Source organism: Lactuca saligna, chromosome 4 (assembly GCF_052625555.1).
Source record: "Lactuca saligna cultivar CGN05327 chromosome 4, ASM5262555v1, whole genome shotgun sequence".
Lineage (NCBI taxonomy): Eukaryota > Viridiplantae > Streptophyta > Magnoliopsida > Asterales > Asteraceae > Lactuca > Lactuca saligna.
In genome coordinates, this window is record NC_136420.1 from 174741119 (window position 1) to 174813207 (window position 72089).

General features: G+C 38.2%; 4 protein-coding genes and 1 long non-coding RNA gene across 5 annotated transcripts; 3 read left to right on the top strand and 2 right to left on the bottom strand.

Moving 5' to 3' along the window:
* The first annotated feature begins 16565 nt into the window (after positions 1-16565).
* On the top strand, positions 16566-20398 carry LOC145043107 (histone deacetylase 5-like). The gene is made up of 14 exons (XM_078991665.1): positions 16566-16883; positions 17193-17394; positions 17480-17626; positions 17726-17835; positions 17912-18123; positions 18210-18274; positions 18342-18512; positions 18606-18692; positions 19043-19145; positions 19234-19343; positions 19456-19649; positions 19730-19856; positions 19939-20003; positions 20085-20398. The coding sequence occupies exons 1-14, from the start codon at positions 16702-16704 to the stop codon at positions 20248-20250; spliced, it is 1941 nt and encodes a 646-aa protein (XP_078847791.1). The 5' UTR covers positions 16566-16701; the 3' UTR covers positions 20251-20398.
* A 99-nt stretch (positions 20399-20497) lies between these two features.
* Positions 20498-22710, bottom strand: LOC145043108 (DNAJ protein JJJ1 homolog). Its single transcript, XM_078991666.1, has 3 exons — positions 20992-22710; positions 20823-20881; positions 20498-20734 (listed from the first exon to the last, which is right to left on the bottom strand). The coding sequence occupies exons 1-3, from the start codon at positions 22633-22635 to the stop codon at positions 20677-20679; spliced, it is 1761 nt and encodes a 586-aa protein (XP_078847792.1). The 5' UTR covers positions 22636-22710; the 3' UTR covers positions 20498-20676.
* A 3011-nt stretch (positions 22711-25721) lies between these two features.
* LOC145043110 (uncharacterized) lies at positions 25722-27127 on the top strand. The gene is made up of 2 exons (XR_013680900.1): positions 25722-26069; positions 26811-27127. It is a non-coding gene; the product is annotated as an uncharacterized LOC145043110 (long non-coding RNA).
* Positions 27128-29734: 2607 nt separating this feature from the next.
* On the top strand, positions 29735-32433 carry LOC145043109 (uncharacterized). The gene is made up of 2 exons (XM_078991667.1): positions 29735-31593; positions 31741-32433. The coding sequence occupies exons 1-2, from the start codon at positions 30613-30615 to the stop codon at positions 32299-32301; spliced, it is 1542 nt and encodes a 513-aa protein (XP_078847793.1). The 5' UTR covers positions 29735-30612; the 3' UTR covers positions 32302-32433.
* Positions 32434-33575: 1142 nt separating this feature from the next.
* GR-RBP3 (glycine-rich RNA-binding protein 3) lies at positions 33576-35522 on the bottom strand. Its single transcript, XM_078991668.1, has 5 exons — positions 35375-35522; positions 34674-34829; positions 34511-34579; positions 34299-34405; positions 33576-34203 (listed from the first exon to the last, which is right to left on the bottom strand). The coding sequence occupies exons 2-5, from the start codon at positions 34810-34812 to the stop codon at positions 33844-33846; spliced, it is 675 nt and encodes a 224-aa protein (XP_078847794.1). The 5' UTR covers positions 34813-34829; positions 35375-35522; the 3' UTR covers positions 33576-33843.
* Positions 35523-72089: the final 36567 nt, after the last annotated feature.

The following is a 72089-nucleotide window of genomic DNA, read 5'->3' on the forward strand; positions in this document are numbered from 1 at the left end:
AGGAGAATGTAGGGAGTTCCATTGCACCAGTTGCAACCGAAGGGGACACACTGCAAAGTTCTGCAGGACTTATCCTTCTCAGAACTAGAATCAGGGAAACAACCAGAACAACAACAACCCCCGCAATAACAACAACACCAATGCCGGTAGCAACAATGCAGGGCTTAGTCACACCTGTTTCGGGTGCGGAAGAACGGGACACTTCCGTCGAGATTGCCCTAACAACAACAACTCAGGAAACAGAGGAGCAGGAAGAATGCTGACTATGGGTCAGAGTGATGCAGTTCAGGACCCCGCAGTTGTGACCGGTACGTTCCTCCTAAACCACACTTATGCATGCATCTTATTTGATACCGGAGCGGAGCGAAGTTTCGTAAGCGAGAAGTTTAAACACTTATTAAAACAACAACCCCAAAAGCTAAATGAAACCTATACGGTGGAAATGGCCAATGGGAAGACCGAATCCACTAGGGAAATCTACACTGGATGTACCCTAACCCTTAACCAACACGTCTTACGAATAGATCTGATGCCAGTGTCAATTAGGAGTTTCGATGTGATTATCGGCATGGATTGGTTAAGCCCCCACCATGCTGAGGTTTTGTGCCACGAGAAGGCCGTTCGCCTTCATCTCCCGAATCACGAAACCCTAGTAATTTACGGAGACAAACCTAGCACGAATCTTCGTCTTATCTCGTGCATCAAAGCACAAAAACATCTGCGAAAGAACAACTTAGCGTTCTTGGCCCACATAGTGGACAAGACCAAAGAAGAAATTAACATCCAAGACATTCCGGTAGCGTGTGAATTCCCGGACGTGTTTCCCGAAGATCTTCCAGGAGTACCCCCAGAGAGACAGGTTGAGTTCCGAATCGACCTCGTCCCAGGAGCAACTCCTCTCGCTAAATCACCATATCGGTTGGCACCTGCTGAAATGCAGGAATTGTCCAGCCAACTCAGTGAGCTTCTGGACAAGGGATTTATCCGACCTAGCTACTCGCCATGGGGAGCTCCGGTGCTCTTTGTCAAGAAGAAGGACGGATCTTTCAGAATGTGCATCGATTACAGAGAGTTGAATAAACTCACTGTTAAAAACCGCTACCCACTCCCACGAATCGATGATCTATTCGACCAGCTCCAAGGAGCTAGCTATTTTTCTAAAATTGATCTACGGTCCGGATACCATCAACTCAAGGTCCGAGAAGAAGATATCCCTAAAACCGCTTTCCGAACCCGCTATGGACATTATGAATTCGTCGTAATGCCCTTCGGTCTAACAAATGCACCCGCCGCATTTATGGACCTAATGAACCGAATCTGTCGACCGTTCTTGGACAACTTCGTCATTGTGTTTATCGATGACATCCTCGTCTATTCTCGAAGCAAAGAGGAGCATGGCCAACATCTCCGACAAGTCCTAGAGACGCTGCGATCGGAAGGCTTTACGCCAAACTCTCTAAGTGTGAGTTTTGGCTACGGAGCGTGAATTTTATCGGTCACGTAGTTAGCCAAGATGGAATTCATGTAGATCCCTCTAAGGTCAAAGCTGTGGAAGGATGGGCAACTCCGACTACGCCCACAGAAATTCGTCAGTTCTTAGGCCTAGCAGGCTACTATAGGAGATTCATCCAAAACTTCTCTAAAATCGCCAAGCCACTTACCTTGCTTACGCAAAAGAGTGTGCCATTCAAGTGGACAGACCGACAAGAGATTGCGTTTCGAGCCTTGAAGCAAGCTCTTTGTAGCGCTCCTGTACTATCTCTACCTGAAGGAACGGAAGATTTTGTAGTTTACTGTGACGCGTCAAATCAGGGCTTAGGTTGCGTTCTCATGCAACGTGGAAAAGTGATAGCATATGCGTCCCGCCAACTAAAGACGCACGAAGTAAATTACACAACCCATGACCTAGAACTGGGAGCCGTGGTCTTCGCCCTAAAAATTTGGAGGCACTACCTGTACGGTACAAAGTGCACCATCTTCACAGACCACAAGAGCCTCCAGCACATCTTGAATCAGAAGGAGCTGAACATGAGACAACGAAGATGGGTGGAGTTGTTAAACGACTACGAATGCGAGATCAAATACCATCCAGGCAAGGCCAACGTGGTAGCTGACGCATTAAGTCGGAAGGAGTACACAAATCGCCGTACGAAAACGCACTCGATAACCATTCAGTCTCATCTGACCGCTCAAATTGCATCAGTCCAGGCAGAGGCTATGAAAACGGAAAATAGAACTAGCGAGGCATTACGCGGAATGGAGAAGAACCTGGAAGTCAAAAAGAATGGGGTATACTACTTCATGAACCGTATTTGGGTTCCAAAGATCGGAGGATTCAGGGAGATCGTTATGAAGGAAGCCCACAAGACACGATACTCCATTCATCCTGGTTCGGACAAGATGTATTTGGACATTAAGCAGCACTATTGGTGGCCTAACATGAAGGCGGAAATCGCAACTTATGTTAGTAAGTGCCTTACGTGTGCCAAGGTAAAAGTGGAATACCAGAAACCTTCCGGATTGTTACAGCAACCGGCAATCCCTGAGTGGAAATGGGAGGGGATTTCTATGGACTTCGTGACCAAGCTGCCCAAGACGCCGGACGGTTTGGACACCATATGGGTAATCATCGATCGACTGACGAAATCTGCCCATTTCCTACCCATCAAAGAGTCCTACAAGATGGAGAGGCTGACGCGTTTATACCTACGAGAGATTGTAAGACTTCATGGAGTGCCAAAATCTATCATCTCGGATAGGGACAGTAGGTTCACGTCACGCTTTTGGCAGTCGCTCCACAAGGCAATGGGAACTCATCTTGATATGAGCAACGCGTATCACCCACAAGCGGACGGTCAAAGCGAACGAACCATTCAGACGCTTGAAGACATGCTTCGTGCATGTGTGATAGACTTCGGAAAGTCTTGGGATACCCACCTACCGTTGATCGAGTTTTCATATAACAATAGTTATCATTCGAGCATTAAGGTGGCCCCTTTCGAAGCACTGTACGGGCGTAAATGTAGATCACCGTTATGTTGGGCTGAAGTAGGTGACACCCAGCTAGCAAGAACACACACGTCAAACAGGGCATTAACGGGACCGGAAATTATTCACGAGACCACAGAAAAGATTGTCCAGATCAAAGCTCGATTACAGGCATCGCGTGACCGGCAAAAGAGCTACGCTGATAAACGGCGAAAGCCCTTAGAGTTCCAGGTCGGTGATCGAGTAATGTTGAAGGTCTCACCCTGGAAGGGGGTTATACGTTTCGGAAAACGGGAAAAGCTGAACCCGTGATACGTTGGACCTTTCGCAATCGTCGCCCGAATAGGTCCAGTAGCATACAGACTACAACTACCCTCAGAGCTAAATGGTGTACACCCCGTGTTTCATGTTTCTAATCTGAAAAAGTGCCTATCAGATGAAACCCTTGTCATTCCTCTTGACGAAATCGAAATCAATGAGAATCTCCTGTTCGTCGAAGAGCCAATCGAAATCATGGACAGGGAGGTGAAGCGTACTAAGCAGAGTCGCATCCCGATCGTGAAGGTACGGTGGAACGCAAAGCGTGGGCCAGAATTCACGTGGGAACGCGAAGATCAAATGAAGCAAAAGTACCCTCACCTATTCTAGTTTCCTCAAATCTAGCTTTCAAACAGAATTTCGGGACGAAATTCCCTCTAACGGGGGGATGATGTCACAACTGTAAATTTTGAGCCATGTAATCTATGCATTCAACCTAATGTGAATCAAAAACTTCAATCAAATACAAGATACAAGTACTATAAGCAGTCATCAAACAATTGGAGACCCTAGAAGTTTTGGTTAAGTCCATTTTGGACTAAGACTTCCTTATTGGATCCAAATGGACCAATAAACTTCCAATTGGACTATCATGGGCTTAGGACCCTAATTGGGTTCTAATTGGACCCACATTCGTTTATTTCAAGATTTTAGGCTAGGTAGAACCTAGAATGAAATAAAACACAAGTTTTGATCCATAATTTAACCTAACCTAGCTTAATAAAGCATAAAAACCACAATTTTATTTTATAAGGCCAATAAATACCCTAAACTACCTCTAATGTTTGGCTTAGGGGCAAAAAGCCCAATTTTTCCTACTTCCCTTCAAATTCTCGGCCCAAGCCCAAGGAAAAGAGAGAGTTGACCTTGGGTTGCCACCTCACCTTTACATGTTGGACTTCCATGCATATAACTCATGTTTCCAAGCAAACATCATATCAAAGATCACTTCTTTTCTCTCTTCTCTTCTTGTTCGGCCGAGAGCAACACCACACACACCAAAAATATCTTCATTTCTCTCTAGATTCACTCAAGAACTCTCCTTCCTCCCCTCTCCAAAAATCTCGAAAATTAGGGACTTTCCAAGAGGATTTTGCAAGTAAATCATCATCTAAGGTAAGATTATGCATAGATCTATGGTTTAAATTCTTTTTTTTATCAAAATCCTTTCCTAATCTATGCAAAAATCGTGATCTTGCACCCTAGAACCATCTCAAAACTCGAGATCTTCATCAAAGGGAGCCAAGGCCAAAAACACTTCATTTTTCCTTCCATTTTCCTTGCAAAACCGAACCAACACCCCAAGGTGAGCTTCATACCCCCTATTTTCTGTTTTTATGAGTTTTGTGGGGGGGAATACAAGTGAAAGTGTAGATCTATATGTGTTTGTATGCCTTGTATGATTTCCATGCTTATATGTATGCTTTTATGTGTTTTTATGTTGGATCTAGCCTCAAAACTCATCAAAACCGAGATATAACTTGTGCTACATGATTTTTACTTCAAATATATTTCTAAACACAAAGTGCTTCAAGAAAAATGGCTAAGTAGTTTAGTAATAATTTCTTTGGGTTAAAAACACAAATTTTGGGCCTAAAATGTGAAAAATGCAAAAATAAGGGCCCAAATCGTCATTTCACAGATTCTGATGGATGAAGTGTGCCAAAACAGTTTTCATAAGTAAATTTCTGGAAATACACTCATTTAGGGGACTAAAATCATAAATTTTAAGCTTAATGGGCTAAAAATGTAACTTTCGGCCCAATAAGGCCCATTATGCGAATTTTTCTGTTTTGGAGGGCCAAAACTGTAACTTTCTGTAAAACAGTGGACTATAAGTGTTCCAACTCCTTTTCAAAGGTTTAAAATGCTTTTTAAATTTAAAAAGGACCAAAGTTGCAAAAATTTTCCAAATTGGGCCAAAATTGTAAAAATTGCGAAAAGAAGGGGTTAAAACCGTGAAAACTGCATTTTCAAGGACTTAAACTGTTTTTATGAAAAATATGTTGAAAAATATTAATTTCAATAATTTTTGGTGTTAAAATGTCAAGAAAAATAGTTTAAGGACTAAACCGGGAAGTATTTAATATAAAGGGTTAAAAATGTAATTTTTACAAATGATGAGGGGCTGAAACAGGAATATTTCAAGGCTAGTTCAATATACACAATTTAATCGAATGATGGCACCACGACTATCAACGAAATACAATACATTACAATACCAAAAGTCGTTGTTAAACGAATTGGCTCGGTCTCGAGCCAATAAAAATCTACAACTACTAACACTACGATTCATACAAGTAACGTTTGGTTATACATACACATGCGAGTGTGCACAGACGTCTATGCACCATCTTTGGGCCCCACAAGTGTAAAATCTTGTTCGTTGAGCCTAGCTAGCCCAATGACCTGATCTTAAGGCCCGAAGACATTTTTTTTACGGAGTGTTGGGTTTTACCGATCCGACACAACGTAAATGGACTTTCAATGGCTTGTATACCACCGGTCCCCAAGGGTCCTTTGGTCTTGCTAGTAAGGTCTACATTTCATGCGAGGCGGGTCTGGGACCCCTCGTACATTTTATCCCCAACCGGCTAATGGAGTTACCGGGGTCTTCGTGACCTCTTTCTCTTCGGATGTGGGACTACACCTAGTCAGGGCGATTGGATAACGCGATTAGTACTGACGACGCCTTCGGAGTCGTTAGTATAACTAGAAACTGGGGCGTTTGTGTAACGCGGGTTTTTAGTAAATAATCCTGCTCGAAAACCTTCCAACGTCGCCCGGGACTGACACTATACGCTATGCAATGGTTTCAATGTAACTTCTTGTAACTCAAGGAACTAGGAGAACATCGGGTTTTCCTAGGGTTTTCAATACGTACAAATTTGAAAGGCATACAACTTCAATGAACATTTTTTTACAAGTATAGAAACAAACAAGCATACCTATGGATCTTCACAAACCTTTTCAAAAGCTTTTCTTTTCAGAAAATATCGGATTTTCTGGTGATTTTCAAACAATACAAACATTCGATTTTAAACACTACTTATGAACTCACCAACATTTCATATGTTGACGTTTTTCAAAATACTTGTATTCTCAGGGAACCAGTGAATCAAGGGAAATCATATTCAGTGACGGTTGCAGTTTATTTATGTATGAATCAAACAATTTAATTTTTGGGAATGTAATGTTTAAACAATGTTTGGTATGTAAACACTACTGGTTGTACTATGTTGATGAATGGTAACGAATGTTGTTATGTTTCATATATATTCAATGTTATGGTATTCAATTGAGTCACGGCAAGCCCCCGAACGTTTCCGCCGTCTGGTTCGGGGGTGTGACATGAGATACTTATCTTCCCTTGGATGAGTTCTCGTATAACAATAGCTACCACGCGAGTATCAACCGCCCTCCATTCGAGATGTTGTACGAACAGAGGTGCAGGACCCCGATTTGCTAGGGAGAGGTTGGTCAGAGAGTTATGGGGAGCACCGAAGTGGTGCTCAAGACTACCGAGAGGATTCAGCAGGTTCGGAGCAGGCTGCAGACTGCGCAGAGTCGGCAGAAAAGTTACGCCGACAAGCGTCGATCAGACCTAGAGTTCCAGGTCGGGGATATGGTTCTCCTGAAGGTGTCGCCTTGGAAAGGTGTCATTCGATTCAGGAAGCGGGGCAAGTTGGGCCCGAGATTCATTGGTCCGTTCAGGGTTGTAGCCCGGGTGGGCAAGGTAGCATATAGGTTGGATCTGCCAGCCGAGCTCAGCCAGATCCACAGCACCTTCCATGTCTCCCAGCTGCGGAAGTGTCTCATGGATGATTCAGCGGTGGTACCATTAGAGGATATATAGGTTGATGACAGCCTAAATTACATTGAGCGCCCAGTCGCAATCCTTAACCGGAAGTAGAAGGATCTGAGGAACAAGAGGGTGGAGTTAGTGAAGGTGCAGTAACAACACCGAAAGGGGTCCGAGTGGACTTGGGAGCCGGTGGAAGAAATGATGGAGCGTTACCCCGAGCTATTTCAGGATCGAGCAGCAGACTTCGAGGACGAAGTCTAAAATAAGTGGGGGAGATTTGTAGCACCTGGTTCCTGGTATGTATTCTTGATTATTAACTCTCCTTATGTATTGCATTTTAATCTTGAACTCGGCGAGTTGAAGGACTAACTCGCCGAGTAGAAGCAGGAATAGACACGGGATCAACTCTGTCTACTCGGCGAGTAGGCCCGTGGGACTCGGCGAGTAGACCCTGTCTGGACTAAAACCCTAACCCGGGTGTTTGCACCCTATTTAAATGATCTAACCCAGCCTCCATTTCCCCTAGCACTCCCAGAGGTCTGTAGAACGAAACCCTAGCCCTTTGTGTCCTTGTGGGTGATCTTTTTAGCATTGTGAAGGTGGTTTGGAGCTTGGGAGAAGAAGGAGAAGGTTAAGGAGTGCAAGAAGAGAAGAAGATCCGGAATCTACTCTGTGAGGGGCTTCTATTCAGGTAGAAAAGTTCCTACCTTGATCTTTAGTTCATTGAACCCCCTTTTTGTCCCTAAAAAGAGGTTTTAAGCCATAAGAACCTAAATCTCTATGTGTTTATGGTTAATGTTCTGCAAGGACTTCGGATTTGGACCTTTAGGACATCCTAGTAGCATAAAGTCTCTGTGGTTGAGGTGATTGAGGTCCCTATTGAGTGTAGGACCTCTTAAAGAGCTTGGAATTGCATGTTTGAGCTCATTGGGCCGTGCATGCACGTAAAGTTTGCAACTTTACGTGGTAAACATGCCCTAGGACCATATATCTATCGTTTCGAAGCATTGCATGTCTCAGATCTGGCGTACTTGGGAAATGGGTCGAGGAACTCAGCGAGTCCCAAAGTGGAACTCGGCGAGTTCTATGAAGATGGTCTTAGACTCGGCGAGTCCTATGAAGATTGCCTGGAGCTCGCCGAGTTGTTCTTCAAACTTGGTGAGTTGCTCGCGGACTCGGCGAGTCGATACTCGAGTCGGCCCCATAGTCCTGAGTGGTGAGTCAAGGGTGACTCAGTGAGTGGGGATAGGGACTTGGCGAGTAGGACCGGATTAGTAAGGGAAGGACTCGGCGAGTCCAGTCAACTGGAAGTTGACTTTGGCTTGGATTTCGACTTGGTCAAGGGTAAAAGGGTCATTTTACCCTAAGTACATCTAGCAGTGTTTGACTGATCATTTTGTAGGAATTATAGTCGGAGGACCTCCGCAGCAGCAGCAGTAGACAGTCAGTTTCTGATCAGATCAGCAGCTACTTTGAGGTGAGTTACCTTCCAGTAGCGGTGGGTCTACGACCACAATGTCGGCCCACCAGTAGGAGTTGTATCTAGATGATTGTCTTTGTGATATTCATCTAAGGGATTACTACTACCTGTGTTGTATTTATGTGCTAGTAACAGTAGGGGGAGATAGTTCCCAAGATATCTGGTCGGTAGGGCCGAAGGGGTAGTTATACCCAGCCATGTTAGATAGATTCTGATATTGTGATACATGTTATGTGGTAGTAGTAGAGGGGAGAAATAGTTTCCCTAGTATCCGGTCGAGAGGACCGAAGGGGAGGCCAACACCCAGATATGCTAGGCAGTATCCGGTTGAGAGGACCGAAGGGGTAGGTCGGCCACCCAGATATGCCTGACAATTTATGTATGTTATGTGATTATATGGTATGTGGTACAGTGGGGGAATCACTAAGCTTCGTGCTTACAGTTTTCAGTTTTGGTTTCAGGTACCTCTTCAGCTAAGGGAAAGGAGTCGGCGCGGTAGTAGCATATCACACACACTCTTGTTTCCGCAATTATGAGTTTATTATGGGATTGATACTCTGATATTTTGGTTGATTACATGTTGTGGATTTCAAATCTGGGTTTTCAATGTGAAATAGTTTAATTAAACAATGTTTTAATTGTTAGTGTTTTCTAAGTAAAGTTTTAAAAACGAAATTTCTGGACGTGAAAATTGGGTCGTTACAACAAAACTACACATATGGTCCTTTTTAGTCACCTGAAAATTGTCATTTTAGTCCAAAAAAATTTGGTCTAACACCAGAGTTCCAAATTTTTCATTTTGTTGCGAGTTTGATCCAATTTATTTTGAACTTTTTTATAATGACGATATTGCCCTTACCTTTTTTGTTTTCCAGTTTTTTTATTTATTTAAATACTTTTTTTGACTAAAAAAAATAAAAAAGAAAATTTCAATCCTCTTCCTCCTTCCCATACGAACAACAACCATCATGTAACGAGTCAATTTTTTTTTTCAAATAAAATTTTCATTTTAAGTTAAGCAAACACATTTTCATAGTTTAAGAAATCCAATCGTAATTGTTTTCAGAACGTATATGAAATATGATATTGCCATATTTATATATATGTTTAGGTAATATTTATTTACATTTCTATTAATATTTTGGTTATTTGCATAGAATTATGGTGCTTATAGGGTTAAATTGTCATTTGCAGCCAAAGTGAAGCATTTTCAAAGAAAGAGACCAAAATGGACAAAGCATGGGACTATGAAGGCTTGAAAGAAGAAAGATAAAAAAATCAGCAATAATACGTACTCACAATGTGAGCAATTATAGATTCACGTCATGAGTGGAGTAATCTAGAAGATATGCATACGGATGAAAGAATCATTGTCGAACACGTTTATCTCATATTCACGTCGTGAGACTTACTGATTCACGACGTGAACTCGGCAAAATCAGAAACTATAAATGTACTTGGCCATTACGATTTGAAGAACTTTTGGCTGGTTGGAAGGTTTTCAGAAAACGATTTTTAGCAGGAGAGAAGTTCTGGAAAAATGGTTTCAAAGCCAAAGGAGTAAAAGTTCTTAATAAGTTTATTTGTTTGGTACTTATGAACATGTTTATTAATTTGATTTGTGCTTGTTTGATTGTTGTTATGTCTAGCTGAATCTAGCTACTCTTGTTTAGCTAGATGTAGCTTTTGATATATGGTTGAGCTTAATTATTAATGGATTTGATTAGTTGGTAAATTTCTTGTGTTTGGTTTGTTATTACCTAGCATGTTAATATTTGTTTCTTTGGTTGCTTGAATTCATGTTCTGTGTAGCTTAGTGATTATTAGATTACATGAACTTGAAACCTAGTGATTTAGTGAGCATTAAATTGTTAGAGTTATAGTTGACCAAAATCTTAGATAGTAATTGAAGTAGATAAATTTAGTTATGCTAGAGAACATAAACTATGACTATAATTGTGTTTGCCTAATCTTACATAGCAAATTCATAATCTACAACTTATTCTATGTTTGACTGTGTGTGACCGTATATAGTTTTACATGAATTAGTTAATATTGGTAAATTTAGACTTAAATTACTAATACGATAATAACCAGCTTGATAATCCATAATTGTTAGCTAACCATAAAGAATAAGTGGAATTGAACTAAACAATAGTGTTTTTAGTAATTGATTGAAATTAAGTTAAGTTCGTATGATCTTGCAAAATTAGATAAAATCCTTCCTTTGTTAGTAATTAGGTCAATTTAGTGGTAAATAGATTAATTAGTTAGTACCATTCCCTGTGATCGACACCCGACTTACTCGACTATTCTATAAATTTAACTAGGTACACTGCCTAAGAGCAATTTAGTTAGTAAGGAAGTTAGGTTATAAATATTAAAATTAGGTGTAGCTTATTACACGCATCAAGTTTTTTGCACCGTTGCAGGGGAACGGCTTAGTTAATTACTAGTTTATTTACTTTAAATTAATCGATCCTTTTTGTAGGGTAAAACCTGCAAATAGTTATTTTTATATTTCATTTTTTTTCCTACATTATAGAACTCACTACATGAGCTTTATTGCTCACGACGTGAGAATTGGGATTCTTAGTTTTATTTGTTTCTGACTTGTCTTTCTTAGTTCAGTTTTACGTTTTTATTTTTTTATTTTTGTTTTGTTTTCAGGAGTTCATGACCAGAGGCTCTAACACACCTTTGGTGCCACCACTTGAAGATCTAGAGTCGGCCGTTCACAAAAAGAAGGATAAGAACGTGAAAGAAGATCAAACACCAAAGAAGACACCTTTACAAGAATTCAAGTCAGTGTTCTCAAAGAAGTCTGGGAAAAAAACGGAAGAGTCAAGTTCATCTTCAAAGAACAAGAGCAAGGTTGAAAACTTAGATCAAATACTTGTCCAAACCGAATCCGAATACGATACCGAGCCTGAATTTGAATTACATACAAGTGAACCCGAGAATGAGCCAAAGAACGAGATAGTGAACATTGAAGAAATGTCCATGGGAACATGTAGATGCCAAATCAAGTTTAAGAAAAATATATTAGTTATTTACAAATAGAGTTTCACATGTTCCATACTAGAAAGTTCAGGAAAAAAACACATGTATGTCAAAGGTAGTCCAAAAAACCCAGTGGTGACGTGTCTGATGATTCAAACGGATAAAATATTTAGTCTAGATGGCTAGGAAAGTTGAAAGGTTTGGAATACCAAACTACTTTTCAAGGTTGAAATAGTAACCTTTAAAAATACTTGGAATAACAACCTATTTTTCAAAGTTGAAATAACAATCATGTAATTGACTAATTGGTCTACTATATAGGCAAAATGGTGCACAATGATGTAGTGAGAAGAAGCTTGCATAGATGATTATTTTTTAAAAGAAAGTATGATATAGTAGACAAAGGGTTTTAAGTTTATAAATGTGCAGCCATTGAAAGAAGGAAAATATATACACACCTCTTATTACAATGCTATATACATAAAAATGTATTGGGACTTTATGATATTAAATAGGCAAAATGGGACCGAAGATGATGTAAGTATTACTTATGGTGTAAGTACCCCGAAGCTATATACATAAAAAAAGTTACAAGAGGTCACATCTTATTTACACCAAAATGATATATATATATATATATATATATATATATATATATATATATTCATTGTATAAAAGAGTTCTTATAACAAATCCAAAAATTATAAAAAATGACTAATGGCGACGTCTCAAGTATGTCTAAAACAGAAGAAAAACTCATAACCAGCAAGGTACCCAAATGTTCCAACAATACACATTTTGTCCGCAAACTAAACTATCAATTCCTCTTTCAATTAAAAGATCACCATAACAAATAAAAAAAAAAGAGAAAACCAGAGAATAACATTGTAAGGAAAGATCATCAAATAAAAAAAAAAGAGAAAACCAGAGAATAACATTGTAAGGAAAGATCATCTGCATGAATAGGAGATTGATTCCAACAAAACTTCACCAAAGCAGTTGGGATGCAAAACTCTGTAACTCTAGTGGTCTTGTAAGATAATTAAAAAACAATATTATGTTGTAGGATCATTATTGGATTTACCTAAGGATTTTTATTGGTTAAACTATAAATCCACGCCTTTTTATCTCATCTGCTGAATTAACCAAGAAACCCACGCATAGGCAAGTACCTTAAAAAAGAAGCACTTCAAGTAAGGTTACAATATGGTTTTAAAGTTACCAATGTAACAATTTATCCCTTGATACTCTCAATAACAATGTTTTAAAAACCGGTTTTTTAGTTGAACCGGTACGGTGACCGGTTCCCGGTTCAACCGGTTCGACCGCCGGGTGAACCGGTTTCTATATTTTTCATGTTTTTTTTTTCTATTTTTCTACACATACATACAGATAGAAATTAGGAATTTGATGTTTACAAGTTCAAACATTAAAAATACACATAGAAATAAGTTATAGATGAATCCAAATACATTAAAATAATACATAACCATAAGTTTTAGTATTTTACATCAATCCATATACGTCAAAAAGAAAATAAAGTATAATACCGAAACGAAATATAGTTTTTGATGAATACAAAAACATCAAAAGAATTTATAACTTTTACCATATGTTTTTATTAGAGAAAACTAAATAGATTTGAAAAAAATCACCAATGTTTATTATATAAATGGTTATTTTTCATGTGTTTTTATTTGGTTTAACCAGTTCAACCGATTTATTTTGACCGGTTCCACCAGTTTTTTCTAAAAACCGTCCGGTTCAATCCGCTTCAGAAATCAATGTAAAACCGGTGATAGTTAAACCGCTCCCTCTCCTTGTTCCCGGTCCAACCGGTTCGACCAGCCGGTTCAAACCGGTTTTTAAAACATTGCTCAATAACGAACTAACTTAATGAACCAAAAGAGACCCATTCTGAAATCGTTAGTATCGGGTAAACGTGTCTTTTATATAGTGGAACCTCATGCATCATCCTCTTACACTTCCCCTACAAAACAGAGCAAAATAATTCTTTAACTTAATTAATACATTTAATCAAACACATAGAATGAATAACTTTCTTTACAGGTTCGTGCTTAGTAAGTAGGAGATGAAAATAAAATCAATTACCTTCACCCATTAAATCGGAAAGAGTTGACAGAATCGACCCATTCTTCTTTGATCTACAACATTGGTTTTGAGAAAAGAAGGGGATGAAAATAAAATCAATTACCTTAACACATTAATTAACTGATATATTGATGGGAGAAAAAAAAACTTCATTCATGGCCTACATTCAAAAATTCATGGCCTTCATCCAAATCAAAACTTTATTCGTGGCCTTTATCCAATTTGGAGAACAAAACCTATGAATACATCTCAAAATCATTTAGCAAAGAAATATTGCCTTAAAATCTACATGCAAAATCAAAACCCGTCTTGATGACCCAATATCATTATGAAATTCCATTTTTTATGTCATCGGGTCTGATTCTTAAAAAATAAACACAAAATAACGAAAAATATAGAGATTGAGAGAAAGAAGGGGAAGTAAAAAAGGAGAAACAGAAGATCATATCAAGATATGTATTTCATAAATCAATATTCATACAAAAAAATCTAAATATGCCTACCTAGAAACGTCAATAGGGGGAGATGGTGCCATGACTTCATGAGACATTTCCTTGGATCTAGAGAAGAAGAACAAGGATTATCATCAACCATTGATTGGATCGAGGGTTCCAATGAGACATGTATTGAATCGGATGTTTATGATAAAAGCCCTAGTCCACCGAATTCAATTTTACATAGGATTACATTCCTAATTTGCAAAGAAAAAATCATCGTGATTTCAAAAGAGATTAAATGGAATTCAGGAAATGTTGAATCCAAGATATTGGGTGTCGGAATACGAAATAGGGTAAAAAATTAGGAAGATAATCAAGACCTAGGATATGCAGAGCACTGATTTAATGGTCAAGGGTAATTTCGAAATTTCAATTGCAAGATCATTTATTGAGACTCATCATATTACCCGTAAATGCGTGTCATACAAGTGCGTCATAAATGCGTGTCGTAAATAAACGACGCGAAAAGTGTGTCGTCTTTTGTTATAACAGGGTCTTTCTTAACACACATTTGCATGTCGTCTGAGCGTTTTACAACATGCATTGCATGTCGTGAAAAGCTGTTTTTGTAGTAGTGATCCATAAAAATAATATTAATTAATTGTTATCAAGTCTAAAGATATCTCTCCTAACATTCAGGGTTTTAATTAATTATCTAATATAGGCAAAAATCGGATTATGTCATATATTGAAACAGATACTTACAAATTAACAACCCCATAAATCATATTAGACAAGAAAATCTGAAAACCTGGATCTAGCAGATCTCACGTCATGAGAACCAAATGTTCACGTCGTAAGAAATAGTTTTCTAAATCCAACAACTGGATTATACTAGGGATTTGAATTAATTATTAAAATCAATTAATATCTAAATTAATCATTTACACACTTAATAAATTAATTATGTTAATCAATTAAACAATTAATCAAGTCAAAAGTTGATCTTCTATAACTTTTTATTTAATTATCAAATATGCAACAAATTTAGAATTGACAGATGTATGAGGCATACATTACCAAATAAAAGGCATGCAAATCAGATTAGACATATAAATTTGAAAAAACAAATTGATTAGATCTAACGTGGTGAGAATCCATTCTCACGTCGTGAGATACAGAAAACCGGAAAACGCACATCATTGTTCTTTCCACCCACCGCTCATTTGTGTGGTAGATGTTTGTTTGCTGAACTGTTTTGATAGGACATAATGAACATTAAAAGTATAATGTTATAAAGTACTAGAACCTTATTTTAAAATCACACTCTAGTTACTTTAGGAAAAATGCGAAATGTATGTTATTCTATGAAAACGCACATCATTTCTTTAATAAGTTGTTACTGGAGCGTGCATGGTTAACATGCACACTAATCTAAAAATGAAAGTTTTGGTTGTGATTTTTGGGATGTTACAAAAATTATAGCATTAAGCCACACCTTGAAAAAATCATGATTCGTAAACCTTGAGACTTGACATTGTCAACACGTTACGCTTTACACAATTTAGAATCTTAATTTAAATTGATTAAATTACGATTGATCTTTATATCACTAAATAGTATTTATGACATTCTTCAAACACTATAAGTTCTTTTCTTGTAGACTAAAGTCAAGACACATAGATTTGAAAGGCATGAACCATCCTATCATATACTTAATGACATCTATGACTTTTTTTGGAACGTCAAAACTTTATTTTATTTACTAAAAAAAAGCATAGCAAGGTACTTAGCAAAAAAAAAACCGACTAGTTTAAGATATTAAGGTGTATTGGAAGCCAACCAACCCAATTAAGAGTAATCTTATTACTCATATTTGACAATTATGAAAAAAAAAGATCGAGTTTCAATAAAAACAAAAATATAATCCTTTTTGCATGAATGGTTTTAAAAATCGGGTAGGGAAACCTCAAAATCGCGAGAAAAAAGCTTAGGGATGGCTAATAGAATGTCATTTGGTAAAATTGTTTTTATTTATTAGATTAGGGGATTATAAAGTACCAAAAATCATAAAAAATAATAATAATGCAACTACTTTTCCTTTTTTTTAAATACCAACTTTGTTCCTTCTTTTAAAAAAAAAAAAAGAACATTGTAATATTTAATATAATAAATTAGAAAGGAGAGGTCAGGGGTTGAAAGTCTCGGTGGAGACATGTATAATTATTTAGAAGTAGATTATAGTTAGTTTGCCCGTTTAAAAAAAAATACCCTTACTAAAAAAAAAAGTTAGCTATTTTTGTTATTGATTCTTTGCGATCAAATTATACTATGTTTGTTAAATTTATTGAATTTTTATTATTATTTATGGCAATTAATACATTTTGGACGTCAAAGATACCAAAAGAGCCAAGCATGATTGGGGATTGTAGCTTTTTAATAGTGGTAGGGGGGAGACGCCATCACGGTTACGGCTTCCGTGAAATATCTTTCAAATTTCAAACCCAACTCGCACAATTTCTTCTCAGTTTGATCAGTCTCTTTCAATTTCTTAGTCAATGGAGAACGGAATTGGAGCTCAAGTTTCATCATCGGCGTCTGGAGAACTACGTCGTGTGGGGCTGGTCTATGATGAACGGATGTGTAAGCATTCGACACCTACAGGCGAACCTCATCCCGAAAACCCCGATCGCATTCGTGCTATTTGGAACAAACTCATGTCCGCTAAAATTCCTCAGAGGTGTGTTCTCTTACACAAGCACACACGCTGGATATTTCAAGTACATGTAAATGTAACCTTGTTTTGGTGTAATTTTAAGGGATTTTAGATGAAATCATAGTGTCAGATAGTGTTGAAGTGACATAAATTTGTTCTCGGGTCATAACGTTCTGTATGTTGTATGAAATCTGCAATTCGTATATCTGAAGATTAAAGCAACCCTTATAAGCGATCATATCCACATGTAGAGATGACTTGCCATTTTGAGACATAATTATGCTTCTAGTACTAGATTTTGTTATTTACATTGCATGCATTTGTACACTCCAGATGTGTGGTCTTTGACGCCAAAGAAGTAGAAGACAAATACATAGCAGCAGTTCACACCAGTAATCACATCAATTTGATCAAGACTATAAGCTCTAAGAAATTGGCCTCACAAAGAGACAGGATTGCTGCAAAACTCAATTCAATATACTTCAATGAAGGTTCATCAGAATCTGCTTATCTTGCTGCTGGCTCTGTGCTTGATGTAAGAAGCTCATATCTGATTTAAGCTCTGATACATTTACATATCTGCAATCAACTATAATATTACTATACAATTTGTTCAACAGGTAGCTGCAAAAGTTGCAAAAGGTGAACTAAACTCAGCATTTGCCATTGTTAGACCTCCTGGACACCATGCAGAAGAAAATGAACCAATGGGATTCTGTTTATTCAACAACATTGCAATTGCAACAAGCTTTCTCCTTAACCAAAAAGTAAGACTGATCACTGATCAATGCATACAGTTTGTCAAATCAACAATTGACTACAATCTTATGAATTATCTATATTAATTCTTCTTATGTATGTTGTAGGAATTAGGTATTAACAAGATACTAATCGTTGATTGGGATGTTCATCATGGAAATGGTACTCAAAAGACCTTCTACAAGGACTCCCAAGTGCTGTTCTTCTCTGTACACAGGTAAATGATTAGTTACCAATAATACAAGTAAAAATGATAAATTTCAAATATTAATACAAGTATATAAATAATGCAGGGATGAGTATGGGACTTTTTATCCCTGTGGTGATGATGGATCATATGCCATGAAGGGTGAGGGAAAAGGTGAAGGATACAATATAAATGTTCCATGGGAGAATGGAAAATGTGGTGATGCAGATTATATTGCAGCATGGAACCATATACTGATCCCTGTTGCAAGAGAATTTAAACCTGATATAATTCTAGTTTCAGCAGGATTTGATGCAGGTTTAGTTCTACTTTTACTAACTCTTATTGATCATAAAGTTATGTTTTTGGGACTATAATTTTTCATTTTTTGTATTTTGAAACAGCTATTGGTGATCCTCTTGGAGGATGTCGTATCACACCACATGGTTTTGCTATATTGTTGAAGAAGGTTAGCACAAAATAAGTCATAAAATTGTGTTAAGGTTTATTTAATGGTGGTTGATGGTTTTGTTTAGTTGATGGAGTTTAGCAATGGAAAGATAGTTATGGCATTGGAGGGAGGATACAATCTCAACTCTATAGCAAATTCAGTACTTTCTTGTGTACAAGTTTTGTTAGAAGACAAACAAATTGTTGAACCTGATGAGATTTATCCATTTGAATCCACTTGGAGAGTAATCAAAGAGGTAAGTATAAGTAAACATCTTAATCTTAAATTTTGTTTAATCTCTTCTGAATTTTGAAAATTTTCATTTTCATTTTTTTTATTATGTGTTCAGGTTCGTGAGGAATTGAGTGCATATTGGCCGATACTTGCAGAGAAGTTACCTGAGAAGTTAACCAGTAGAGTAACACCTCTAGTTAAGGTAACTCAACCCTCTTTTTTGTCTTTTTTGTAGTGTGTTTATTTGTTTAAGTTGAGGTCATGTATTGTATGATGTATGTTGTAATAAAAACGGTTACCAGTTATCTGTTCCAATAAGTTGAACATACTTACAGTGGCCAATCCAGTATACTGGAAGTCAGGTGTGTGGACCCCACTCAGAAGTGGGTCCCACCAATGATATTATAGAAAAGCCAACTTGGATTCTCAGGTACACAAATTTTTTGCAACCTCATCAACGCTCCCAATCCATCATGATGATGATGATGATGATGACATCAGCAAAAAAAAAAAAAACTTGTGAAACTTATTATGTCCATCATGTGGTTGTAGATATACAGCTCAGAGTCAGAAGATGAAAATGATGATGATGAAGTATCAGAAGATGTTACAATACCACTTTCTAAACTCAAAGTTAGTGATGATGATGCTCATGGTACTCCAGCTAATTAATTATTTTCCTTAATCTGTTTTTACAAAAAAAAAATTGTTTCTAAATCTGGTAAGTTGGAAACTAAATGTAGATAAAGTTGAAGATTGGAGATCTAAGCTGTCGAAAGTTGATGTTTGGTATGCATCTTTTGGATCAAACATGAGTGAGTCAAGATTCCGATGTTATATACAAGGTGGCCAGGTAAATACCAAGCTTTTCAGCCCCTTTACCAGCTAGCTTTTCAGCTAACAGCTATACTGACAAACATAGCCAAGTATAAGTTTTTAGTTTTTTTAATATTTGAATTTTGTAGGTGGAAGGTATGAGAAGGGCATGTAAAGGAGCTGCTGACAAAAGTCAACCAAAGGAGGTGTTATGGAAGACTGTTCCTCATCGTTTATTCTTCGGTAGGGAGTCTACTGTTACGTGGGGTCCTGGAGGTGTTGCTTTCCTTAATCCTCAAACCAACAATCACGACAAAACATTTATGTGCCTTTATAGGATCACGTGTGTAACTTCTTACTAAATTCGTTTTTATTTTTACTAAATTCATTTTTATTTAATTTGAAATTCCAATTTCCATGCAGTCTTGAGCAGTTCAACGATGTTTTGCTTCAGGAGAATGTCTCTAGTGACACCACTTCTCCTTTCTTCGATCTGAATGCTTTAAACTCCATTGAAAATGAAAACAACATTTCTTTGAAAGCTCTCAAGGTATTATTTATATGCCATTGAAAATGAAAACAATTCAATCTTATTTTGTAGTTAACGACATTTGTTTGTTTGTTGTGTGTAGGATGGTTGGTATCATAACGTTGTCTACTTGGGAAAAGAAAAGGGTGTTCCAATTCTGACAATGACGTAAGCTTAATTTTTTTTACATTATGTTTTCTGTTTTTTTTTTTTTTTTTTTTTGAAATGTTTATTTTGGTTAAAATCCAGGTGTAGAGTTGATCAAGTTGAGGGGTTTAAATCTGGGAAGATACCATTGCGTCCACCAGCTAAAGAATATGCGGATACTTTGATTAGAGGACTTGTAATTGGAAAGCAGTTGTCAGAAGATGAAGCCATTGCTTACATAAATGAAGCATCTACTAAACCTTTATGACTTCATCATATCAAGTAAATTTCTAGGAAGGAGTGTTGTTTTTCACCTACGAAACTGATGATAATTGATATTGTGAATTCGTGATGAAAACCGATGAGATTGTGATGATTGAACTTCTGGTTTTTTCATTTAAAATTGGCTGTTTTTTTTGGGTTGAACTAACTACTTATATAGACTAATAGAAGAAAAGGCAACGCTACATGTTGGTTGGTTGGTTTGTTTTTTTTCTAACAGATGCAAATAAAGATTATAAAAAATTGAACATTTTAGGTTTTATTGATCACATAATTGGAATAAAAATTGCCAATACAATTACAACTACAATAAACTTAGCATATCCTTTAGCTTCCAATATAGTTTATCACCAATCTGGCAAGATAGAACCCTACTCTACAAAAGGGTAAAATTGTAAAACAAAATTGGTACTCATCTTGATTTAATAGCAGCATGGCCCTCATCACTCAAATGTTTATGTAATTTGGTCCTGACATTGGAAACAACCATAATATTAAGGCCAAACAGCAACACAACATATTAGGCATAAAATGTAGCAATCTATATTTTTTATATACCTTGAATCAAAATTAACTCCACAAGTATCACATTCATGCCCAGAATTTCTTGTTGTTGCCTGTGTGATAAGATATTATGTAACTTAATATTAAACACCAAATAAATTATATTTGGTAATAGAAAATTAATAATAATAACCTTAACTGATAATAATAATAATAATAATACCTTTTGTTTTTTGCCTCTAGTAGAGTTTTTTCCTTTTGAATTCCCCTCTTTTTTATTGATAACCTTTGAGGCAGGAGCTTGTTTAGCAACCTTTATCTTTACATTGGACTCATTAGCTTCTTCACCATTGTTCTCAATTTCTACACAAGGTTGAGATGATAATGATGATGATGATGGTTTCTCGCTATGTGAGCCATCATCATCATCATCAGATTTGTTGTCCACATCAGCATTGCCACTTATTTCAGGTTTATCTATTTTTTGTTGTTCTTCATCTTCTGGTTTTGTAGCTGTATCTTTCTTGCCTCCTCTCTTTCTTCTACCTTTCTTGTTATTATATTCCATCAAATCTACCTCTTCCTCTTCAACTTCAACATAAACTTTCTTTTTTGGCTTCTTCTTGTTCTTATTCCAAGATAACATTGCTTCTAAACTATTTTCATCATCATCATCATCATCATTATCATCTTTTTCTTCATCATGAGCTGTTTCTTCCTTCTCAATTATGACCTCTTCAAACTTTTCTTTCAGTTCTTCAACCTCATCAACAAGAACCTCACCATCATCAATGTCTTCACTTCTCAGATCATCATCTTTGTTTTCTGTAACTTCTTCTTCTTCTTCTTCTTCTTCATCTTCTTCTTCTTCTTCAAAAGCTTCCCTCAACTCTGCAACTTTCTCCTTATGCTTCTTGGATTGCTCATGATTCTTCCATTGTTTATCACTTTTAAACTTCTTCCCACACACCACACAGTAAAACTCATTCTTCCGCTCATCTTCTTCTTCCTCCTCCACCACCACCTCATCTGAATCCTCCATTTTTGCCCAATCAGGCTCCTCATACAACCTTGCTCTCTCTGCTTTCACTCTCTCCATTTCTTTCTTCCTTGCCCTTTCCTCCTCTTTCTTTTTCTCAATCTCCTCATTCCTCTTCATCTGCATATCAATCACTCTCTTATCCCTCTTCTTCACGAACTCTGCTAAACCCCTAACAGTTTCGTTATACTCTCTCTTAGCCTTCTTCCTGATCTTCTTATTCTCATCCTCCATCATCCTCCGAGACTTCCGATTCGGTCCTGCATTTGCATCATACTCATCCTCCCAAACAAAATCCATCACTGTTACGAACCCTAACCAGTATCCGTAAAACGCATTCACTTGAGCATATGGACTATCCAAATTACCCATCAGTGGCGCCTCTTTAACAACATCTCCTAACCCTAACGTCTTCGCGAATTTCAGTTCGTTTCGATAGATTTTATCGAACACATCGGCGTAAACCTTATAGAAACCCTTACCTTTATCTGAAAATCCAGAGTAAACGGAATTTGAGAAGAAGGATAAGAGATCGGGGACGACAGCAGAGCCGGAGGATGAATTGTTAGGGTTTGAACCGGAGAAGAGGATTTGAGAGCGGTGGGAATCGTACCATGTGCGCTCTCGCACATCGGAGAGGACCTCGTAAGCATTGACGAGCTCCTGGAAGGAAGCGGTGGCTTCAGCTTCGCTGACGCCGGACTTGATTAGCTTGTCCGGGTGACGTTGGAGAGCGAGCTTTCTGTACGCCGAGCGGATTTCATCGGCGGTGCAATCGCGTTGGAGACCAAGGACTTCGTAGAGGCATCGCTTCTCCGGCGAAGTCATTGTGTCTGTTGGAGCGGTTGTAGTCTCGTCAACTAGGGTTTTTGATCCTTTAATGTTCGTTGGTATTATGATTCATGTACAATGTTGAGGCAGGGGTTTCTAAATAAAATATCTAAAATTTCATATATCAAAACTATTATAAATTAAATAATTTTTAAGACAAATTATTCAAACCTTTATATATGAAAATTTTTCTATAAAAATTCAAATAACAAAATTGAGTATCCGCTTTTTCTCTTTTAATATAGGGAAAATGATTTTAAAAAGTAACAAAGTTTCCAAAATATTGAAAAAAATATCCTTGTTTTTTTAGTATAAAAAATCCTGTTAAATTATATTTTTTTTGTATGCAGAATATCATTGAAGTGTACATGTGTTTAAATAAACATTTAAGAATTCTCATGACATGATGTCACAATTGTTTTTCTTTTTAACCAATGTTCACGTTGAAGAATATAACATCTCGAATTTAGGGCTAAAAGTTAAAGAATAAATAAACAAGCAAACTATTTAAAAATGACAAATAATTATATTAAGAAATAAAGTAGAATATTTTGAAAGTTTAGAATGATGATTTCTCAATATTTAGGTATTTGGGGACTAAAAATGTCAAGTTACTAAGAGTATGACTTAACTAGATTTTTACTTATTTAACTGTTTAAGACCAGTTTAATAATGTTTTGGATGAAAAGGGACTTGTGATTTACAGTAGCAAAGTTACATCTCACATATTAGTACCTTAGGTCATTTTTGTAATAATAATAATAATAATAATAATAATAATAATAATAATAATAATAGTAATAATAAAACACAAATATAAGGGATAGGAAGTGAAAATTTATAAAATAATAGCCTTACGCTCTTCATTTCAGGAGATGGGATTGACCGGGAGAAGCTAAGGCTGTGAAAATAATGATTTCATCATAAGAAACCCTTAGAATTCGATCTCAAGCTTTCTTAGTTCATTTGGTGAAAGTTGTGTAGTAATCTAGTGGTTTAAGGTATACTTTCTTCCTCCATTTGTGTATAAATCCGAGTTTCACCTTTTTTTTGAGAGTTGAATTCGATTTTCATCTCATTTGATGACTAGGGTTTTGTGTTCTAATCAAGTTAAGATGATCATGTTGGTTTCTAACTCAAAGCCATCATTTCATGGTAGATTTGATATTGATTTTGCTAAATCTCCATAAACCCTAGTGTAACGTCCAAATTTCAAACCAAAATTTTCCATTCCAATTTCAACTTTAAAGATCTAAATAAAAGCAGCTGATTTAAAACATCTATCAGAGTATAAACATGGGAGTTATTAAATGCGGAAATCTTTAATGGATGCGATGCAATCAAGCCGCGCCCTTCCTCAAAATATTAGAAAACCCGAAACAATTAAATTATAAAATCGTAAGCACAAAGCTTAGTGAGTTCCAAAAAATACCACATATCATACATATTAGTAGACTTAACCCTAGGGGTATATTTCAACTCATATGAATGTTATGATCCAACCGTAGTCTTACAATCATTTCCGTTGCTACAACTTAGCTACAGTCTTTCTTGCCATGATCCAACTATGGTCTTCCATGCAAGTCACAAAGACAAACATGTGTTGTGATCCAATCACAATCTTTCATGCAAAGTCACAAATATAATATAGTAATCTACATAATATCTTTTACTACTCACTAGATGCATTGATCAGTGAAAGGGTAAAATTATCTAGATTGGACATATTAATAATTATCATGGTTCTAAAAAGTGCGTCATGGTGTGTTCAAGGCGAGGTTTTTTTTTTTTTTTTTTTTTTTTTTTATATATTTTCCGATCGGCCCTAAAATAATTGAGTTTTTGTTAATTTTTTGATACTAAATATTAATATAATACTTCTAAAAACTTAATATATTTGATAAAATTCAATAATTATATGATTTATCTTTTTTAATTTACGCATTGAAAAATGTTATGGTTCGCTAAAATTTATTATGTCTTAACCTACATAATATCTTTTACTACTCACTAGATGCATTGATCAGTGAAAGAGTAAAATTATCTAGATTGGACATATTAATAATTATCATGGTTTTAAAAAGTGCGCCATGGCGTGTCCAATGCGAGGTTTGTTTGTTTGTTTGTTCTTTTTTTTTTTTTTTTTTCCGATCGGCCCTAAAATAATTGAGTTTTTGTTAAATTTTTTGATACTAAATATTAATATAATACTTCTAAAAACTTGATATATTTGATAAAATTCAATAATTATATGATTTATCTTTTTTAATTTATGCTTTGAAAAACGTTATGGTTCGCTAAAGCTTATCATGTCTTAACTTTAACATTGCCGCCAAGTAACGCCTCATGTTATTTAGATATCAGATAATTATCAATATTCATTTTACAAACTCACGCACTAATAATTTTATTTTTTGTTTTTTTATAAGAATTATGGAAATTTTCTAAAAACAGTATTTATTATAACTTTATGAAGAAACTTACAAATTCAGATCCAAAACATATATCTCTTTGAAACATAGAGGCGTATGCAAAAAGGTTTATATATTGTCAAGGGTACAAAGTCTTTTACCTAAGCAATAAAATATATCATCCATTCATGTCGATCATATTGGAATGATACTTATGATAAAAAAATCTATAAAATACCAAATAAGAAGCCGTGTGCGCTATAATAAACAAACAACTGTAACAATATCTTTTATGTACAACGCCTCTTGAACATTATATGTTCCTTTTTGAATTTCGGATGTTATTTTCGTCTAAAATACAATAAAGATTTTAAGCAATTTATTATACATAAACAAGTATTCATAATATATTTTAAGCAATTTATTATACATAAACAAGTATTCATAATATATTTTAAGCAAAATACGAAATAATTCAAAGGTATAAATCCATGCCAAAATGAATATGATAATGTGACCCTTTACATTAAATGTTTACAAGAATCTCTTCTATGGATTTTATGAAAATATAAAATATATAACAATATGTGTATTATTATATTATATATAACGTAAAGCTAAATATAATTAAGCAATGCAAAACAATGTAACTATAGACACAATTGAAATCAACATTGCACTAATACCTTCTTTCCAAATCCAACTCAAATGAGAGAAGAGAAATGGAAAGAAAAAAAAAAAAAAAAATCTTGTTTTCAAAATTATTTTTTTGAAATAACCGGAGAGACCAAAAGAAAAGATAATGGATGTTCTCTCGTAAACACCCTCCCAAATTGGAGGGATTTGAAGGAAAGTAGATGTAAAAAAGTGTTTGTTTATAGAAAGGAAAGAAATCTCTGCATTGTATCGAAGCCTTTTCCTCTTAACAAATTTGCCCACTTTCCCCCAGCATAACTCAAGGACCCAAAGAACGTCTTCAGGATTCAAAGTTCTTCACTTCGACATCTTCGAATTGTTCATGTAAGCTTTTCATATTCTGAAGCTTTGATTTCGATTTTAATGTTGTTTCTTTTTAGTACTGTTTTCACTTTCAATATATTTCTGTTTCATGGTTTTAATCTCATCCATTCTCATCAAATTTGTGCGTATTTGAATGCCTGTTCTAGGGTTTTGTTTTGAATATCCGATCAGTGTTTTTAAGTATTTGCCACCATTTCTTTGTCGATAATAACTTTCCCCTGATTATTCACTTATATTCAACAACGACATTTACCATAATTCTAATTTTCCTGATGCCAGTGTAATTTGATGGAAGAATTGATCTGTTCACGAATAATTCCTATTCGTGGCTATGGTAATCAGAGAAACACCCCCTTCATATTCGACAATACATCCCTAATTAGAATTTCCATATCACCCCCTCATGTTTTGTAATCTTTCACATTGTATTCGTTTTAAAATGAAATGTAACATTGTTAGTCCCTGACCTTCTCTCTTTATTTCATAACCTACCCCAAAATCTATTTCTTTTATTCATTGATAGGAGTTTTCATATTACCTCCACAACTTTCGTAATTCCTCATTTCTTTTATTGAAATAATTTACTAATTGAACTCATGTGATTTTAGATGTCCATTGAACCTCATATATTAGTAGCATAAAGTACGTAAACATTCTCTTTTACTAATCCATTTGGTTTGTTGACCAACTGGTTTTTGTTTGACTTTAGAGATCCATTATTATTATTATTTTTTTAAATAGGCTCGAAAACCAGGATGTGCGGATCTTTTTATCTGCTATGGTGGCGTCCAGCTTAAGGAGGCTGTGTCTTCAAAGATGTTGATGATTTTATATCACTAATATTATTTAAGTGTAATGGGGTTAATTTGTTGATCAATGTCACTTTGACAATTATTGAACAAATTAGTATGGTGCGGAGTGCACATTTGTTTGATTTTGTCATTGTTGAAAGTATACTGCTATTTTGAGGCGAAGCCTCTGAATTGACGGGGGTTTGGGGACAGCGCCCCTGGGAGCGGGGTCCTAGGGGCAGAGCCCCTGGTTGGTTTTGTGATCCATTTATAGACCCGGTTTTATGGTAGTTTATGACAGGTAATATGGCCGTTTTTGGACAGGAAGTTATTTAGATATAACTACCATATGGCAGTTAAGACAGAAAGTTAGTTTTCTGTTATATATGATCAATTTCGGATTCTATTATTGGGTACAAATTCATAACATCTTCTTCATTCTATATTCTAGAAAAATAGTGAGTTTCATCCGATTAGAGATTTTGAGTGTACCCTCGAAATGCTTTAATCTGAAAGTGTTTCACAACTCTCACTAATCCAAGTTTATCTATACCCCGATTTTCTAACAAAAGACGGATTGGCTAGTGTTCAACTTCAAAGATCTTATAAACTCTTTGGAATAACTTCAACCCGTTTTTTATTATTTGTTAAACATGAATTAATATGAGGAAGTTTTAAAAATTTATATGGTTTGGTTAATGTTTTGTTAAAGTGTTCATAGCCATTGAAGGGATAAAATTAATTGGGTGAAACCAGGGGCTTGAAGCTTACAAATTTGGTTTGGTGGATGTTATGATTTGTTAGTGGGTTTGGTGGACATGTTACAATTATTGTGTTCCAAAGTCATGTGCATCTTCTTTTTCTTTGTCCCAAATGATTTTATGCTTATATTGTAGGGTCAATGATGATTTATTTGTCCAGACTTGTTAACTTCAATTTTCATCAAAATTTCATGATTAAAGTGGAGAAATGACATAATTGGTTATCCCACATGTCACTAACTTGCGTTGTATGATAGGACGACCAAGATATATAATACAAGTAGAAAATAGATTATTCATCTTTAGTCTTGTCAACATTGTACTTTCAATGTTTTGTTTATTATTATAATTTTGCGGTTTTGGCCTTAAATATTCTGAGTGAACTTTAAATGTTTTTCATGGTTCATCTCATGTACATGTATAATACTAGTTCATCTCATATTTATACCACTCCTGCCTATAGTTTTTATAGGTTTTATATGAACTTCATGTTTAATCTCTTATACATCATCACATCTAACATCACTCATAATACATAAATAAAAGAGTTATTCGCTAACATCAACATCACTCATAATACATAAATAAAATAGTTATTTGCTAAAATGATTATATTTTGAAATTGTATGTACCCATGTGTCCATTTTCCCCTTTTACGACTAAATGAAATATAATTTGATATTAAAAAAACCCATGAATTCACGGGATTTTTTTTTACTCGAAAGATACTAAATTACATTAAAAAAAAAAAAAAAAAAAAAAAAAAAAAAAAAAACCTCCCAATTAGAATACACCCAAATTAACGATGGATTCGCAGGCTGATATTTTTCAAAGAAAGAAAAAAAACTTGAATTTTTTAATAAAAATTCGTCGATAAACTTGAAAACTTGAAATTTAAAATCAAGATATATTTTAAAAATTATATAAACAAAATAAAAGAATGTGTGGTTGAAATGGTTAAAATAGTTAAGATGAATTTGCTAAAAAATCAAAAAAGAAAAAAAGTGGGTGAAATTGTTAAGCTGTATGTTTTCGGAATTATAGGACATATATAAGTCCTTATGTATGTGAGTTGAGTAAACAAATAAATGAAGTCTATAAAAAGTTGGAAAATTAAAGAACGTTTAGGGACAAAGAAAAGAGAAAAAACAAAAAGTTGTATGGGTTCATAAAGATTTTATCGTGGAAACTTAAAAAGTTAAATCCAAACAAAGACAATCAAATGTTATTTTATTTTTCTAGCTTTAAAATTAAAAAATGTGTTTTGAGTGACCCAAAACATCTACTTTGGAACACATGTTTGTAATTGTTTATGTTTTTCATAAATATATCTTAATCATAATTTTAAATTTTGAGTTTTTAATTTTTTCTCGAGAAAAATAATATAGTGCCTAAAAATGGTTAGCAATGTTGGAACTCACACTTATATTATAAAGTGACGTTCATAGGAATTTAATAACAAATGTATATGCTAGGTTGGTTGGTTTATGTTTTATGTTTCTATGCTTGATGACCTGACTTTGAATTTTTCCATAGATATTTTCTTGCATAATTTTCTTTTTATTTGTCTAATAATAAAAACAGGGTTTAGCAATAACACACACCTTACCTAGTTGATTTAACTTCGATTCACAAGGCAATAACTCAATAAAAGAAATATAAATATTAATTATAAGAGGTAAAATTGTTTCCCAATTTTAGGATATATCATTTTCTTACATACTGACTATAATTTATATTCACCTTAATCAAATATTAAATTATTTCCACATTTTAGAATACAGTATTTCTTAAAATGAAAAGTAAAACGACTTTAAATGAATATATTATTGTTATTATTTTTAAATAACTATAATAACTTCTTTTTAAGTAATTTTTTAATCCGTATCTTTTCTATCATTTTTTAAGTAAGTTTTTAACCCATAACTTTTCTACCATAGATAACCACCCCAAAATGTTGATAAAAATTATTTCGTTTCATATCTTACAAATAATCTATATAGTTGATTAAGTCTTATAATTATTATAAAACATTCTTCTAAAGTCATTATAACAACAAAATGACATAATTTTAATTTAAATAATCAACATGGTTGAGACTAAAGAGATCTAAGTTGTCAAAGGATAGGTGGTTGAGGCGTCAATTTTGATGTGGTTAGGTTAATTTAGAAAAACCCTAGAATAATTTCTTTTCAATTCAATTGTCACAAGAAACCCCCAAATTACCCACTAAAATTCAACACAAAACCCCTTTTTATCTGCAATGTCGATCGTTATTCCGAAATTGGTTTAAAGCTCTTGTCATCATTCGATTCGTTATCTTCTTTTTAGCCCTTTTTCTAACAGACGCTTCTTCAACCATACATACAGTCTTATTATTTTGGTAAAAGCTTTCCAGAACTTTTCAAATGCCAGCATTTATGAAGTTCTTCGCACTCCTTAGGTCGCTTTCCTTCAAGTCTTCATCAACAATTTAAGGCCACCAAAGCCATCCATATTATGTTAGATGTACCTGATAAATGTATTCCTTCGTCTTTCAGCAGTTCAAAGCGTCCCCATTTTTTTATATTTAATGGGGTACGATTAAGGTTGCTCTACGAACAATCCGAATACGAATTTCACAGCTTTTCTGATGAAATCTGAGTTTTACTCATATCGCTGGATTCATCTCGTCTTCTTCTGCTTGGATTGATGCTTATTTTCCCCACTTTGCATCGGTAAGTGTTCGATATCTTTGAGAGTAATTTTGCTGCCAAAAACAGCAGTGTTAGGGATTGAGGAAGACTAATACATGGAGCTCTTTGTTTTGAATCTCTTTTTCTTGTTATAATCGCCCATGGTTTTCAATCGTTTTAGTGCTTCAATCTTCTTTGATTTCATGGGATTTACATTCTTTAGTTTATCGACATTGAGAATAACAATAAAATACGAACACTGTGGTGTTTTTGCGAAGATTAGATAGATTAATCCTCTCCTGTGAAAGGGTGAAAAATGGATACATGGATGGTTGCAGTAGCTGCTGGTGCAGGCTATATAGCCCAACATTTTAGAAAATGTAAACAAACTGGTGAACAAATTACATCAGAATCACCATCTTTCAACAGTTCTTTTAACGACAAACCCAATTCCCCAAAATACCCTCCCGAAAGACCCAATTCCCCAAAATGGCCCTTCCGCAGGTCAACAAAGAAACAAGATGATTCCAAAGTTAAAAGTGAAGTTTCTCAAGGTGTTTCTATTTCTACTACAGAAGTAACTTCTACTAGCGTAAATGGTGTAATTTCAAACAATTGTGAGGGCAATAATGTCTTTTCACCATCAACCATGTTCCCTCGTTTTGTTGGCAGTGATAATAGGGTAAGTGAAGAAACCATGGGTACTCCTAGAAGTAGAATGCTATTAAGAAATCGAAGAGCCATTAAACCTTTAACCTCATTGGAAAGCTGTGTCATGGCTCAGTTACACACTCCATTTGCTTCACCTTCTTCAAAGACCACAAGACCATTTCTAGTGACTGATGGCAATAAAGTAATTAACAGGTCAAGTGGGGTTACTTTTCTTGGGTCTTCAGGGATTAAACAAAATGATTCAGATGCAATGCTACATGTCTGTATTGGGATGTCTTTTGGCATATTGTATTCTTTCATGACAAATAGACACGAGATTGAAAAACTGAATCGGTTGTTGAAACAAACTGAAAGTTTAGTTCAAGATCTTGAAGAAGAGATTGAGATGAAAGATTCGTTAGTCATGCAAGAACTTACAATTGATGATCATAAATCTCAAAGAACAGATGATGGATATAATAATTTGGAGGAATTAACAGATATTAATAACAAAGAATCTGTTATTCAGAAGACAAAGGATGAATCTTTTGGTGAAATTGAAGCAGAGCTTGAAGCTGAACTTGAAATGCTTGAATTGAATATGACTTCTTCCACCTTAGAAAGAAGGATTAGTGATCTTTTTGAGGTAACCACTTCACATACATAAACATATTGCATTTGCACATTTTCAATTCACATATTTGTAATCATTGTTTGTTCTTTCATATTATAGTGTTGATGATGTTTCTTGTATTTCTTTTATTTGTATTAAATTTGAATAAACTTTTTGCAGGTTGATCCAGATTTTGAGCCAGATGTGGCTAAGGGTGAGTTAAGGGCTGACATGGCGATGGATAAGAGGAATGAAGATGAAAGTGGAAGCAGAAGCACCAATGGAAGTCCTCCATGTGCAAACTATGCAGTTTCACCTAGAGAATTAAGCTTAAGGTTACATGAAGTCCTTCAATGGCAGCTTGAAGAACGTATCAGAGAATTAGAAGCAGAGATTGAAAGGAAAAACACCCAAAATCACAAATCTTGGAAAGAACATTTGTCAAGCAGTGATGAAAACCCTAACCCTGATGTTGATGTTGAGCCTGTTGTTTTGAATTTATCGGGTGAGGCTTTAGATGCTTATAACGAAGCTTGTAGTGAGTTTGCAAAGTTTGATGATGATTCAGATGAAGAAGAAGATGAAGATGTTGGAACACCAATCATCAATGGAGGTTCACAAGATGATAATGATGATGATGAGGATGAAATGGAGAAGCTCTTGATAAAACATATTGTGGAGAAAGCAAGACAAGGGTCTCCTATGGTTTTAAATGCACAAAGGGCCTTGTTTTCTGAATAAAACTTGGAACTTATAATTTTGTTTGTATTCAACTTGTTATATATAGAAAGAGGTTAATGATAGCATTCTTTTTGACATGGACTAGTTTTTCTTTTATAAACAAAAGGGTTAATGATATGAGGTTTTGTTTGATTGCAATTGTTTCGGACAACTTTTTCTTCTATTTTTTATTATTAAAAATAGTTTGTTCATTAAATATTAAGTTAAAAAGTGTAATACACATGTGACTAATGTCGTTTTTTCTTTGTTATAAAGATAATTAGATAAACAATCATTTAACCTAATTATACTATTCATATAAAACAAAAATATAAAATATTTTTAGTTATTCATCAAACCGCACTGCAACGTTGCATGACACGGTTTAGAATATGTGGTGCGGTTGTGGTTTTCGAAAATCTTAAACTGCGGTTGTGTGGTGTGGGTTGTGATCTTAACTCTAAACTACACTGAGCACACCTGACATATTCTTTGATTTGTTGGTTTGATGTAGTGTCAATGAGTTTTTTACTTATAGTATCTTTACCATAAGAAACAATGTGTATAGAAATATACATCCTTATATATGATACGCATAATAAACATTCTAATATTTAACATTATATTTAAAATTTTAATATATTTTAATAAGTTTAGATCTCATTTGAAAAAAAAAATGTAATTGCAAAAAATAGTATTTGGTGATTTTTTTTTTTTTTTTTAATTTGACATTTTGATTTAGGTTTTATATTTAAAAATTTCAACTATTTAGAAAAATATGTTTTGAAATATATATAAGTTTATTTGGAATTTTTATTTTTGCTTTGAATTTAATACCATATTTAAGTTGACAAACTTAATGTATTAAATTAATAACTACAAAATAAGGTTTCAAAATAAAAAATTAAATAAATTAAATTTATATTTCAATTTTAATATCATATTTAAATTAACAAATTAAGTATATATTATTATTGTTAAAAAGATATATTATTATTGAAATTGAAAAATTAATATTAAAATTAGAATAGTAATAGATTTAATGTATTAAATTTAAAAAAAATTAGAAAGTTTTCCAAATCCCCTTTATGTTCATATCTACACCTTTATGTTCATCTCATATGGCTTTTCATTTAACGTTTATGTTTGTTAAACTAATGTTCATCCGCTTGCTTAAGTTTTATTATTCATTTGTTTGTTTATTATGTTCGCTAAACATCATGATAGATAAACATAACAGAACATAGTGATTTATAAACCAAACAAACGCCAAAATTCATCAAATACACATACAATTAAACCTTAAACAAAATGTTATTTGCTCAAATAGAGGAATCAATCTTTATGTCCATCCTATTAAACCATAAGAACACTAATTGCTCTTCAAACACATAAATAAAGTTCGACCCGATTGAAACCACAATAGTCAAAAGTTTACATTGCACCTTCAATAAATAAACACTTGGAAAAAAGAAAAAAAAGAAAAGACTATCATAATAAGCTGCAAACAGCATCAGTCCACTTGAAAAAATTAAAAACTCAGCCCACAGACACATAAATAAATTAAGCCCTTTTGGCAAAATCATCAGGCTCATCATTGTTCCCATAGCCTCCTTCTACCGGACCACCACTTCCATAAGCATCACCACCACCAGCCGCCTGCTGACTCTCACCCCCAAATCCCCCTCCAACACTACCACCTCCATACCCACCATCACCACCAGAACCATAACTATTACCACCATAACCACCACCACTACCACCATAACCACCACCACCACCACCACCATAACCACCACCTCCATAGCCACCACCGTAACCCCCACTTCCACCTCCACCATAACCACCACCTCCCCGGAAACCACCACCACCTTGTGGTCTATCGTTGGCATAATTCACTCTCACCATTCTACCATGCAACTCCTGCAAAATTGGTAAGTTCTCATGTCAAAATTACTGATTTCTCATTTATCATTACCAATAAAGTAAATAGGTGGAAAGAGAAATGACAAAAATACCCTTTGATCCATTGCTTGGACTGCAGCAGAAGCAGCCTCAGTATCGCCAAAAGTAACAAAGCCAAAACCTCTTGAACGACCAGTTTCTCTATCCATGATCACTCTAGCTGTTTCACATCATAAAAACCAACCAATGAGAATTTTATCACAAATATTAAAACAAAATTCAACATGCATCTTGTTATAATAGTTTATATTAACATTTTTTTAACCTTCATGGACTTCACCATATGGGCTAAAAGCTTCTTTCAAGCTCTGATCATCTGTAGCCCATGCCAATCCTACAACAAGAATGACATACATTACTATAAATACACAAAACCTTTTGAATTCAGTAGAAAAATCACATTAATTTCTTGTGTAATTTGATATTACCTCCTACAAAGACTTTGGAACTTGACATGCATCTTATCATTTGAAAGATTGATGGAGTAGCTGCTGACATTTGAGGATTAATATGTTTACTTGCAGCAGCCTGTCGTAGTATACTACTAGCTCTGTTGAAGAAAGCCATTGTTGTATCTTGTAAACCTAAAATACAGACATTTCGGGGTTTAGAAAGTGAAATCCATGGTTCAATTTAACAAATATATATATTTAACGTTTGTTTCATATCGAGTAACTTGTAAACAAACGCAATCAACTGAAACATATTGCTAGAAAACAAATCCAATAATCAATTAAAAAAAGAATCCTAAAGCAAAAATCTTGTACGTCGATGTAAAATATAGAATCCAAAGAGTCCGTTTTATCGAAAAAATTCAGCTTTTATACATTTTTCTTTCTGAATCGACACGTATTTTTATTTTCGATCATAGCTTATCGCTAATTAAACCAGTTACCGGAAGCAAATTAGACCAAAATACAAATTAGAAAATAAAACGATCAGACGTATAGCTTCACAGAACAGTTAAACTTGATCAAGAAACGCTACGATAAACTCAAAAGAGGACCTTGATCGAAAATAATGGTGAACATATAAATCAGACACAAGTATGCGATAAATTAACATTCACCAAAAGCTCGATTGATCTCAACAAGGTCTCAGTAATGAAAAGAAACTAGAGAAGGAGTACCTCGGGAACGCTGATCTTTCAGAGAGGGCGTTGATGAATAAAACCCTAGACGAGGGCTTTTTGGCTTATGCAGCTGATAACGAGGGTTTATGAGATTTTTTCGGTGGTATTCCTATTTATCGAGGGTTGAATCGGTATAAACCGTTGGATCGTATTCGGGGAAGCTTACGCCGTCGATTGACGTAGAAAATGTTTGCACCATAAATTTTGTACAACACCGCTTCTAAACTTGATATTTTTGTAGATATTAGGATTTAGGAGTATTATTTTCAGATTATAGATTTATTTTATTGAGTTGATGTTGATTTTCCCTATATATTAAACATATTAAGCATAAAAAATAATTTAATCTTTTGAAAATATTTTTAAGGGTTTAATTTTAGGTTTGGATTGTCGGTTTATTTGAAACCTTTATGAGTTGACATACATAGCAATTATTAGGTTTTTAGGTTCAACATTAGTATTTTGATATATATTAAGGTTGGAAGATTTTAGATTGTGTTTGTTTTTTAAAATGTAAAATATATATATGAACCAAATGAGAAGTACTAATCACTAATCGCATATCGGCTAATATAGGTGAACCATATTAAGTGGAAAGAGATTATGGAAAGTAAGATTCAATCAATGTATGATAACCAAGTTTGGAATTTGGATGATCATACACATGTATTTAAAAGCGTTTTGGTGCAGGTGGATCTTCAAGAAGAAGATCGATATAGATGAGAATTAGCACACATTTAAATCAAGGTTGGTTGCGAAGGGTTACACTCAGATTTAAAGCATTGACTATGATAAAAACCTTCTCGTCGGTAACCAAAATTAAATCTATTAGAATATTACTTGTCATAGTTGTTGTAACGCCCACATATTTGGGCTAAACAATTAAGATATAATAAGCGATAAAAAAATAACATTTTGATAGAATATTATTTAGGATAAATAATCTTAATCAAAGTTATAGTATATGTGACAAGGATTTCGTACATATACAGAACTCTGAAATCCGACTTCGTATGAAGAAGTTATACTTCTTCGAAGTTTCACGATTAAACCAACACGGCTACGCACGTCATAAAAAATGAATTTTAGATATGTTGCTTATAGCCTAACCAATCGAAATGAAATTCGTAGTAAACGTAAAACCGAGACCACACAAATAGAGAACATCTAAATCTGATTTCATATGAAGAAGTTATGATTTTTCGAAGTTTTAACGCAGCAATGCGGACACAAAAATCGAAATTCAAATCGGTTGATTGTTGGGCAAAACAATCTAAATGAGAGTTGAAGATCTCGTGATTAGGAGTTTGTTGATATAAAGATAGTCAAGACGGAGCCCATATTAATAAGTTATGAATTTCGCACAAACTTTAACAGTCTAAACCGGTCTAAATATGAATTTTAGTTAGAGTGAAAATTAGCAGTTGAGACCTTAATGAAAGTTGTAGAGATCTTCGATAGGATTTTAGGGATATAAATAACATCAAAAACAGATCTCGTATACGAATGTTTTGGCCATTCGAAGATCAGCCAAAATTTACTTGGGTTGATGAAGTGGCACCACCTGGTGGCACCACGTGACCGACTCCTCCAAGAGACTGTAACGACCCAAATTTTCCAATAAATTTTTCCATTTTTAATTAACAAAATTTTTTCCAATAAACATAAAATACCAATCACAATTGTTTTCAAAATCCACAGTATCAAACATTTTATTCATAATATCATAATGTCCCAAAATAAAATCGTCGGAGAGTACATGTCGTGCCATCAAGTCAACTGAAATACATAAAACAACCAACAAATTGCAAGCTAATGCTTAGTGAGTTCCCCTAGAGCATACCCCACACACAATCCACATAATCACATAATCCATATTAGCTTTATAAGTTGCACATACCACATAAGTCATGTATACATACATATAGGATGCCATGGAAACCCTCCAAGGTCTTATACCAAGTGCCACTGGAACCCCCACGTGGTCTTAGCCCACTGCCATGGGAACCCATCAGTTTAGTTCTGACCGGGCCCGACACATAGTCAAAAAAAATCATTGAGGGGCCCAAGATATCGCTTTTAATCCTCTTAGGATAAAAGGAACATATAAACTTCGACATTATATGCTTGTACTAACTACTCATCAAATCATGCACGACACATTTTATAACATCAAGTTACTGATGTGTTTTTATGCCATCAATGCACAACCAACTTGTAGTCAACAACTCATATATCTTGGTTTGAAAATTATATGATATTATCGTCTCACAATTACTCGTGATAAATTCCATGAAGTAATTCAGATGAGTGCGGGTTGAATCTAATACTCAAATCTTATTTCAGGAGCACTCATGAATGGTGTAGCAAACTTTAGCTATGTCTAACTCCTTAGGCAATCTACAAGCCAACTCGTGGCAATTTTCTTTTATACTTACTTCCAATGTATGATCGATTGTGGATAGTTTGAATAATTCTTATTATTCTGGAAGTCAAAACATGCAAAGTGAAACAATAGTAAATAATTGACACAAGACAATAACTTTACTTATAAATAAAACTCCTTTCATTTAATCATCAAATGTCAATTACAATCTAGCTATTACAGATTTCGATTTATCTAGTCACTAAAACTAATATCTTCCATTAGCCCAATGCCTCTTACATGTTGTGTAACATCCAGAATTTCAGGTATGTTATCGTATGGTTGAATTCTTGAGGTTTATGGAGTGACTCGACGAGTTGTGAGTCTAACTCGCCAAGTAGGGTCGAGTTTCCATGTGGGATTTAATGAATAGACTCGACGAGTCGGGAGGCAGACTCACCGAGTTCGTGCTGGGTAGAGAAACCCTAATTTCATGGGGTTGGGGCCTATATAAGGGAACTTATGCCCCCATTTCTACCTCATCAGTTACCCTACACCCCTGAGAGCAAACCCTAATTGTTATTTGAGCTAGAGAGTGAGAGAGAATCTCATATTGTGGTTCTTGTGCATCACTTGAGGAAGAGGATGAGGTTATCAAGCAAGGAGATGGGGGTGAGGCTGTTGGATCCAGTGATTTCTTGTCCAGAGCTTTTGAGGAAGGTATGAAGTCTTCACCTTTCTTCTTATTTTGGATAGATCTCATATCTATGGAGTTTTAGGGCTTTTTGCCATCTTTTGTTTGGGTTTTTGAGTAGCATGAGTTATCAAAGAGTCTAGACCTCAGATCTGGACCTCGTGAGGTCCTTAGAGTCTAGGTGTCCCAACTTTATTCATCCATAGGAGGGTTTTGGGCTTAATCATTCATGAAGGGCATGTATTAGCATTTGTGGAGCAATAACATCATGCATGAACGTAAAGAACGAAGCTTTACATGACTATTGAGCCTTGAGATGACCGATCTAGTGTTTGGAGTGATAGATCTGTTTTAAATCGTCTGAATGAGCTTTGGGTATGAATTAACTCGACGAGTTGGTTAGGGTTTGTCTGGAAGAGATGAATAGTGTGATGGCTCAGCGAGTTGGAGGTCATCTTGACGAGCTGAGTTAGTCCGAGATTCGTGTGCGAGGATGCTTGCTTGCTGTCGAGGTGAGTTTGCTCACTGTACTTTACCTAGAGTGGTAATTTTTGTGTGACCGGAGGGTCTTATGTGTTTATTGAGCTATGTGATATTATGCATCTTGTCTGTGTGATATATATATATATATATATATATATATATATATATATATATATATATATATATATATATTATGTATTGTTGAGACCGGACCAGAGGGTCCAACGAGCAGTGAGACCAGAGGATCCTCACAGAGACTGGGTCAGAGGGTCCAACGAGCCGTGGGACTGGAGGGTCCCACTGAGACACATTAACTGGAGGGTCATATAGAGTTATAGCCTCAAGTGGCTAATTATTTTGTGCGTGGTATTTTGGGGAACTCACTAAGCTTCGTGCTTATTATGTTATGTGTTATGTGTTTCAGGTTTTCTCAGGACCGCAGGAAGGCACCGACTTGATTGTACACACCAGTGAAAGAGTTATGATTTGAAGATCTTGGATTTTAATCAAACAATTATGGAGTTGTGAATTGTAAATTAAATAAATGATATTTATGTGAAATGTGTTATGAGAAATATGCGATCTCACATGATTTTTTTTTTTTGAAAATTTACGGTGTTACATGCTGCAAGTGCTTAACCCTAGTCAATCCCTTTGTAAGGGGATCTGTTGGGTTTTCTTCTGACGATATCCTCTTCACCAGGAGGTGTCCTTCTTCTACTTGATGTCTTATGAAGAGGTATGTTATGTCGATATGCCTGGATCTACCATGATCTCTCGGTTCCTTGGTTAAGGCAACCGTCCCTTCATTATCGCAGAATATCTTTACAAGCTCTTTTGTGGATGGAATGACTCCAAGGTCTCCGATGAAGTTTTTCAACCATATCGCCTCCTTCGCCGCTTCGCTTGCTGCCATGTACTCTGATGCACACGTTGAATCAGCTACAGTCTCCTGTTTGGAACTTTTCCATGGCATTGCTCCTCCATTCAGGGTAAACACCCAACCCGACTCAGAGCGAAAATTATCTCTGTCGATTTGATAGTTGGCGTCACTATACCCTGTCACTCTCAAGTCATCACTCCCACAGAGGGTAAGGACCCATTCCTTAGTTCTCCGTAGGTACTTAAGAATGTTCTTAACTGCAGTCCAATGAGCTTTACCAGTATTCCCTTGATATCTGTTGACCATGCTCAAATCAAAGGCCACATCAGGACGAGTACAAGTCATAGCATACATGATCGACCCAACTGCAGAAGCATATGGTATATGACTCATCTCTATTATCTCATCCTCTGTACTCGGACTGTGAGTCTTACTTAGTTTGGTATTGCTTTGGATAGGCAAGTCGCCTTTCTTGGACTCCTCCATGCAGAAAAACGTTTCAACACCTTATCCAAGTAGGTAGTTTGACTAAGTCCTATTGGTCTTTTACTCATGTTTCTCATTATCCTTATCCATAGAATATAAGTAGCTTCTCTGAGGTTCTTCATAGCGAAACACTTGCCAAGCCAGGACTTAACCTCCTACAAGGTTGGGATGTCGTTTCCTATGAGCAGTATGTCGTCTACATACAATACCAGAAAGCTCACTATACTCCCACTAATTTTGACATATACACAGGACTCATCCTCGCTTCTCGAAAATCCAAACTCTTTGACTTTCTCATCAAAACAAAGATTCCATCTGCGAGATGCTTGTTTTAATCCATAAATGGATTTCTTAAGCTTACACACTCTATTAGGGTACTTTGCATTGACAAAACCCTCTGACTGAATCATGTAAACATCGTCAACCAACTTTCCATTAAGGAAAACGGTTTTGAAATCCATTTTCCATATTTAATAGTCATGAAATGCAACTATGGCCAACATAGCCCTTATAGATTTAATCTTTGCTATTGGTGAGAAGGTCTCATCATAGTCAACTCCATGAGTTTGAGTAAAGCCCTTCGCAACCAGTCGTGCCTTATACGTGTGTACTTTCCCATCCATGTCGGTCTTCTTCTTGAAGATCCATTTGCACCCGACTGTCTTACAACCCGATACATTGTCAACCAAGTTCCAAACTTGATTTCCATACATGGACTGAATATCGTTGTCCATATCCTCTTTCCATTTTGCAGACTCAGGGACTGCCATGGCTTCCTTGTAGTTGTTAGGTTCATCCAGATTTATCAGTGTGCTATCACTAATAAATGTGTCATCCTCAGATGTTATATGAAAACCATATAACACGGGTGGAACACTAACTCTACCAGACCGCCTTAGAGGTACGGACTTGTCAATTGGCTCAACCGAAGTTTCCTCCTCGGGTTAAGTGCTAGTGTTTGAGGTTCCTTCACCGCTTGACTCTTGAAGCTCTTCAAGGTCAATTTGACTTCCACTGTCCTCTTGGCATATGAGTTCTCTCTCGCAAAAGACTCCTCTCCTTGCAACGAAGACAACATTGTCACTCGTCTATAAAAGAGATATCAAAAGGACTTCTGCGGGTAGCCGATGAAAATACATTGCTTACTCCAAGGTTTGAGCTTCTCGTGAGTGTTGCGTCTCACGAAAGCCTCACAACCCCAAAATTTGATATGGTATAACGAGGGAACCTTCATTGTCCACATCTCGTGAGGTGTTTTGGAAACCCTTTTGGTAGGGAATAGATTAAGGATGGGCGGCAGTCTCTAAGGAATACCCCCAGAATGAGATAGGTAATGAAGCTCAACTCATCATGGAACGAACCATGTCTAGCAAGGTTCTATTACGCCTCTCAGCCACACCATTAAGTTGTGGTGTCCTAGATGGCATCGATTTTGAAACAATTCCACATTCCTTAAGATAGTCAAGGAACTCGATACTAAGATACTTTCCTCCTCGATTGGATCGCAACATCTTTATCTTCTTGCCCAATTGATTCTCCACTTCTTGCTTAAACTCCTTGAACATTTCAAAAGTTTCTGACTTATGTTTGATTTAGACATAGCCATACCTATTGTAATCATCAGTAAAAGTCATATAAAAGTGGTTAGCATCCTGTGTGTAGCGGTTCTGAATGGTCCATACACATTAGTGTTTATGAGATCCAACAAACCTTCACCCCTTTCATAAGTACCAGTGAAGGGTGACTTGGTCATCTTTCCAAGTAAACAATATTCGTAAGTATCATCCGATTTTAAGTCGAATGACTCCAAGACTCCATCCTTTTGGAGTTGGGCTATGTGCTTCTTGTTGACATGTCCAAGACAACAATGCCACAAGCATGCCTTGTCCAAAACATTGGACGAATCAATGTTCAACACATTATGTCCTAAGTTGTCTACAACCATCATAGTTTCATATATATATATATATATATATATATATATATATATATATATATATATATATATATATATCATTGCAAGTTAATGCTTCAAAAATAAAATAGCCTCAAAATAAAATACACCATTGTAATAAGAATTAATACCGCCAATTTCATTATTAAAAGAAAAGGTAAAACCTTGTTATACAAACTGTGAAAGGAAATAATATTTCTGGCCATATCGGCTGAGTAACAACAATTATTCAAATCTAAATTTAAACCATTACTAAGCAATAAAGAATAAACTTCAATCTTGGTTACAAGCGACACTTTCCCATTTCCCATGATTAAGTTTATCTTCCCATGGTCCACATCCCCACTTATTTTTAGTCCCTGCAAATTAGAACGAATGTGAAATCCACAACCTGTATCAAGGACCCAAGAATTAGCATGTGATGAGTTATTAGATTGAATAGTGTAAATACCTGCAAATGAGGGCCTGATCTTGCCATCCTTTATGTCTTGCAAGTACTTGGGGAAGCTTTGTTTCCAGTGCCCTTTCATGATATTGGAAGCACTCTGCTTCCTTCAGATTGGAAGAGGGATTAGTAGAACCAACTTTGGTCCCACTAGAGGAGGATCCATTAAGAGACTTTCCCTTGCTGCTCTTGTAAGGAGCCTTCCTCTTCTTTCCCTTCCCATGTCAAATTGCCAGAAAAGGGGCATAAGTACTAGTGGTAGGAGTAGACACAACCGACTTGCCTTTCGAGTTGCTTTCTGCAGTTCTTAGAAGGCCTTGAAGCTTGCTAAGAATGACCTCCTCCTTGTTCATATGATAAGTCATACGGAACTCAGCATAACAAGAATGTAAAGAGTGTAGAATAATATTTATGACCAACTCTTCATCAAAATTGACATTCAATTTAAGCAAGCTGTAACGACCTAAATTTCAAGTCCAAAAATTTCATTGTTAGTTAATTGATTTATAAAAACGTTTATAAGAAAACACCAGCTAATAGTGACTTTTCATAAATCCACAACTCATGTCTGAAAACCACTCGCAAAATAAAACAATGTCAGAGTACAATCCCAAGAAACTCTAATGTGGAAAACCAACATGTGTGTATGATGTGCCGCTACCGTGCCAGATCCTTCCCCTTTGCTGAACAGGTACCTGAAACCAAAACTATAAACTGTAAGAACGAAGCTTAGTGAGTTCCCCCATCGTACCACATACCATACAATCACGTAACATGCTGTAACGCCCGTAGATCCGGGCTAGTCAATTTAGAGACGATAGGCGTCAAAAATGAATTTTTAATGAAAGATTATTTAGAATGAATAATCTAAACTAAGTTATAGTATATGTTACAAGGTTTTCGTACATATAAAGAACGCCGAAATCCGAGTTATAACGAAGAAATTATGACCTGTCGAAGTTTCGCGACAGAACCGGCACGACACAACGCGACGTAAAAAGTGAATTTACGTTAGATCCGGGCTAGTCAATTTAGAGACTATAGGCGTCAAAAATGAATTTTTAATGAAAGATTATTTAGAATGAATAATATTAACTAAGTTATAGTATATGTTACAAGGTTTTCGTACATATAAAGAACGTCGAAATCCGAGTTATAACGAAGAAATTATGACCTGTCGAAGTTTCGCGACAGAACCGACACGACACAACGCGACGTAAAAAGTGAATTTATGTTAGAGCAATATTTAGCCTTAGCAATCTAAATGAAACTCGTAGAATACGTTAAACCATGAGCGTGCATAAAAAGAACACCAAAATCTGACTTCGTATGAGGAAGTTATGATTTTTCGAAGTTTCGACTTAGCAGTATGCAACCCGAATGCTCGATTTGAGACCGAGCGGTTTTTAGCCGAAACAATCTAAATGAGAATTGTAGATCTCATTAATTTTAGTAAAATGATAAAAAGATAGGCGAAAACGGACGTCGGATGAAAAAGTTATGATTTTATAACGGAGTTTTCCTGCCCCGGCCTACTAAAAATAAATAATAAAAATAAAGTCAAAATTAGCCAAAGGAGTCTAAACGAAAGTTGTAGATGGTAGTCTCACCTTCGCGTGGATATAAAGAACGTCGAAAACGGAGCTCGTATGCGAAAGTTACGCAATTTAGAAGTTCGACGAGTCAATTACGCCCAGCGTAATTTGAGTACGCCCAGCGTACTCAGTCGGATGCAACTTGTCTGACCAATACTCGAGTGCCACCAATTGACGCAAGCAGTGACGTCAAAGTACGCCCAATGTAACCTAATTACGCCCAGCGTACTGAGTACGCCCAGCGTAATTAGAAATTACGTCCAGCGTAATCCCAGACCCAGCAGCCAATAAATAGAACTCGAGATCAGCCATTTTCCTTGCGATTTTTCTTCCTTTCTCTCTAAGTTTTGCATTGTTTTGTGTGCCAATAATATCCCAAAGCCCCGGTATCATTCCCGAGCCCCGAAGCAAGTCCCGAGGCCTCGAAGATCCCGAGAAGTGCGATTCCCGAGCCGAAGCTCTGCCCGCGAGGAGCCCGGTTTTTGTGAAGATCTTCCAGATCTACTGAAGAATATTACTTCTACAAGTCGTAGTGTTGTCCGATCATCTTCTAATCAAGTGAGTGTGTAGTTACTTTCTTCTAACGCATAATTATGAAGTATTTTATACGAAATACGTGTTATGTGTATATATATTGTTGTTTATATGTATGAGTGTGTGGTTACTCTCTTCTAAACACATAAATATAAAGTATTAGCTATGAAATACGTGCTATGCGTTATATATTAATTTTCTATATGAGATGGACTTGGAATTGATGTTTTTATATGGGTGTTAAATGATTTAAACTATATATGTAATTTATATCTACAAATATGTTGGGTAGAACATGGGTAGATGAAATAGTTGATGTGTGTTGGACGAATGTGATAAGAGAAAGGTGAGGATATAATGGTGATGATAATTAGGTGATGAGAAACAGGTGATGATAATTAGGTCATGAGAAATAGGTGATGATAGAAAGGTGATGATAATTAGGTAATGATAAATAGGTGATGTGAGATGAGAGGAGATACCATAACCTTGACCGACGATGTGGAAATTTGGCGATGTAGTCATCTACCAGAGTATAGATGGCGACCATGGACTATTCTAGATGACCCCGTGGAAACACCAGCAGGCTCATAACCTGTAGGTGATGAATTATGAGTCTAGGCGATGTTGTGGCTACGTATTCATGCGATGATACTCTAACCCTTACTATGAATTACGAGTCCAGACGATGTTGTGGCTATGTATTCATGCGATGATAGTCTAACCCTTATTATGACTTACTAGTCCAGGCGATGTTGTGACTACGTATTCATGCGATGATCCTTAGGAAAAAGTCCTTAGGAACAAACATACAAGGAAATGTGATGTAAGGAGATGAGAGGTAAATATGATGTAGGAGATGACCCTTAGGATAATTCCTTAGGGAAGGTACTTAAGAAATAAATGGAGATAACGAGGATGGGTAATTGGGTTGATTGTTTGATGATTGAATATAATAATTATAGTATTGTGGGTTGAAAACCTATATGCTCACCAGGCTCCCAAGCCTGACCCACTCAGTTTAATTGTATCACAGATATCGATATGAAGCTGCTTTGCACTGAGAGATTAAATGAGATGTAAATCCTTAGTGTAATTGAATGTAAGTTCTGTTTATGCTTATATGTCTGTATCGGAACATGACATCCCGAGGTTTTATTATTAAATGAAAATACATTCTCTTTGAGAAATGTTTTGATAAGTTATTATCATATCTTGTTTTGGGAACAAATTCCGCAACCGTTTTCTTTAAGAGATTACTCTGATTTTATAAAACAAAGCATAAACAAATCGGTCTTTTCTGGCCGTGAAAATGGGGATGTCACACATGCATAGTGTCGGGAAATTCTGGGGTGCCCGACCTACCCAGTACGACCATTCTGGGGTGCCGACCTACCCGTGTCAAGCCATTCTAGGGTGTTGACCTACCGATGTCAAGCCATTCTGGGGTGCTGACCTACCCGTCAATCCTAACAACCGACCCTCGGGGACTATTCCACCCCTTACTATTACTATCACATATATCATAACATAAACATATTATCAGACATATCTGGGGTGTCCGAACTACCCTTTGGTCCTAACAACCGAACTTGGGGACTATTCCCTCCTACTACTGCTATCACACATAACATATCATGCCAACATATAAACATATAATCACATACTGTTAGACATACTGGGGTGCCTGACCTACCCTTCGGTCCTAACAACCGAACTCTACTACTATCACATATAACATATCATGCCAGCATATAACATATCAGGTAGTAGCAACCCTAGATGATATCAGAAAGACAATCATCTAACATACAACTCCTACTGGTGGGCCGACATTGTGGTCGTAGACCCACCGCTACTGGAAGGTAACTCACCTCGATCAAGTAACTACTGTCAAACTGAGTGGGAAGTCTCTTCCTGCTACCGCTCCAGAAATCCTTTGGCTACAATCCCCACAAAACACTCAGTCAGAACTGATATTTACTCTTAGGTTAAAATGACTATTTTACCCCCAAATAGGTCCAAGTCAAAGTCAACTTCAAGTTGACCTGACTCGCCAAGTTGGTCCTTCAACTCGCCGAGTCCCTCATCCTTTACTCATCCTTATCCACTTCCCGACTCGTCGAGTTTGGCTTCGCCTTGACGAGTTCCTCTCTTATATGAACATTGCATGAAACTCATCCGACTCACCGAGTTGTATGAACAACTCGTCGAGTTCACCTTCATCTGAAGAACAAGTCTGTCCTCGACTCGCCGAGTTGTATGAACAACTCGTCGAGTTCATCTTCAATCTTAAGGAGATTGTCTTGGACTCGCCGAGTCTGTTCTAGCACTCGTCGAGTCCCATGAACTCCAAGTTTAGAACCAAGTCCAATGTATTAGGTCACTCTTTCTGACTCTAACACCCAACTAAGTTCTTTAGACTCTTATCAGATATGGGACTTTATGCCTTGGACTCGCCGAGTCCAAAAACGGACTCGTCAAGTCTAGTCTTGACCAATTCCATACAGTCAATTTAAATGAGATCTAACACACCAAAACCATAGATCTGGCCTCCTAATGTCCACTTTATACGTAAAGTTCCAAACTTGATGCACATGCATGGGGTTTTTAGCTAAAAAATCCACATAAAGTGTCCTAAAATGTGCATGGGGGCTCTCATGGCCCTAAAGTTGGCACCTTTATGCCATGAGACCCCTCTTAAGGTCTAGATCTGAAGTCAAAACCCACTCAACACTTCCAATTCCGAAACATGACTTAGCAATCCAAAGAGATCCCAAGTTAAAGATGAATAAACACATAAATGAGTCAATACAAGGGCATTATACCGTGAAGTTGCTGATAATGAAGTAAAATCCCTGGATCTACTAGCCCTAACTCAAGTTCCAAGCTCCTTCCTTCCTTCCAAGCTTTACAACCACACAAAAACACCAAAAATGGCCTCAACAAAGCACAATCGGCTAGGGTTTCAATGAGAAGTGTTTTAGGAGCATAAGGGACAATATGGTCGTCATATCATTGGTTAAATAGGGTGCAAACCCTCGAATTAGGGTTTTTTCCGAACCGTACCTACTCGCCGAGTCTGGGACCCGAATCGCCGAGTTCATCACTTAAGCCCCGCGTTCCGTCCCGCTTTTACTCGGTGAGTTGGTCCTTCAACTCGCCGACTCCAAGGCCAAAATGCGAAAAAATATATAAATAGCTGAAGAAGGAATATGTACCAAGAACCAGGTGCTACACAAGCGGTCTACAAATCTCTGCATCTTTTGCAAGTAAGCCGTGATTGGTTCGCCGTCCTTCATTTTGGTTGTGATCATGGATGCAATGATCTCATACCCCTCCTGCCGAGCACTTTGATGGTATCTTTCCATCAAGTCTTGATACATTTCAAAAGGATAGTAGTCCTCATAGGACTTCTGCAGCTTAACAGTCATGGTAGCAATCATTAGACACAACACCTTTATCACATCCCTCTCATGAGTAGTATGTTCAACGATTTGTTCGGGAGTAGCAGTGGTGACATTGTTAGGTGCTATTTGTGCACCTTTTTGCATTCCTTTTAGTCCCATTTCATGCATCTATTTAGCATAATTGTTCTTCCTTTTTCTTGCATTTCATCATATTCATGCTAGTCTCTAGAACAACCTTATTTGCACACTTTTATGTCTTTTTCAGGTAAACAAGAGGTTGGAACGCACTTTGGGAAGTGCCGGGAAGCATTGGTGAAGATTTCGGGACGATCAGGCAAAGAACGGAAAAGTTGGAAAAATCAAGTTTGCAATTGGAGTCAGAGAGGTACATGGGGCGTGTTGAATTTACACTGAAAAGTGGGCACGGGGCGTGTTTGATCAAAATGGGAGTTGTTGACCATGTTGAACACGGGGCATGTCAGTTTATTGCAAATCAATACGGGGTGTGTTGCTGAACACGACCCGTGTCAGTTTAGCTTATTTTAACACGGGCCGTGTTCGACCCAAAAACCAACTTTTGGAAGTTTTTCCTATCTTTCATATTACGAGTTGAGGGCCATTTTTACAAGGGGACAACAGATCAGAGCACCATTGGAGAGGAGAATTCGAAGGTTTTTGCAAGGGTTTATCCGTTAATCATTTGGAAAAATTATTTCTTCTTTTTGTAAGTTGTAATTACACTTAATTTCATCTTTTAGACTTGTGATCTTGTTCTAGCCATGTGTAGCTAGAACCCTAACTTCTCCAATTTCATGTTTTGACTTCTTGGTAGTGACTTCAATCTTATGACATGATGTTTGTTCTTAATTTCTATCTAATGAATTTGATTTTTCTTCAATCGAATGTTTGATTCTAATTGTGATTCTTATTGGCCATTTGAATTAGGGTTAGGTCATTCAAGTTATCTCTTTTACAAAATCCGTAATTGTTTTGTGAAATTGAACAAGTAACAAGCATTAAATTGATCTCTATTGAATGAATTTAGTGTAAATCTTATTCATACACTTTTACACTCCCGAGCTTATGAGGAGTATTGGGTGTTGTTGGGAACATTCACATAAAGCTTCATGAAATCTTATAATCTAATTCTAAGAGCTTGTTTAGATTAGGTTAATAAGGTTAGGGTTAATCAAAGAGCTTGTTTTGGTTAGTTAATGTGGTGAATGGGAAGTGTTAGAGCTATTTAGCACTTTCAAGTACCAATTTAGATAGAATTGAACGAATATTGTGTCATCTTTGAGTCACATTGCTAAATTGTCATACATGGAGTTGGAGTCCTTACAAAATCTGAACTTAATTCATTCGTTTAGGTATCTACTCGTGTTTTAAATTTGTTTGTTTAGTCATTGCATTCTAAACCCCCTTATTATTGTTGGTGACCATAGTACCTTCCGCAAATAGGTATAGACTAATTATCCCGTGTCTCTGTGGATCGACCCTGCTTGTCTTGTACTACCTTTTTAGTGCAATATAGTGGGATTATTTTGGAGTATATCGTACCCCTTTATTTGTTGGGTTTGGCATACCTAACAGACATCAATCTCCTTAAGCTCTTTATCTAGGACACATTCTTTGTCCTCATAACAAATAGCCATTTTGATGTTTCGAATCCTTTCATTGAAGTTCGAGCCATCGAAAATGACCCTCCCACATATGTTCATGAGGGAGAAAGAACTTGAAGGGATTGGGTTGGAAGCATTATTTGGGATAAACATCTGAATAGAAGAAGAAAAAAGTTTAGGTTAGATGAGAATCCTTTATATTACACCCAAATGAAATATTACGGCCTATGACCCAACACAATGTTCTACAATTGTGAAAAGGGATGTCGTAATCCAATTGTAAAATATTTGAAGGTAGGTAAATGAAGATTTACCAATTTCCACCATGAAAAACGAAATAAGTTATTAAGTTTTAATTGGATTGAAATTCCTAAATCCTTTGAGATTCATTGAACTTTTCAATGACATGTTTAAATCTCGATTGTGCCCTTCTGGCTTGTGACTGGGATGTCAAGGATCACAAACAAGGTGTGAATAACCATGCAAATTAGTTTGGTACACCCAATGTTACAAATCACCTAATCAATGTACCGGTTAACCACACACGCTCCATTGATCTATGATTAACATTAAGCTACCCTTTGCCACACATTGTTAGTCTCAGATTAGTGTGTCGGTTAACCACGCATACTCCTATAACGACTTAACAAGGTGATAAGTGTAATTTCATGGATTAGCACCATTTTCACATTTTCCTAAAGTAATTAAGATTGGGAATTTAATAAAAGTTTAGTTACTTTATATTTATCATTATAATTTTAACGAGGGAGAATTAATGTCCTATCCTACCTGTTCAGCTAACGACCCTCCACCAGTCAAGGAAGCGGTGGGTGAGAGAGGACACCCATTAAAACACCATTTTATAGGCAGTAACCTTATACCCCCTTATAGACTGGCTTCGTGAATGAGGCCTACTAATGGTAAGACCGACTTGTATTATATGTACACACACACACACACACACACATATATATATATATATATATATATATATCATTATTAAACTTACAATATTATAAAGTATAAGGGTTGAATTTTAACTTTTAAAACTCTATGGTTTGGAATTAAAGTTTCATTAGTGAGACTCTACGATTTGGAATTAAAGTTTCATTAGGGAGGTGATTTTTGGCTCTAGCAATCCTTCTAGGGTTAGGGTATCCGAAAATATGATGCCCAGGGTCCCTTTATATAGGTGAGGAGTTAGGGTTCCAGTCAAACACTTACTTGGTTTCTTAGGCTCTAAGCAGCCCGTAAGATCCTTCTGGAATCCCTTCCTTGGACGAATTCTTAAGGCATTATCCATAGGAATTTGTCCACCCTATCTTTAGGGTTTCCTCAGCCTACTTTGCAACTATCCAATAATTACAATATCAGTCCCCTAGGTTTAATTAATATCTTTTGATCACAAAATTAATTCTTAATCAATTCTTGACCAATATTAATTAAATAATATGATTTCTCTTTTAATATATTATTCATATAATATATTAATAAACCATATTTGTCCTCTTTCTCTATAATTCATCCAGTCAAGTTGCTTTGGTGAAGACAACCCAAAAGGGCCATGCTACAACCGGGTCAAGTACATACCAAATATAGTTATGGGCTTAGACACATAATCCAACAGTCTCCCACTTGGACAAGTCTAATAACTACAAATGCAAGTTTGACTTCAAAATCCGATTAGAAATCGTAGCTCTCAAAAGCTGTTGTCGAACTCTGACACGTCCTTTAGATAAGGGATCGTATAGTCCTCCGTTCTCAAGATATTGTGTGGACAATCACATGGAACATAGTCATGCTAATTTTCCATCAGTTTGTTTCTCGATCTCTGATCTGTCTAACATATAACTCATTTGAATACATCAACTTAGTCCTGGTCGGGCCCGACACATAAGTCAAACAAAATCATCAAGGGACCCAAGATATCGCTTTTACCCTTGAAGGATAAAAGGAACAGATAAACTTTGACTTATATATATATATTTACTATTTACTCATCAAATTATATACAACAATGCGTTTTATAACATCAAGTTACTGATGTGTTTACGCATTATCAATACACAACCAACTCGCAAACAATAAACCATATATCTAGGTTTAAAGACTATATGATATTATCGTCTCACAATCACTCGTGATTTAAATTTCCATGAAGTGATTCATGTGAGTGCGGGTTTAATCCAATACTCAAACCATATTTCATAAGCACCCATGAACGTTGCAACAAACCTTTGCTATGTCTAAACACTTAGACAATCTACAAACCAATTCATGACAATCTTCTTTCATACTTACTTCCAAAGTATGAGCGACTGTGGATAGTTTAAATAATCTTATTATTTAGGAAGTCAAAACATGCAAAATGAAACAATAGTAAATAATTGACATAAGACAATAACATTACTCATAAATAATACTCATTTATTTAATCATCAAAATGTCAATTAAATTTATCTATTACAAGTTTCTATGGCTATCTAATCACTATAACTAATATCATCCTTCAACCCAATTCTCCTAGCGTGCTGCAAGTGCTTAACCCTACTCAGTCCCTTCGTATGGGGATATGATGGGTTCTCTTCTGACGATATCCTCTTTACTACGAGGGGTCTCTCTTCTACCCGATGTCTAATGAAATGAAATTTCCTGTCGATATTCCTGGATCTGCCATTATCCCTCGATCCCTTGGTTAAGGCAACCGCAACTTTGTTATCGTAGAAAATCTCCATAGGCTTCGTTATGGCTGGCACAACTCCAAGGTCTCCGATGAAGTTATTCAACCATATTGCCTCCTTTGATGCTTCGCTCGCTGCTATGAATTCTGATTCGCACAATGAATTAACTATGGTCTCTTGCTTGGAACTTTTCCAAATCACTACACCTCCATTCAGGGTAAAGACCAACCCAACTGAGAGCGAAAGTTGTCTCGATCAGTCTAAAAACTAGCGTCACTATACCCTCACACCCTTAAGTCATCACTCCCATCGAGGATAAGAAACCACTCCTTAGTCCTCCGAAGGTACTTATGAATATTCTTTAGTGCGGTCATATGTGCTCTACCAGAGTTCCTTTGATATCTGCTGACCATGCTCAAAGTGAAGGCCACATTAGGGCGAGTACAAGTCATAGAATACATGATTTAGCCAACTGTGGAAGAATAAGGTACTCGAATCATCTATACTTTCTCGACTTCGGTACTCGGGATTTGAGTCTTGCTCAACTTGGTATTGCTTTGGATTGGTAACTCCCATTTCTTGAAATTTTCCATACTAAAATGCTTTAATACCCTATCCAAGTAAGTACCTTGACTAAGTCCTACTAATCTTTTTGTAACAATGTAATTTTCAAAACAAAATTTTTTATTTTTCTCACAATCATTTTCACATAAAATATTTCCAAAAACATCCATCAATAGTTATCAAAGCATATCGTATCCCAAGATCACAAAAATCAAATCCTTTCTCTAGTGTGTACAAATCATGTCGGTGCCTTCCCACGATCCTCGCTAGTACCTGAAACACATAACACAACAACTGTAAGCATAAATGCTTAGTGAGTTCCCCAATATACCACTTACACACATATGCCCTTCCAGGTCATGACCTTCCGGTCCATGTGTCTCAGGGGACTTCCGTCCCAACTCGGTAAACCTTCCGGTCCTACCCGTGTCGACCTTCCGATCCATAACTCCCTGACCTTCCGGTCTACCACATAATGCCTTCCGGCCCATATCAAACATAGCATACATAACACGTATAAAACAGGTAACTAATAACATACAATGCATATATCTTATAGCATACTAGACCTTCCGGTCACACATAGGTACCTTTCCAGGTACAGTATAGTGAGAAGACTCACCTCAGATGTCTCGGTAAATCACCGACTCGGTAGAAATACGATCTAGCCTCCGCCTAAACACATAAAGTAATACTCTCATAAATATAACTCTCAGACTCTCTCTCTAAGCACCCTCAGAAGGGTAAAAGACCATTTTACCCCTCCTTTGGCTCAAAGGCCCTCATTGTCGACCAAACCCTAAAAGTCAACCAAAGTCAACGGTTAAACTTTGACCCGACTCGGCGAGTGCACTTGGGCAACTCGGCGAGTCCACTTGTGTCCACTTAACTCTTTAGTCCCATTTAACATGTCGAGTCCCTCCCTTTACTCGACGAGTCCTCAGGTAAGAATCACGGGGCTACCCCGACTCAACTCACCGAGTCTCAAGAACAATTTGGCGAGTACATGCCATGCACAAACTATATTGACCTCCTGAGGTCAGATCTGTTCATCTAATCCATATATGTATCTTTACCAAGCATAATAATCACGTAAATGATGGGTTTTGGTCATAAGACTTCCTATGTGCTCATACAAACCCTAATGCTTGGATCTAGGTTTCTCTATTGTACATGTTTTGAATCCAAGACTATAAACCCTAATTCTAGCATATGGAAATCAATATTAACATATAATTAGGTTTAAGATATTACCTTGATTGTTATGTAGCAATAACAATCCCAATCCCACCTTGAATTGACTTTGGAATGCTTAGAGTCACAAGTGTCACTCCTCTAATGGCTTACAAACACCAAGAGCAAATGGAGAAGGTATAAAGAGAGAGGAGAGAGGTTAGAATTCGTCCTTAGGACTTCTTGGGAAGGGATACACGAATTCATGAGCCTTAGGGTCTTTATATAGGTGTAGAGATAGGGTTTCAGTCATTATCCTTATCTAGTTGCTTGTCCACAAAGCAACCCATAAGATAATCCTTGAATCCTTATCATAGTCGAATTCTAAGGCATTATCTCCATAAGTTTGTTCACCCTATATATAAGATAATCCTTACCTTATTTTGTAACTATCACATAACTACAAATCAGCCCCTATAGTTTAATTAATTACACTTGATCACAAAATTAATTCCTAATTAATTATTGACCAATATTAATTAAACAAATATGATTTCTCCTTTAATATATCATTCTTATATTAATAAATCATATTATCCTCTCTCTCTATATATTTCTCCAATCAAGTTGCTTTGGTGAAGGCAACCCAAAAGGACCATGCACCATCGGGTCAAGTACATACCAAAATAGTTATGGACTTAGACACTAATCCAACAGTAAAGTCCAGACCTTGACACTTGTATATCATCTAGATGGTATCATTTGGGGATTTCGCCCTAAAAATGGCATCCTAAGCTCATAACTCCCAAGATAACTCAAAAAGCTCCAAGGGATAAGGTCTCTGGACCTCTTTGAGACCATATCCAAAGCATAAACTCGATAAGGGACCAAAATTTTTTATTTTTCTCACAATCATTTTCACATAAAATATTTCCAAAAACATCCATCAATAATTATCAAAGCATATCGTATCCCAAGATCACAAAAATCAAATCCTTTCTCTAGTGTGTACGAATCATGCCGGCGCCTTCCCACGTTCCTCGCTAGTACCTGAAACCCATAGCACAACAACTGTAAGCATAAATGCTTAGTGAGTTCCCCAATATACCACTTACACACATACTCCCTTCCAGGCCATGACCTTCCGGTCCATGTGTCTCAGGGGACTTCTATCCCAACTCGGTAAACCTTCCGGTCCTACCCGTGTCGACCTTCCGGTCCATAACTCCCTGACCTTCCGGTCTACCACATAATGCCTTCCGGCCCATATCAAACATAACATACATAACACGTATAAAACAGGTAACTAATAACATACAATGCATATATCTTATAGCATACTAGACCTTCCGGTCACACATAGGTACCCTTCCAGGTACAGTATAGTGAGAAGACTCACCTCAAATGTCTCGGTAAATCACCGACTCGGTAGAAATACGATCTAGCCTCCGCCTAAACACATAAAGTAATACTCTCATAAATATAACTCTCAGACTCTCTCTCTAAGCACCCTCAGAAGGGTAAAAGACCATTTTACCCCTCCTTTGGCTCAAAGGCCCTCATTGTCGACCAAACCCTAAAAGTCAACCAAAGTCAACGGTCAAACTTTGACCCGACTCGGCGAGTGCACTTGGGCAACTCGGCGAGTCCACTTAACTCTTTAGTCCCATTTAACACGTCGAGTCCCTCCCTTTACTCGATGAGTCCTCAGGTAAGAATCACGGGGCTACCCCGACTCAACTCACCGAGTCTCAAGAACAATTTGGCGAGTACATGCCATGCACAAACTATATTGACCTCCTGAGGTCAGATCTGTTCATCTAATCCATATATCTATCTTTACCAAGCATAATAATCACGTAAAGTCCAGACCTTGACACTTGTATATCATCTAGATGGTATCATTTGGGGATTTAGCCCTAAAAATGGCATCTTAAGCTCATAACTCCCAAGATAACTCATAAAGCTCCAAGGGATAAGGTCTCTGGACCTCTTTGAGTCCAGATCCAAAGCATAAACTCGATAAGGGACCAAATTTTTTTATTTTTCTCACAATCATTTTCACATAAAATATTTCCAAAAACATCCATCAATAGTTATCAAAGCATATCATATCCCAAGATCACAAAAATCAAATCCTTTCTCTAGTGTGTACAAATCATGCCGGTGCCTTACCACGGTCCTCACTAGTACCTGAAACACATAACACAACATCTGTAAGCATAAATGCTTAGTGAGTTCCCCAATGTACCACTTACACACATATGCCCTTCCAAGCCATGACCTTCCGGTCTATGTGTCTCAGGGGACTTCCGTCCGAACTCGGTAAACCTTTCGGTCCTACCCGTGTCGACCTTCCGGTCCATAACTCCCTGACCTTCCGGTCTACCACATAATGCCTTCCGGCCCATATCAAACATAGCATACATAACACGTATAAAACAGGTAACTAATAACATACAATGCATATATCTTATAGCATACTAGACCTTCCGGTCACACATAGGTACCCTTCCAGGTACAGTATAGTGAGAAGACTCACCTCAGATGTCTCGGTAAATCACCGACTCGGTAGAAATACGATCTAGCCTCCGCCTAAACACATAAAGTAATACTCTCATAAATATAACTCTCAGACTCTCTCTCTAAGCACCCTCAGAAGGGTAAAAGACCATTTTACCCCTCCTTTGGCTCAAAGGCCCTCATTGTCGACCAAACCCTAAAAGTCAACCAAAGTCAACGGTCAAACTTTGACCCGACTCGGCGAGTGCACTTGGGCAACTCGGCGAGTCCACTTGTGTCCACTTAACTCTTTAGTCCCATTTAACACGTCGAGTCCCTCCCTTTACTCGACGAGTCCTCAGGTAAGAATCACGGGGCTACCCCGACTCAACTCACCGAGTCTCAAGAACAACTCGGCGAGTACATGCCATGCACAAACTCTATTGACCTCCTGAGGTCAGATCTGTTCATCTAATCCATAGATCTATCTTTCCCAAGCATAATAATCACGTAAAGTCCAGACCTTGACACTTGTATATCATCTAGATGGTATCATTTGGGGATTTAGCCCTAAAAATGGCATCCTAAGCTCATAACTCCCAAGATAACTCATAAAGCTCCAAGGGATAAGGTTTATGGACCTCTTTGAGTCCAGATCCAAAGCATAAACTCGATAAGGGGCCAATTGCTCCACCTAAACATCCTCAAAAGTGGATAGAAAACCCTAACTCTGAGTATCAATACCAAAACTGAAGAAGGTCCGAATAAATACCTCAAGTTGATGTCTCTGAACTCTGAAACCACTTGAATCACACCTCCTTCAGTCTCCTCTTGCTCTTGATCACCTTTTTCTTGCTAAACCAAAGATAGAAAGATCAATTATGGCTTCTCCTTCCTCCCAAACGATCTAGCTTACTAAGGGTGCTCTCAAGGGACTGGTAGCCGCAATGGAAGGCTAAGAGTGCCCTTAAATAGGCTCCAACCCCGGTGAATTAGGGTTTCAGTAAACAACGTGGACTCGCCGAGTCCACTCATGGACTTGACGAGTCCAACGCGAACTCGGATGATCAAACGCGACCCTACTCGGCGAGTATAAGCATCAACTCGTCGAGTTTCTTCACAAATTATAAAAATAAAATATTAGAATAATATACCTGGGATTCTGGATGTTACAATTCTCCCCCACTAGAATTAGACTTCGCCCTCGAAGTCTCATTCTACAAACAACTCAGGATGCTGCTCACGGATCTCGCGTTCCGGCTCCCAAGTCAGTTCTGACCCCTTCCTATGCTGCCACTGCACCTGCACCAGAGACACTTCCTTGTTCCTCAGAACCTTGACCTTCCGATCCCTAATTGCCACTAGTCTCTCAATGTAGTTCAGGCCTACATCCACCTGAATATCCTCTAATGGTACCACTGCCGACTCATCGGCTATACACTTTCTCAGCTGTGACACGTGAAAAGTGTCGTGAATCAGACCCAACTCTGTAGGTAGCTCCAAACGGTAGGCTACCCTGCCTACCCTCGCGATTACCCTGAAAGGTCCAATATATCGAGGCCCCAACTTGACCCTCTTCCTGAATCGGATCACTCCTTTCCAAGGAGAGACCTTTAAGACTACGAAGTCACCGACCTGAAACTTGAGCTCGAACCGACGCCTGTCCACATAACTCTTCTGACGACTCTGAGCGGTCAACAACCTCTGCCTAACCTGCTGTATCTGCTCAGTCGTCTGAAGCACGATCTCCATACTACCCATTACACGTTGCCCCACCTCTCCCTAGCAAATGGGGGTCCGACACCTCCTCCCATACAACAGCTCAAAGGGTGGCATACCAATGCTCGAATGATGGCTGTTGCTGTACGAAAATTCTGCCAAGGGCAAATATGTGTCCCAACTCCCTCCAAAATCCAAAACACATGCTCGGAGCATATCCTCGAGTGTCTGAATTGTCCGCTCGCTCTGCCCGTCAGTCTGTGAGTGATATGCGGTACTAAAATGCAACCGCGTACCCAACTCCTCATGAAATTTCTTCCAGAACCTGGAAGTGAAACGCACATCTCGATCCGAGACAATCGAGATCGGAACTCCATGCCGCGAGACCACCTCTCTCACATACAATTCTGCCAGTTTCTCCGCAGAAGAGCTCTCGCTAATGGCAAGGAGGTGAGCACTCTTCGTCAATCGGTCTATAATCACCCAAACTGTATCGACACCCCTCGCAGTCCTTGGAAATTTGGTGATAAAGTCCATAGCAATCTGTTCCCACTTCCACTCGGGAACCTCTAATGGCTGCAACTTACCATGCGGTCTCTGGTGCTCATCCTTAACCCAGCGACAGGTTAGGCACCTCTCAACGAACCATGCAACATCCCTTTTCATACAGGGCCACCAATACTCCTTCTATAGATCTAGATACATCTTAGTGGCCCCGGGATGGATCAAGAACTTCGATCGATGTGCCTCTTCCATCAAAATGGTACGCGTCCTGCCCACAAACGGTACCCAAATCCGACCCTGAAATGTCATAAGTCCCCGACTATCGGTAACGAACTCCGATACCTGCCCAACAACTCGCTCCCTCATTTGGTTTTCTGGTCTCACAGCCTCAGCCTGGGCCCCTCGAATGGTGTCCAACACCGGATTCATCACTGTCAATCTCATACAAACGTCTCGCATTGGGACGCTCTCCGTCCTACGGCTCAAGGCATCGACTACCATGTTAGCCTTACCCGGGTGGTACAGGATCTCACAATCATAATCTTTTACCACATCCAACCATCTCCTCTGCCGCATGTTTAGGCTGGGCTGATCTATCAAGTACTTCAGGCTCTTATGATCCGTGTATATGGTACACCGGACCCCATATAGGTAGTGGCGAACACTACTGCCCCCAACTCTAAATCGTGGGTGGGATACCTTGCCTCATGAGGCTTCAGCTGCCTCGATGCATATGCTATCACGTGCCCCCTCTGCATAAGCACCGCTCCCAATCCTGATATCGACGCATCACAATATACCATGAAGTCCTCCATTCCCTCTGGAAGGGCTAACACCGGGGCTTCGCATAACTTCTGACGAAGTGTCTCAAAGGAGGCCTACTACTCTGGGCCCCATGAGAAAGCAACGCCCTTTCGAGTCAACTTGGTGCGTGGCACAATGATCTTGGAGAAATCCCTGATAAATCTCCGATAATAGCCTGCCAATCCTAGGAAACTTCTGATATCTGTAGGTAACCTCGGCACCTCCCAACTCATCACCGCCTCAATCTTGGCCGAATCGACCAATATCCCTTTCTGGTTAACAAGATGCCCTAGGAGCTGGACCTCTTGTAACCAAAAATCACACTTGAAGAATTTGGCGTAAAGCCTCTTCGATCTTAAAACTCCGAGGATCTCCCTCAGATGTTCCTCATGTTGTTCCTTGGATCTCGAATACACCAATATGTCATCAATAAACACGATCACCGAGCGATCCAACATCAGCCTACATACTCTGTTCATGAGGTCCATGAACACCGCCGGTGCGTTGGTGAGCCCGAAAGACATCACCACGAACTTGTAATGCCCGTAACGAGTCCTGAACGTTGTATTCTGGATGTCCTCATCCCGCACCCTCACCTGATGATAACCCGACCTCAAATCGATCTTGGAGAACTAAGATGCTCCCTGCAACTGATCGAACAAATCATCGATCCTCGGCAACGGGTAACGGTTCTTGACCGTCAGCTTGTTCAATTCCCTGTAATCAATGCACATTGAATGTGAGCCATCCTTCTTTTTAACAAAAGGATAGGCGCTCCCCATGACGAACTGCTCGGCCGAATAAATCCCTTCTCCAGTAGCTCCTGAAACTGTGAGGATAACTCCTGCATCTCTGGAGGCGCAAGGCGATAGGGTGCCTTGGCGATAGGTGCAGCTCCCGGAACCAAATCGACGCTGAACTCAACCTGCCTCTCAGGAGGTACACCCGGTAACTCTTTCGGAAATACATCCGGGAACTCACGCACTATCGGAACCTCATCAACTGACCTCTGTCTCTTTGAATCAATCCTCGTATCCATCACATATGCTACAAACCCCTTACAACCCTGCTGTAGACTCTGCCTCGCTCTAGCGGCTGAACAAAATGCCGACCCAGAACGCGTACCCTCGTCGTACATGGTAAGAACTCCCCCACTAGGATCTCGTATGGTCACCAGCTGTCTCTCGTAGCCAATAACCGTTCCAAACTTACTCAACCAATCCATGCCATGATGACACAGACATCTCCCATTGCGATAGGAACTAGATCAATTGGAAAATTGATGTCGAAAATCTCGAGTACACATCCTCGAATCACCTCGATGGCATACACCGCTCTCTCATAAGCTATGGAAACTCTCAGAGGTCGACTCATCACCTCCCTACTAATACTGATGTGCTGACTAAAGGCTAAAGATACAAAATACCGACTCGCACCCGAGTCAAATAACACCAAGGCAAGTACAGAATACACAAGAAAAGTACCTACGCATATCATAATATAAACACAATATCTCAACATAAAAGTAAATATACGAAAGAATACATACCGGCCATGACATCTGGCTCCACGCGGACCTCCTCCGCAGTCAACTGGAAAGCTCTCTCACGAGCCTTCGGAGCCTCGGCCTTCGCCGGTCGAACCTCGGTAACCCTAACAGCAGGCGCAGATCCCTGGTGTAGCTGAGGACACTCGGCCTTCCGATGGCCGGTTTGGTTGCAATGGAAGCAAACCATAAATCCTTTGGGGCAATCCTTGGCGATATGCCCCTCCTTTCCACATTTGTAGCAAGCACCCGATCGACAGACCCCCTAATGACCCTTGCCGCATTTCCCGTAAGTGCGGCCCTTCTGGCCTCCAGTCCTCGGTTCAACGGACTTGGTCCGCTTGGCTGGCGGCTGAGACTGTGCCTCCCGCCTATCCGTCCTCTGAGACTTGGCCTCTTCACTGGCATGTGTCTCCAACTCAATCTCCCTCTTCCGGGCATTTTCCTGGAGCTCAGCAAATGTTCGGTACGTCGAGTTCGACTCGAACTCACGAATGTCCCTCCTCAGAATACCTAAATACCGACTCATCCGTGCCTGCTCAGAAGAGACCTGCTCAGGGCAGAACATTGCCCTCTCATGAAACTTACGGGTGACCACAGTAACCAAATCATTACCCTGCTTGAGGGTCAAGAAATCCTGAACCAGCCGTTCCCTCTCCACTGGAGGAACATACTCGTCTCTGAACATGGTAGTGAACCTCTCCTGGGTCACCGCTGAAATCTCTGCAAGAGTGAAGTTCGTTGTCACGAACTTCCACCAATCCTTCGCTCCCAAGCGAAGCTGGTTCAAAGCGAACCGTACCCTCAGATGCTCCGGACATGAACACGTGTAGAAGCATCCCTCAATGTCATCAATCCATCTTATCGCAACAATCAGATCCTGCATCCCATGAAACTCAGGTGGATTCGTGTTGCTGAACTCCTGGAACAACAACGAGTCACCTCCCCGAGGTCTGGCAGCAGCCACAGCTGCTGTAGCTGCAGTGGCTGCGGCCTCAATCACCGCGGCGTACCGCTCATCAAAAGTCTCCAACAGTGTGGTCTTGATAGACCTAAACATCTCCGGAATCTCGGCCCTGATCGCCGCAGACACCTCATCGTGGATCATCTAATGAAGCTCCTCGTCATTCACACCGCTTGCCTCAGGTCTGTGGCGTGTCCCAACCATGATGCCTCTAAAATACAACATAAAAATATCAGAGACTCGATCGAGCATACTTGCACTCGATAATGCAAACCTACTTGTCCTCCAATACCCAAAGGATTCTTACTTGGGCTGCTCACTGATCCATTGTCTTCAGTAGTACGGGCCCTATACTACTGACTACACCGCATCAACATCCACCCCAAGTCCTCCTCCTTGGATCCCGGATTGCAAGTACTCTATTCTCGCTATGCATTGGCTACCTACTCGCTCTCAAGGCATCTCATACCAGTAGGATTCTCCTAGACTAAGGCATCACAAATCAGGCCACTCTAGTCCTAATATGAATACCTATCCTACTCTAGCATGCATAACATATCATAGCATATCTCATAACACATATTGTAAGGGTATTTTGGGGATTTTACCATTCGGGCGCTGGCTGACCGTACACACTGCTCCTCTTTGGTTATCTCAAAACCTCTTGTAAAATTTAATGCTTTTATTATTGGAAATTTTTTCTCAAATCCTTGGTTTGAGTTCAGTTACGCCCGAAGGTGCACCCGAATCCCTCACACCAAGGCTCTGATACCAATTTGTAACAATGTAATTTTCAAAACAAAATTTTTTATTTTTCTCACAATCATTTTCACATAAAATATTTCCAAAAACAACCATCAATAGTTATCAAAGCAAATCGTATCCCAAGATTACAAAAATCAAATCCTTTCTCTAGTGTGTACGAATCATGCCGGCGCCTTCCCACGTTCCTCGCTAGTACCTGAAACACATAACACAACAACTGTAAGCATAAATGCTTAGTGAGTTCCCCAATATACCACTTACACACATACGCCCATCCAGGCCATGAACTTCCGGTCCATGTGTCTCAGGGGACTTCCGTCCCAACTCAATAAACCTTCCGGTCCTACCCGTATCGACCTTCCGGTCCATAACTCCCTGACCTTCCGGTCTACCTCATAATGCCTTCCGGCCCATATCAAACATAACATACCTAACACATACAAAACAGGTAACTAATCACATACAATGCATATATCTTATAGCAAACCTGACCTTCCAGTCACACATAGGTACCGTTCCAGGTACAATATGGTGAGAAGAGTCACCTCAGATGTCTCGGTAAATCACCGACTTGGTAGAAATACGATCTAGCCTCCGCCTAAACACATAAAATAATACTCTCATAAATATAACTCTCATACTCTCTCTCTAAGCACCCTCAGAAGGGTAAAAGACCATTTTACCCCTCCTTTGGCTCAAAGGCCCTCATTGTTGACCAAACCCTAAAAGTCAACCAAAGTCAACGGTCAAGCTTTGACCCAACTCGGCAAGTGCACTTGGGCAGCTTGGCGAGTCCACCTGTCTCCACTTAACTCTTTAGTCCCATTTAACACGTTGAGTCCCTCCCTTTACTCGACGAGTCCTCAGGTAAGAATCGCGGGGCTACCCCGACTCAACTCACCGAGTCTCAAGAACAACTCGGCAAGTACATGCCATGCACAAACTCTATTGACCTCCTGAGGTCAGATCTGTTCATCTAATCCATAGATCTATCTTTCCCAAGCATAATAATCACGTAAAGTCCAGACCTTGACACTTGTATATCATCTAGATGGTATCATTTGGGGATTTAGCCCTAAAAATGGCATCCTAAGCTCATAACTCCCAAGATAACTCATAAAGCTCCAAGGGATAAGGTCTCTAGACCTCTTTGAGTCCAGATCCAAAGCATAAAATCGACAAGGGACCAATTGCTCCACCTAAACATCCTCAAAAGTGGATAGAAAACCCTAACTCTAAGTATCAATACCAAAACTGAAGAAGGTCCGAATAAATACCTCAAGTTGAAGTCTCTGGACTCTAAAACCACTTGAATCACACCTCCTTTAGTCTCCTCTTTCTCTTGATCACCTTCTTCTTGCTAAACCAAAGATAGAAAGATCAATTATGGCTTCTCCTTCCTCCCAAACGATCTAGCTCACTAAGGGTGCTCTCAAGGGACTGGTCGCCGCAATGGAAGGCTAAGAGTGCCCTTAAATAGGCTCCAACCCCGGAGGATTAGGGTTTCATTAAACAACGTGGACTCGCCGAGTCCACTCACGGACTCGCCGAGTCCACTCATGGACTCGTCGAGTCCACTCATGGACTCATGGACTCGCCGAGTTCCTTCACAAATTTCAAAAATAAAATATTAGAATAATATACCTAAGATTCCGGATTTTACACTTTTATTCCTGTTTCTCACTATCCTTATCCCAAGAATATAGGCCGCTTCTCCGAGGTACTTCATAGCGAAGCACTTCCCAAGCCAGGACTTAACTTCCTGCATGGTTGGGACGTCATTTCCTATGAGTAGTATGTCATCGACATACAAAACGAGAAAGCTAACTATACTCCCACTTGCTTTGACATACCCACAAGACTCATCCTCGCTTCTTGAGAAACCAAACTCTTTGACTTTTTTTTATCGAAACAAAGATTTCATATGCAAGACGCTTGTTTTAATCCATAAATGGATTTCTCAAGCTTACACACTCTATTATGGTGCTTTGCATCGACAATACCCTATAGCTGACTCATGTAAACATATTTAGCCAACTTCCCATTAAGGAAAGTGGTTTTGACACCCATCTACCATATTTCATAGTCATGAAACGCAACTATGGCTAACATAACCCTTATAGTGTCACACCCCAAAACCAAGAACGACGGCAACGTTATAGCGCGGAGGATGTAATGTAAAGTATCACAACACAGTATAATAGTAAACAAGCAAACACCATCATCCATTGCATTAAATATATAATGTTAATACAAGCGTGTTCCGTACAGTTATAGACACCAAAAATGTAAATCAAAATAATAAGATGAGTCTTGAATGCGCTCTATCTTCTCAAAAGCAGGCCCCAGTACCTGTCTACTGATGACCTGAGAATACAAGTTATTTTGAACGAGTTTATCAACATTAAGCTGGTGAGTTCATAAGTATTTTAGTGTCGGTGGTTGTATCAAAATGTTTGAACGTAGTTATAAGTATGAGTTTGCAAACATTTGTAAGTGTTGGTAAATGTTTGAATCTCTTAGAAAAACCTATATTTTCTATTAAAAGTAGCCTTCTACCAAGGCGTAACTGTTTTGTATGTTCGTTTACTGTAAAAGTGTATAATTTTCGCAAGTGTAACTATCATTCTCAAAATATAGTTTGTACATTAATGTTTTAGTGAAAAGATCACTAAATATGTAAAGGGTAAATTAATGTAGTACTATAGTGTTGTATTATAGGAACTACTGCTGTACTAACTACCTTAAACCAGAGTTATATTAAGGTATCATGTGATTAATTGTACCATACTATCGACTGGATAAACAATGACAAATGTAGGTCGTAAAATGAAATGACGTTTGGCACCCGCAGACCTGCAGGTTCGGCTATAGCTAGCAGCAAGGTGTAGGATAGTTAATCCAGTATAGATCTATACGCAAACTCACGCTCTCCCTTCAAGAGACTCTGGCTACAACACGGGCCATGACATTGAAGTCATGCTCCAATACGAATCACAATGGTTAATGTATTCATGTATATGTAATGTAATGTTACTCGTTCTAGTATCGCTGTATATGTTCTCTTTCTAGTATAGTTGTATATGTTCTCCTTCTAGTATAGTTGTATATGTTCTCTTTCTAGTATAGTTGTATATGTTCTCTTTCTAGTATAGTTGTATATGTTCTCCTTCTAGTATAGTTGTATATGTTCTCTTTGTGGTATAGTTGTATATATTCTCATAGTAATAAGTATTGACTCGTGAATGAACTCACTCATTGATTTAGCAATAGTATAAGTATGATCCTGTGTTACCCCGATGGTAACTTACTAATGATGTAACTAGTACATATAAGCATGGAAGAAATTTTATGAATATATATGTACACATGATATATAATTAATATTGAAACGACCTTCGGACGGCTACCCAATAATCCCCCAGACCACATCCAAATCGAGGAAAAGGAAATAGGGTGGACAACCTTCCTAAGTCTTTTAAACATTGCTTATATAACTATACATATACGGGCATGCAATTTATAATAAGTATAACAAAGGTTAAGTAAAAGCATTGGATAAGTAAAAGAGTTTGTAAAACAGTTTGAAGTAAAACAACTTTGATAAACAGTTTGAATAGTAGTAAAATCATTGGTTTTGTAGTTATTAATCACATGTGACTGATGTAATAACTATAAGTATTCAACTTGTATTCCCCCCATAAAAGCATTTAAAACATTTAAAAGTATTTCGAAGGTTAATTAAAGGGGTATGAACTCACTTGTGGTGAGTGGGTTGGATTGAAGTGTCGGGTACGGTGCTAGGTGACAATTGAAAACTTGTACACACGCACAAGCCTAGTTATCATATAATGAACATATATATAACTAATTAGCTAATTTATAACTAATAAATTAGGTTGGTACACCCTAGAAAATGAAAACACTTTGTTTCAAGTGTTAAAGATCACAAGGATTGCATCCAAGTGTTGGTAGGGCAAGGCTAGGGTGTTTGGAGTTCAAGGGTAAACTCCCTTGGAGTTTACGGTTTTGATGGTCATAACTCAAGGAGTTTACAACAGTAAAATCTAGAGTTTACGGCAGTAAACTCTAGTCCCAATGACCAAGTGTTGTTTTGTGGTTTAACATGTCCTTTGAAACATTTCTACTAAGTGGTTTGGCCTTTGGAATGGACTAGGGAAACAAAACACCTCCTTTGAGGAGTTTATGGCCTCATGGAGTTTTCCCTTGGGTTTAAAACCGTAAAACCATATGGAGGAGTGTATAGCCATGTTTTCAAGTCCCTAACACAATTAGGTAAGTGTATGTGCTAGTTTCTAAGCCTAAGGAAGGAAAATAACCCATTTAGACACACTTTAGGGTGTTTACGGTTTTGGGAGATCCCCAAACCGTAAACACCTATAAATGTTGGATTTTGGTGTTTTTCAAGGCTTAGATACATCAAAGGAAGGTTTAATCAATTCATGGAAGGCTTAAACATCAAACTAGGGCTAAACAAGGGACTTAGGCACACTTTGGTTATGAAATCCATAGTGATCCGCTCCCACTTCCATTTTGGAATTTCTGGTTGTTGTAGTAAGCCCGAGGGCTTCTGGTATTCGACCTTAACCTTTGCACAAGTAAGGCATTTACTTACGAAGGTAGCAATCTTTGCTTTCATATTAGGCCACCAGTATAGCTGTTTGAGATCCAAATACATCTTATATGAACCTGGGTGGATGGAATACCGAGTATTGTGTGCCTCGGTCATGACCAAGTCTCGGAAACCACTGTGTTTCGGTGTCCAGATCCGGTCCATGAGATAATAAGCTCCGCCACCCTTAACCTCTAAGTTCTTATCCATTCCTCTCAGAGATTCACCTGCTACGTTTTCAGGTTTCAAAGCGTCGAGTTGTGCAGCCTTAATTTGTGTGGACAAGTGTGAATGGATAGTTATAGTCAAAGATTTGACTCTACAACCAGAATATTCCTTCCGACTTAGGGCGTCAGCTACTACATTGGCTTTACCCGGATGATAACGAATTTCGTATTCGTAGTCACTGAGTAGCTCGACCCACCGTCGTTGTCTCATGTTGAGCTCCTTCTGGTCGAAAATATGTTGCAGAATCTTGTGGTCTATAAAGATAGTGCTCTTCGTGTCGTAGAAGTAATGTCTCCAGATCTTCAGAGCAAACACAACTGCTCCTAGTTCCAGATTGTGGGTCGTGTAGTTGACCTCATGTGTCTTCAGCTATCTCGAGGCATAGGCGATGACTTTACCTCGCTGCATTAGAACACACCCGAGCCCTTGATTCGATGCATCACAATAGACTACGAAGTCTTCTATCCCTTTGGGGAGGGATAGTATTGGTGCGGTGCACAAGGCTCTTTTGAGAGTTTGGAACACTCTCTCCTATTTCTCTTCCCAGTCAAAGGCCACACCTTTCTGGGTCAGTGTCGTAAGAGGTTTCGCAATTCGGGAGAAGTTCTGTATGAACGTGCGGTAGTAACCAGCGAGACCTAGAAATTGACGAATTTCTGTAGGTGTCTTCGGTGCTGACCAGTTCTCAGTGGCCTTAATTTTGGATGGGTCCACGTGGATTCCTTCTTCGCTTACCACGTGTCCTAAGAATTTGACTCTTCGGATCCAAAATTCGCATTTAGAGAACTTCGCATAGAACTTCTCCGTTCGTAAAGTTCCTATAACTTGTCGCAGGTGATCGCCATGGTCTTCCTTACTTCGGGAGTAGATCAGGATGTCATCTATGAAGACAATGACAAACTGATCCATGTAAGGTCGGCATACTCTATTCATCAAATCCATGAAAACTACGGGCGCATTGGTCAATCCGAACGGCATCACCACGAACTCGTAGTGTCCGTAACGAGTTCGGAAGGCTGTCTTCGGAACATCCTCCTCTAGCACTCGTAATTGGTGATATCTGGATCTTAGATCAAATTTGGAAAAGTAGTTTGCCCCTTGCAGTTGGTCAAATAGATCGTCTATGCGAGGCAGAGGGTAACGATTCTTGACCGTCATTTTGTTGAGTTCTCTGTAGTCGATACACATACAGAATGATCCGTCTTTCTTCTTAACAAACAGGACCGGTGCTCCCCAAGGCGAGAAACTTGGTCTTATAAATCCCTTACTGAGCAGTTCGTTAAGTTGACCAGATAGTTCCTGCATCTCTGCTGGTGCTAATCGGTAGGGCGACTTGGCTACTGGGGTAGCTTCTGTGACTAAGTCGATTCTGAACTCGACCTGTCGTTGCGGAGGTAATCTAGGTAGCTCTTCTTGGAAGATGTTAGGAAAGCTGCTCACTACTGGAATGTTCTTTAGTTCTTTCGTTTTGAGGCTCGTATCGACGACGTGAGCAAGGAAAGCATGGTATTCTTTACGTAGATACTTCTGTGCTTGAATACTTGATATAATATGAAGACTCGCACAGGGTTTGTCGCTGTAGACGATAAGAGTTTCTTTAGACGGGAGGTTTAGACGGACTGCTTTCTCGTAGCACATGATGTCGGCGCGCTGAAGACTCAACCAATCCATGCTGATGATAACGTCGAAGCTTTTAATCGAGACCGACATAAGGTCGATTAGAAATGAATGGTTATCTAGAGTTAGGGTACATCCTAAGCATATGCTAGTTGTACTTTCTGTTTTTCCATTAGCCATTTCTACTGTGAATAGTTCCTTAAGTGCGTGTGGTTGTTGTTTAAGTATGCGAGCAAATTTATGGTTCACGAAGCTTCGCTCCGCTCCACTATCGAACATAATGCATGCATAGGAGTTATCGAGGAGGAACGTACCAGTCACCACCGTCGGGTCAGTAACTGCTTCCCCATGGCCTATTGCTAGTACCCTCCCTACTCCACCAACATTCTTCGTTTTGGGGCAGTCCCTCTTATAGTGTCCCGCCTCGCCACATCTATAACAGGTCTGGCTCACGCCAGAGCCAGGGACTTGGGTGATCGGCCTCGCCGGAGATTTACAGAAACGGACTGTTTCCTGTTGCAGTTAGAGCACTGCATTTCACGGCAGGGGCCGTTGTGGTGATAATTGCATTTGCCGCACTTAGGCAAATTTCCAACATATTGCCCCACCGGAGCAGTAGTAGCAGCAGGGGTTGTTATGGCATGCACTGCCACAATTTGTTGCTTTTTGGTAGCTCGCTGTTTTTTCTTCTCCTCCCAGAACTTCCGCTTAGTGTCAGCGGGTTTGGAGGGTTCCGGGATGGCTAGGGTTGTTGTTGTTGCAGGGGTTTTGACTCCGTGGTCTGTCGAAGGTAGCGGGGTTTGATGATAGGGCATTCCCCTGATACGGAGGCACTAGCCCCCATATGTACCTTTCGATCTTTTTCCCTTCAGTGGGAACCATATTGGGGCAGAGGGCCACCAGTTCGCTGAATCTAGCGGTATATGCGACTATGTTGGAGCCCTTCGTGGTTAGGCTCCACAACTCCTGCTCTAATTTCTGGATTTCGCCCCTCAGGCAGTATTCTTCAATCATGAGGTCTTTCATGGTTTCCCATCCCATGTCATTCGCCACTACGAGAGTTAGCGCTTTAATGTGGCCATTCCACCACATTAGGGATTTTCCTTCAAAGGTGCATGCGGCATATTTGACTTTGCTCGCAGCAGGGCATGAACAAATTTCGAAGACTGATTCAGTCTTCTTGAACCATTGCGAGAGTGCAATGACTCCGTCGGTGCCCTGGAATTACTTCGGCTTGCAGTTGGTGAAATCCTTGTAGGAGCACTCTCTCGAGCGTACAGGGATTTCAATAGGAATAGAGTCAACATGGGTTCCACCTCTGCTGGCATCAGTAGAGTGATACTGAGCCATGGTAGTTGCCACTGCTGCAGCTACGGCAACATTCAGGGCTGCAGTATCGATGACCGGAGGAGGAGGTGGTGGAGGTGCAGGGTTATTCCTGGGAGATTTGCGAGGAGGCATCTTTCAGCTATAAGTTTATTAAGATAAACAAAATGGAAAGAATCAATTCTAAAAGAGGTGACAGTGACACATGGACTAACTAACCATAGCCCAACAGTTGAATAAGTGTTTGAGACCACAACCAGGAAGATTAGTAGGAAAACACAAGCGTACAGATTTTTCCCACAGATTAGATAACTCTCCACAATACTGGTATTATTGATGTAATAAGTTTAAGGAAAATCGACCTAACAGTAGGTCTTACATCATACCATACGGAAAGTTTGACAGTTCCTAGGTTCCTAGTTAGAGTACTGAAAGTTAGGAATATTTTACAGACAAGTGCTACTTAAAGCACAAATACTAAAGGCTAATCCTTATCCTAAATGATAAATATGTACTAGACATGTCCTAACGGCGATGGGAATTCCTCGGGCGAACCCTGAGATCTCCCACTTGACGGACCACCTCTTGAAGGTGTCGTTCATGAGCCCTTTGACGAACTCGAAGTTCTATGAATTCGGCTTGGGAGGCAGCCAGCTGTTGCTGCAGGGTCTCATTGGTTCTCCTGGTCCTTTCCATTTCCTCTTCGAGACGGAGGATGCGGACTGTGTTGACACCAGAATTGGCATCAATCTCCATGACTCGGTCGATGGCTGCTCGACCTTATTCATCATTACGGGCTATTCTGCGGATGATGACGGGTAGAGCTCGATCCGCAGAGCCACCTTCGCTGAGGTTGTAAAAGCTTCAGTGCCCAAAGTAAGTTAAGGGTTGACCCTGTTCATCGCTCCAACGATTCAAGTTGGTTGCCCACAAGGGTGTAGTACTTGGGAAAACTGGTCGGGGGTTGTTGTTTGGGGCTTGACCTACTAGTGGTAGGTTGTTGACTTCAGGCTTAGAGTTAGATCCATCAGAAAAGCCTTCTACTTGATGATCATCCAAAGGGATTTGATGTAAATCATCGGACTCTACCTCAAGCCATCCAACATTTTCGTTGGGTGGAAAGTACGGGTCTCCGGGAATGTGGAATCTAGCCATTAAATCTACGCGAGAAGAGAGGTATAACAATCTAGTGCATAAATAGCTTGTAGTAGCACA

Bases quoted from the DNA above. Each gene is read 5' to 3' on its own strand.
- LOC145043109 (XM_078991667.1), top strand. From the start codon at position 30,613: ATGGATACATGGATGGTTGCAGTAGCTGCTGGTGCAGGCTATATAGCC. The intron at 31,594-31,740 runs GTAACCACTTCA...AACTTTTTGCAG, and splicing joins GGATTAGTGATCTTTTTGAG to GTTGATCCAGATTTTGAGCC.
- LOC145043107 (XM_078991665.1), top strand. From the start codon at position 16,702: ATGGAGAACGGAATTGGAGCTCAAGTTTCATCATCGGCGTCTGGAGAA. The intron at 17,836-17,911 runs GTAAATGATTAG...TAAATAATGCAG, and splicing joins CTGTTCTTCTCTGTACACAG to GGATGAGTATGGGACTTTTT. The intron at 20,004-20,084 runs GTAAGCTTAATT...GTTAAAATCCAG, and splicing joins GTTCCAATTCTGACAATGAC to GTGTAGAGTTGATCAAGTTG.
- GR-RBP3 (XM_078991668.1), bottom strand. From the start codon at position 34,812: ATGGCTTTCTTCAACAGAGCTAGTAGTATACTACGACAGGCTGCTGCA. The intron at 34,406-34,510 runs GTTAAAAAAATG...GATGTGAAACAG, and splicing joins ATATGGTGAAGTCCATGAAG to CTAGAGTGATCATGGATAGA. The intron at 34,204-34,298 runs GTATTTTTGTCA...CCAATTTTGCAG, and splicing joins TCCAAGCAATGGATCAAAGG to GAGTTGCATGGTAGAATGGT.
- LOC145043108 (XM_078991666.1), bottom strand. From the start codon at position 22,635: ATGACTTCGCCGGAGAAGCGATGCCTCTACGAAGTCCTTGGTCTCCAA. The intron at 20,882-20,991 runs GTATTATTATTA...CTTATCACACAG, and splicing joins CTAGAGGCAAAAAACAAAAG to GCAACAACAAGAAATTCTGG. The intron at 20,735-20,822 runs GTATATAAAAAA...TTCCAATGTCAG, and splicing joins GGAGTTAATTTTGATTCAAG to GACCAAATTACATAAACATT.